The 58880-nt window shown below is 46.1% G+C and overlaps 3 protein-coding genes across 7 annotated transcripts; 1 reads left to right on the top strand and 2 right to left on the bottom strand.

Annotated features, from left to right (window-relative positions):
* Window positions 1-2432: 2432 nt before the first annotated feature.
* SYTL4 (synaptotagmin like 4) lies at window positions 2433-40180 on the bottom strand. Of its 4 annotated transcripts, none has more exons than XM_053373433.1 (17): window positions 40074-40180; window positions 21927-22088; window positions 18874-19089; window positions 18092-18201; window positions 15732-15846; window positions 14183-14293; window positions 12286-12391; window positions 11797-11887; window positions 11426-11529; window positions 9897-9983; window positions 8611-8789; window positions 7369-7471; window positions 7099-7260; window positions 6317-6422; window positions 5950-6049; window positions 5204-5412; window positions 2433-2870 (listed from the first exon to the last, which is right to left on the bottom strand). In XM_053373433.1, the coding sequence occupies exons 1-17, from the start codon at window positions 40109-40111 to the stop codon at window positions 2728-2730; spliced, it is 2142 nt and encodes a 713-aa protein (XP_053229408.1). In that variant the 5' UTR covers window positions 40112-40180; the 3' UTR covers window positions 2433-2727. The 4 variants fall into 4 exon arrangements, with proteins under 4 accessions (XP_053229408.1, XP_053229409.1, XP_053229411.1 ...); XM_053373434.1 differs by lacking the exon at window positions 40074-40180 and adding an exon at window positions 29823-30158; XM_053373436.1 differs by lacking the exon at window positions 40074-40180 and adding an exon at window positions 29398-29787.
* TRMT12 (tRNA methyltransferase 12 homolog) lies at window positions 35531-44486 on the bottom strand. Of its 2 annotated transcripts, none has more exons than XM_053373437.1 (8): window positions 44261-44486; window positions 43885-43985; window positions 42632-42800; window positions 42022-42220; window positions 41788-41938; window positions 40816-40925; window positions 40074-40231; window positions 35531-36632 (listed from the first exon to the last, which is right to left on the bottom strand). In XM_053373437.1, exons 2-8 carry the CDS (start codon window positions 43956-43958, stop codon window positions 36162-36164), a joined length of 1332 nt encoding a protein of 443 aa, XP_053229412.1. In that variant the 5' UTR covers window positions 43959-43985; window positions 44261-44486; the 3' UTR covers window positions 35531-36161. The 2 variants fall into 2 exon arrangements, with proteins under 2 accessions (XP_053229412.1, XP_053229413.1); XM_053373438.1 differs by having other exon boundaries at window positions 43885-43981.
* A 121-nt stretch (window positions 44487-44607) lies between these two features.
* Window positions 44608-58659, top strand: LOC128406244 (nuclear pore complex-interacting protein family member B12-like). Its single transcript, XM_053373439.1, has 4 exons — window positions 44608-44752; window positions 56213-56345; window positions 57065-57258; window positions 57969-58659. Exons 1-4 carry the CDS (start codon window positions 44722-44724, stop codon window positions 58286-58288), a joined length of 678 nt encoding a protein of 225 aa, XP_053229414.1. The 5' UTR covers window positions 44608-44721; the 3' UTR covers window positions 58289-58659.
* Window positions 58660-58880: the final 221 nt, after the last annotated feature.

The raw sequence follows: 58880 nt of genomic DNA, 5'->3' as shown, positions 1-58880 counted from the left end.
GGTTAAGAACTTTGCTTCAGGATGAGAACAGAAATCGTGCGGCAACAGCGGGAGGCCCCATTAGCTAAAGTGGTCTTCAAGTTAAGAACAGTTTCAGGTTAAGAATGGACCTCCAGAACAAATTAAGTACTTAACCCGAGGTACCACTGTACATGTTTCTGCTCACTCCTTATCTCCTTTTAGTCAGTGCAGTAGTTAATATACTGAGAATTAAAAGCATCCTGGTTGGAACGCCTAGGAATTTGGCACCTCTACAGCAGGCGGAATGAATATACAGTGGTACCTCGGGTTAAGTACTTAATTCGTTCCGGAGGTCCGTACTTAACCTGAAACTGTTCTTAACCTGAAGCACCACTTTAGCTAATGGGGCCTCCCGCTGCCGCTGTGCCACTGGAGCATGATTTCTGTTCTCATCCTTAAGCAAAGTTCTTAACCTGAAGCACTGAGAGCCAGTGTGATGTAGTGGTTAAGAGCGGTAGTCACATAATCTGGGGAACCGGGTTCGCGTCTCCGCTCCTCCACATGCAGCTGCTGGGTGGCCTTGGGCCAGTCACACTTCTTTGAAGTCTCTCAGCCCCACTCACCTCACAGAGTGTTTGTTGTGGGGGAGGAAGGGAAAGGAGATTGTTAGCCGCTTTGAGACTCCTGAAGGGGAGTGAAAGGCGGGATATCAAATCCAAACTCCTCTTCTTCTTCTTCTTCTTCTTCTTCTTCTTCTTCTTCTTCTTCACTATTTCTGGGTTAGCGGAGTCTGTAACCTGCAGCATATGTAACCTGAAGCATATGTAACCCGAGGTACCACTGTAAACCTTTTTTTATTTAGCGGAACCTTCCCCCCCCCCCCCCCCGTGTTTTACAGCTGAGGAACAGAACATGTGCCAAAACTTTGAAACTGCAGAGGGCGGCTTCAAAGTAAGGCAGTACTTTCTAAAGAGGTATTTTACTACTTATGGACTCCCACAGCTGGGCTGGTGCTGGTGGGAGAAGCAGCCCAAAAAACATCTCTGGGGAGGACCAGGTTGGCAAAGGCTGTCGTGGAATACCTGAGCCCCATCAGCCTTAAAATAATGGGCTGTGTGATGCTCAAATCAATGGGGGGGGGCATGGTCCTGTATCACCAGTGGGTCTCCACTTCCCCTGTACCTCCATAGTGCTCTACCACATTTATATACCAATAATTGCTAGGCACATTCAACCAGTGATCAGCTTAGTATTGGAGTCCCATTGACTTGGTCTGCTCAGAGAACATCAAGGCAAAGGTGCTAGGCTATCTCCTTGCTATGCTGGTTTCCCAGCAGAGAGGGTGGTTATTATGGGGAGCATTAAAGAAATACCCAAATCCCCTGCACAAAATTTAAGCTGCATTATCTATTCTCCTGTTCTCAGGACTTCTCACGAAGCAGTGTAGATCTTCTAGCCCTAGTTCCCACTGTGGTGATAAATATGTGCTCTGGATCCTAACCTTTCCAAGCTAAGGGCAAAAGGCTCACATGGCTGAATGTTCTTCCATACACACACACACAAAAAAAACCTGCCCCCAAACTCTCTATATAACAAGCGAAAGGGTTCTTATCTAATTTCTTCTAAATATTCCGCCTTCAAGAATCTGAAGGGCTGTTACACAGAAGATGGAACAAATTAATTCTCTTTTGATCTGGAATGAAGGCCTAGAGCTAATCGGTAGACACTACAAGTAAAACAGACTTTGGCTAAGCGTTACAGGAATGTAGGAAGCTGCCTTATACTTAGTCACGGTCCATCTAACCCAGCATTTGTCTACACCAGGCATGGCCAAACTTGGCCCTCCAGCTGTTTTGGGACTACAATTCCCATCATCCCTGACCACCGGTCCTGTTAGCTAGGGATGATGGGAGTTGTAGTCCCTAAACAGCTGGAGGACCAAGTTTGGCCATGCCTGGTCCACACTGTCTGGCAGCAGCTCTCTAGGTTCTTAGATACGGAGTATGTATCTCACAACTTTACCTGGAGATGCTGGGACTGAACATGGGACCTTCTGTTTGTAAGGCAGATGCTCTGCCATCAAGTTACGCCTCTTCCCCAAATATGCATTTCACCATGCTGCCATACCCTCATCACTGAGTGGGGGAAAGCCAGAGTCACCAAACAATGGAACAGCAGGCTGGTCATTACTTGAACTGCATCTCCTCCTCCCCATCCTTTCTGTCCATATTATTGAGCACCATGTCTTCATCTCCTTCTAATACAGGAATAAAAAGTAGATATTTAAATTTTACAGCTTACAGCTTCATACACCCAAACTTTATTTCAGTGACCCTTTCTGCTGTGCACAGAACAGAACAGAAGGTGTTAACATTTAAAATCAAGAACAGGATGCAGAGATACAGTATGTTGCAGAAGGCTTCAGGAAAAAAAGAAAAATAGGAAAGGGAGTTTGAGGGATAAAGAAAATAAGGCATTTTTAAAAGGCACTTTGGCAGGACACCCCGCCCCCCCCCCCACAAGGGTCTGCACAGAAAACAATCCCAATAAAGTTGGTCGTAAGACAAAAGATCCTTGGAACAGACTGCCAAGAACTTTCCTCCAGAACAAGCCAGCTTCATGGGCCATTTCAAAAAGTTAGTTCTATTGCTGCACGTGGTACGAAACCAGGAAGTCTTGCTGCTGCACCCCATAAACTCTCTAGTGCAGTGAACCTGGCCATCATTTGCCTCCTGTGCCCCTTCTCAAAAGCCAGCTGGAACAAAGTTATGGTCTTGCCCTGGCCATGGTGGGGCGAAGGGGAAGGGTTCCCTCTGCCCACGATCCGGGGTACTTGCGCATCTTCTGCCACAGACTAATCTCCTCTCCGGTAGAATCCATCCAGTCCACCAGTTGGCCATTGCTCATCCCTGAAGAGACAAGTAGTTGAAAGAAAAAAAGGCGAGGTCAGCCGAGTGCACAAAATAGCCAAGGTCCATTTTCACCATCCTGGCCAACTGAGGGAACTGATTTGGTTATCCAAGTATCCCTAGCAAAGTCACAGAGCAGGAGTGGGGGGAACCTGTGGCCGTCCTGGTACTGTCCAGGCTACAGCTCCCATCAACCCTGCCCCCACTGGCTATGCTGGCTGGGAATAATGGGAGTCCCAAGACCATGTTTCTCGTTGCAGATCAGGCCCTGCCCATCTAGACTTGTATTGTCTACTCTGGCAGGCAGCAGCTCTCCAGGCACTCAGGCAATGGTCTTTCCTCACCTTTCGCCTGCTACCAAATTAATTTTAGCTGGAGATGCCAGGGACTGAACCCAGGGCTTTCTGAATGCAAAGCAGGTGCTATTCCTGTTACTTATTCCCCCCTCCCCGCCAAAAAAGTCACAGGACAGGTATATCATATCTGTGTAATGTTTACATTTTTTTTTAACCCACAAGAATGAACATGTGTAATACCTAACATGGGTATAAGCCATGCACCAGGAGTTCACTAAGCCAGCATGAGCTACAAAATCTGTGAAGGCGTTGCTAAACCTGATGTTTTATTTGAGTGCCCAGCTGTGTTCTGTCTTCAGCACTGAAAAGGCTAAAATCACCATGTGTCACACCTCCATCCCCAAATGTCGTCTACTCAAGTAACACTCCCTCACAAAGAACTGGATTTTGCTTAATGGAGCTGTCCTCAGATAAACTGTGGGCCCTCTTGTTTTAATTCCATGTGGCATTCTTCCCTTTGGTTGCGTGTTTTTCAACTCTGTTTCAATACAAATTTTCACAGTAAAACAATAGAGATTGCGTCATATCCACACCACTTAAAGCCATCTTATAACATTTCTAACAGTCATAGAGGGTCCTGGGATCTGTACTTGTTAAGGGTGCTGGGAACTGTAGCTCTGCAAAGCCAGCACCATTAACAAACTACAGTTGCCAGGATTCATTGGGGGGTGGGGAGCTATGACTGTTCAAAATTGTGTAAGAGTGCTTTAAATGGAGGCTGTGGGTGTCTGTAGAGAGAAAGAGAAATGGCCAGAAATGAGGGAGCCCGCTATGAAGACCCACCCGTACCCTGCTGTGGTCCCTTGGGAGGGCAGCAAGACAAGTACTAGTTGTGCATATTTATTTTCTCATATCTACTTTTTGGCCCATCAACTTCGAATTTAGCTCTCTGCTTGTTATGTATCGAGATTTAGGTTATTTTATTGTAATGTTTAGTGGATGCTACATTTACTGAAGTGTTTATTTTGTCTGACTTGGGTTGAAGTGTTCTGTAACAAGCATACGTTATGCATTTTTGATAATTAAGTTAAATGCTTTATTGGGATCAGATTCAGGTGTTGAGTTTACTGTGGAAAAGCAGCCCGTCAGCTAACGTAAAACTGACTGGAGCCATGGATGGAAAGCAATGGGTGAAAAGACTGCACCTTATAAAGGGGAATGAAGGAGCAAGAACTTAGGAATGCAGGAAGCTGCCTTATGTGGAGTCAGCCCATCGGGTCCATCTAGCTCAGACATATTGCCTTGCAGCGTTTCTCCAGGGTTTCAGGCAGGGGACATTCCTAGCCCTATCAGGAGAGTCCGGGGACTGAAACTGGGATCTTCTATATGCAAGGCAGGTGGTGGTATTTCATCCAGGAATCAAAACTGCACAGTGGTGGATATTTAAATTCCACAGCCTCCAGGCTCCACAACTTTATTTCAGTGACCCTTTCCCCTGTACACAGAACAGAAGGCAATACCATTTGAAATAAAGAACGCTCTCCAGGCATTCAGGCAGGGAACCTTTCCCAACCCTTTAATAAAGGAGATGTCAGGGATGGTACCTGGGACCTTCTGCATGCAAAGCAGTGTGCCGACCACCAAACTATGGTCTTTCCCCTAGAACAGGGTTTCCCAAACTTGGCCCTCCAGCTGTTTTTGGACTACAGTTCCCATCGTCCCTGACCACTGACCCTGCTAGCTAGGGATGATGGGAGTTGTGGTTAAAAACAACAGCAGCTGGAGTCCCAAATTTGGGCAACTCTGCCCTAGAAGAATCCTACTGCTGCGAAGGAGGCTAGATGAGCTGGGAGCTAGGGTTCAGGAGTGCCTCTAGCTTAAGTGGAAGCTTAACTGTCTGCAGTGATTGGCACGGTCCCATTTTTTGAGCAAGTGGGAGGAATAATCCATCTAAAAAAGATAATCTCCATTGATGGGACAGGTGCACTCATGAGCATGCACACAAACATATATGCATGCCGTAAGAAGATTCCTCACCATTCCCAACTCCGAGTCGGACTCCTCCCAAGAAATCATTGCTGGAAAGCGGCTCTCGGTCCCACACAGTAAGCTCCAGGCAGATGTGCGGCAGCTCTTCAGGACTGATGTTGTTGTAGACCAAGGTGTGGTTGTAGTGGGGGTTCAGGCTCTTCTTCACGACTGGTGTCTTCCTTTTAGTGGCCTTGTTCCTCAGAGGGAGCAAATACCTGTGGATCAGGAAGGGGAAAATGCCTCTCTCTTATTAAAGAGGCTCCTGCAACCAGGACTTGCAGAAATTGGTAGCTTGGGGGGGGGGGGGACTCAGCATCTTTTGAAGATCTCTCTGCAAATTTCTTGTGCTTAAGAAGCTGCGGAGATAATTCTCAGCAGCCACAAGAGGGCACCCTGTGAGCGCTTTTCCTGTGACCTGTAAACGCAGAACTATGTGCCGTATGCATAGTTCAAAGTCAAAGTGCTTCTCTTCTAGAAGACTCAGATCCAACCCCTTTTAAAACTCAGAAGGATTTGCACAGCCCCAAATCAATTGCTACCCAGAGCCAAGCACACTTGTTTCATATTGCTGTGCAAAATAATTATTTATAATTATTTATTATATTATATGAAATGCAAAATAATTATTTCTATAATCAGATGCACACACAACCCCTGTGGTACCTGGGCAGGGCAACAATTAACTGTAAACCCTCAGTCTCCAGCCTCCTTTCCACCCATCACACAGTTTTAGCAAGCTCCCATTTGCTCACCCCTTGACAAAGCTGTCAGATGTCCCTCCAGATTTGGCTGCTGTCAAGTTCTTGGCCTCTTTGATCCAGACCTGAAGTTCACCGCCGTCTTCCTTTTTGCCTAACAAAGAGACCCCTGTGATGAGAATGAACGGCAGGAGTTCCCCAGTCCCAAAGCTTCCTCTAACCAGGGTGGTATGAAAGCCACCCTACCAACCACACAGAACAGGAAAAGCCGATTGTTATCAGAATTTAAGTCAAGTTTCTAGACCTTATGGAGTTGGGGAAAGGTTTGGATACGAATAAAGAGGAAAACCAGACAGCTGCCACATGTATGGTTTCTGTTGCATTCAGAGGGAAAACTGGTTGTGTTACACTGAATCTTCACCTTTTCTTCCGTTTCCTGCATTGGCATGCTTAGCAGGTGGAATGAACTTCAAAGAAACCACCAATTCGCCTTTGTATTGAGGAGAAGCAGATGAGTCTGCAGCATTCTAGGACAGGAATGGGCAATGATAAATATTAGCACATCATTAATAAAAGGGTTGTACAACCAATCAGATTCCTGCAGGATTTACTGATGCAAGGAGATGACACTGAGATGGCTCTGTGTAAGATATGGAGGAGGGGGCTATTCTGCGGCAGGTTCTACAGATGGGGTGGAGGGTTTTCTAAAGTGGCTGTGAAGGAAAATGAATTAGAGGATACATATACATATATATATATAGGCAGGGAGGAGTGGCTCAAAGAATACATAATGCCTCCACCCTTTCAGTGTCAAAATTGGCATTCCCAGGACAGCTTGCAAAGAGAACAAACAAAACATATTTTAAAAAGTAATCGAACCAAGAACATTATAGAACAATCCCTGAGCCAAAAAAATTCTTCTGTAGCTTCAAAGAATTAAAATATTGAGAAAAGAAGCAATTAAAATGATTGAAAATGTGCAAAAATGGGAGAGATCTTCACCTGCAACTGGAATTACAACAAAACGGGAGGCAAGGAAGATTCCCTGTTTGTTATTTAAACCAAAACAGCAGCTGAACACAGAGGCAATTAGAAGCTTGAGAACCGAGTTTAGCAAGACTTCCTGGAACTCCCAAGAAACCTGTTTCAGCTGAAGCTACATGACAGGGGGACCAGGGAAGCAAGCAGTGGGGTGGGGCAAACCTTGCCATGCAGGGGGAGGCACTCCTCCAACGGGCTCTCAAAGTTCCAGGTGTCCATCGGGACCTCCACCTCTCCCAAGAAAGTGTTCCGGCCAAAACGGTCGTGGTGCCAGACAGAGAACTGCAAGGTCCTCGTCAGCAGGAGGGCCTTGCTGATCTCATACTGCAAGAAAATGAAAAAGAGAGGGTGCGTATTTAGCAAGGATAGCTTCCACAGAGGACCACAACCTACACAAGCCTGGCTAGCCCCTTGCCCACAACTCTCAGACACCTTGAGCAGCTCGTTGTACAGTGGGTTGACGGTGTTCCGTTTGATGGTGGTTTTCCGCTTCCCTGAGCGGGATTTGTCTGGGAGGAGGTATGTCTTCACATACCTGCGAAAGACAAAACATGTAGGTTTACACGTTGCCCAGTTATCTCCCTTTCCTTCCATGGTCCCACACACCTCTGTTTAATGGTGATGAGACTGGCGAAGCAGGCAGCTTTGGATAAAGTGGTCGTGCAATTGCATTGGTGTGCTAAGAGGCGGGATGTATCCACACAGTGAGTCCTTACAAAAAACAACTATTTGCTGAGGGCCACCCCCACCCCCCAAAACCCCACATTTTTAGATGGTTCGCACTGGTGTGTGAAACACTTCAACTACAGATTGCAGCTCTCCTCGTGATTACTCTGGGCTAAAACTGGGGAAACCAGAGATAAAACCTCTGCAGCCTCAGTCATGAAAACCACCAGGTGGCCTTGAATCACTCACCATCTCAGCGTAAACTATTTTGCTAAAAATGGGGCAAGGGCTGGAGAAGGAGGAGAGAACACTGTTAGCTGTCCTTGGAGGAATGGCAGGATAAAAAAAAGTGATAAATCCATAAATGCAAATTGGCATCTTTTAAAATATAATACAGTGCCTTTATCAAAAAATGCATTTGAGGGTGCTATACCCACTTCCTCTCGCATAACTGTTCTGTCTTGGAAGCACAGCACTGCAATTTTGTCGCCAAAGCAGCCCACCTTTAACCATGCTAAAAGAGTGATTAAAATGTATGTTCGTTCATTCAAAGTGTTTTTACACCTGTTTTTGTTCCCTCTTAAATTAAAAATTATACAACAAATGAAAAAGTACACGTGAACACAACAGAACTCAATTTCAGGCATCACAAAACCACATACGTGGTTTGCATTCACCCTAGTTTAGAACCAAACCTAGCCCATAGCTGAGCTTTCAAATAAATCTAGGAAACACATGGTTTACAACTGGTCGTCTGCTTTTGCTTTCTACCTCCTGTCTCTAGGAGGGAGAGCAACTGATGCTGCAATTACACTTCTAAACTATAGTCAAGCTTCCTCAGCTACTAATCTGTACCATGTCTAAACTGACCCACTTAATTTGTTGCTATGGGTTGGAAACCAAACCACTTATTTCTGTCCTAATGCTAGGTGTAAGCTCACCCACACAAGCAGGAGAGTCCAATGTCCCTCCTCCCCACACATCCAGCACAAGACGATGGACACTCACGGGCTGGAGCGCTTCTTGGCCTCGTCAGCATAGGCCAGCTGGCGACACTCCTTCACGTGGATGAAGAGAGTCTGCACCTTCTGCTCATAGCTCAGGGAAAAGGCAATTTCTCCCGTAACACAGACATTGCCAAAGTCGCCTGCCTCGCTGTAGATGCTGACCATGCTTCCCAAAGTGCTCTGAGAAAAGAAAAGAAGAAGCATCATTTACCATCCACTGAATTCTGCCTTCCTGGCCCAGATTCAACCATGAGATTCTGCTGCACGTGCAGACCAGCTACTGGAACCAACTCCGAAAGGTTTTTAACCGAAATGTTCAACCTACATTTCCATCCAAAAAGTGGGGGCAGCGTTCAGTCTGTTGTAGCAAAACAACAGGGCAGTTAAAAGATTGGGGGGGGGGTATTGTTTTAATTATTTGCTTATGTTTTTACCTTGCGTTTTTATCCCATGATCCATCCTTAGATCTTGTGATGAAGCATGGTATATAAATAATAAGAACAACAATAATAATTTGGCACAGCATAATTTTTCAGGAGGTGAAAAGGCCTCTGATCCTTGAAAGTTTATGCTGTTTTAAAAATCTGTTCATCCTTAAGGTCCCACCACAGCTTTCGTTTTTAGTTTCAATCCCATCACTGAATTCCACCACTTCCTGCATGGATAGGAAGAGTGACTGTCCCATCTGACAGCAACAGAGGCAAAGAAGCCCCCCTACCCTGGAGATCACCCATCTTAATCCAGCTGCGCTAACGGGGGAAGAGCTGTAGCTCAGTGGTAGGGCATCTGCTTTGCATGCATCTCCAGGTAGGATTGGGAACATCTGTCTGAAACCCTGGAGAGCTTCTGCCAGTCAGCGTAGTAGACAACACTGAGCAAGATAGACCAGTGGTCAGACTCAGCATCAGGCAGTTTTCCTGTGACATATTAAGCTGACCCACTGAGTTACGATGCATTTGCTTCATGAATGAAATTCTACTGTTGGTTTTGTGCTGTTCACCACCACGATCTATTCCCCGCCACCTTGTAATGCTGATGTTTTAGACTTTTTTTTGCAAATAGAATGTAATAAATAAATATCTTCGGCTTGATAGGAATGCAGAAGAAGGAACATTATGCTCTGTAAACCAAGTATGGAGAAACTATGTCACCCTCTTGGGACTACAATTCCCATCAGCCTTGACCATTGGTCATGCTGCCTGGGGGCTGATGGGAGCTGGAGTCCCACAGGTTCCCCACCCTTCTTCAAAAGAGTCCTGGGCAACAGGCATTGGTACCGGGACCCACCGAGGATGTACCGCTACGCATGCTGCATCTGGCTGTCCTCCTCCGGTGAATCTCTACCAGGCTGTCTATGTCCTCCTCTTCCTCTTCCTAGAGAAGAAAACACACACAGCTGGGCTTCATCCTAAACAACACCAGCAGAACTTCCCAAACGGAAGACTGCTGGCTCAGTCTGCAGCCCCTGACAAGTTCAAAAGTCCCCCAGCTCATCACTGCCCTCCTCCAGTGTCTTGTTTTATTATGAACTATGGAGTGCATCTTTATTTTGCATACCATCACTTCTTTTTACAGCTGTGCCTATGCCTCCAGGTGGCTATTGGAGGTCAAAAGGCTCTCTTGACTGGGTCATATGAAATGACACACCATCCAGTCAAATGAGCTGCTAAGCTGCATCTATGCACCACCTCCAAAACCAAAGACAGAGGTTCCTTCACCAAAATACTGACATAGCCACAGCAGGAGCTCTTGGAAGTTCAGCATCCCAGGTGGTTGTGAAGGTTGCCTCTATGACTAGGCTGGTCCTGCTTAAGGAACCACCTCCCCCTTTATGTCCCATAATTATATATATATATTTTAGTTTCAAGGAAGTCCACTAATACTACCCCTACATCAAATATCCCCAGGACGTAGAGAGCACTTCTCAGTATTTGACTCTGGAACAACCTTCCGTAACATTGGTGTGGGAAATCTCAAGCCACACCCCCTCTCCTCAAGCCACACCGCTTCAGTGGAGTGAATTGTTTGGAGGTCTTCCTGCACTCCAGCAGAATCCTCAGTACAGTGGTACCTCTGGTTGCAAACGGGATCCGTTCCGGAGGCCCGTTCACAACATGAAAAGAGCGTAACCCACAGCGGCGCACCTGTGCACGCACGGGTTGCAATTCGCCACTTCTGCACATGCCCATGACGTCATTTTGCGTGTCTGCACATGCACGGGCAGCAAAAACCTGGAAGTAACCCTTTCCGGTACTTCCGGGTCACTGTGGGACGTAACCTGAAAGAATGTAACATGAAGCGGACATAACATGAGGTACAATTGTAACCTGAATCTCTGAAATGCCTAAAAAAAGGCAGGAGACAAGGTGAATCACCAGTAAGGGGAAGAAAAGAAACCCCACCCTTTAAGGTGGAGGAAAACCTCCCCCTTCCTACCTAAACAGTGTCAGAAGCGTGAGGGAAGGAATGGGAGCTGATGCCCAAGGGGGGGAAAAACCAAAATCTCAGGTTCTGGCTTTAAGAGCACTAAACCAGCATCACCTGTGAGCACTACAGGTACAGCCAGTCTGGGGGGCAGTGGGGGGGCTTCTCCTACAGGAGGAGGCAAATCTGCATGGCTCTGCCATAGGCGTGCCATCTTAAAAACGTTCAATGTCCTCTGGGGATCTCTGGTGAATTAGCCTACTGTATAAAGGTAAAATTAACATTTTTTTGCTCTACCCACTTTTGCTTCTGGGCCTACCTACCACTGACACCTGGCTCCCCTGAAGGGAATGTGGGCCTCAGGCTAAAAAAGGCTCCCTTAGGAGACTCACCATTTCAACGTTGAGGCCTGGGACTGATTTGCTTCTGTCTCCTAGAGGCCCACTTTCAAGAACAGGCTCCTCTGGTCGCAGGTCAATCACTGACTTTGTGTATTCTGTGACAGAAATAGGTCAGGAGAAGAGAGAGCTACCCTTTTCAGCATCCCAGAGCCAAGATGTCACAGAACCACTACCCAAACCTAACCCTTTATCCACCACCCCAATCCAAGAGGATTGTCCCAAACAGGTGCTTGTCCAAACTTCCTTTGAATAAAGTTCATGGCCGAGTTAGGATCTGAACTTGAATATCTCCGGTTTAAATACAGCATCTTAACCACTGCACCACCCTGGCCAGCATAACATTGCATCTAAGGGTCTTTTACCTGAAGGCCTCTGAACTCTCCTGGGATTCTTCTTGAACAAGGTTTCATTCTCATCAGCTGAAGCTGCACCTTGGATCCCCAAACGAGCATCCTAGGAACGAATACGCCAACATCACAAAAACATAAACAAGACCCTCACACAACCACCATTCCACACACTGGACTGCAGGTAGAAAGAGTAAGGAAATCTGATTCCCAAAAGCATTTGGCCAGCCCAAGCTTTAGGACGAGCGCCAAAGGCTGTTTTTGGTACTTTTGAGTCCAGCAGCTTTAGATGTGCAGATGAGTTACAATAGCCCACCCAATACTACACTCTGCCAATCGATACAACCAACAAGGACCAATGTGCATACGCCCATGAAAAACGTTGGGGTGCCCTGGGAAGGGAAAGTCCTGCAAGAAACCTGCCGCCATACGAAAGTGCCCAAATACGTGCAAAGAAACCTGTTGTATCAGCAAGCCACATGCAAAGCAGCAGTGCAAACCTACACCATCTGAATCGGAGGGGAGAGCCTCTCTGAAGCGGCTGGGGAGCGTCAGGCTGGATGCATTGGACCCTGAAGGGCTGATAGCTTTTGTCCTCTCTTGTTGAGGGCTGCAAAGAAACAAAAAGCAGGGAGATCATAAGAACATCTTTCCTAGAGCAGACCAAGGACATTCATCTCTCTGAACAGGGTACCCGCCAGACTTGTTTTCTGCAGTTGTTTTCTGCAATGCATCATCAACGCAATAATAGTGAATTAGTGATCTGCACATTGTTCTGCTTTATTAGTAGCTCTGCTCTGATTCCTCGATGTTATCACACAACTGCTATCTGAAGGGTGCTCTTGCTCTATAGCCCAGCCAAAGCAGAACCAATAAGAAATTCCTGGAACATTTGTGGGAGGAAAAGCAGGAAGCTTATATGCGAGGATTGGAAATGGAACTGTATGTCTGCCTGGAAATTTCTGCAGTCACACTGAGAATGGGATCAGCTGAGGCACAGAAGAAGAAAAACCACTAACCCTTCCATTTAGCAACAGCTGTAAACCTGCATGAATTTAGGCGATCCCCTTTTAAAGCCTTAGCCAACTGCCACATGTTGTGCAGCAACGAATTCCATAAATTGCATTGGGTCAATAGATCTTTCCTTTTGTCTGTTTCAGCCTTCCCCCACCTGTACCCCCCCCCCAGATGTTTCTGGACTCCTGCTCTCATCAGCCCCACCTAAGATCAGGAATTGATGGGAGTTGTAGTCCAACAATATCTAGAAGGCTGGTCAGGATGGGAAAGGAGGCTGGTCAATGCTTGATTTGTAGTATGACCGGAGGCAGAAAATAAAACTCTGCTTTCTTTCTCTGCACCATGCATGAAGTTATTTCCCAGCATGAGTTCACTGAGGACCACCCCAAAAGCAGAGGCACAGGTTCTGCAGGCAATATCCTGACCCCCAGCAAGCCATCTTCACCCCAGGCATTCGGTATATGAAAGGGTTAGGGAGGAAAGTCTGAAAAGGGCTTTTATGTCCCCCAACTTACCTCCCTTTTCTCTCCCTCTAATCAAACCTCATCCATTCCTCTTCTCTCTTCCCCCAGTTAAGCTCAACAGATTTAACAGCCTAGAATGCTCCTGTGATTCTAAAGCAGCACATTCTAAAACAAGGATGGGCAAGTTGTGGCTCTCTCACACCAGAAGTTCATAGCATCTTAGAGTTGGAAGGGACCCCGAGGGTCATCTAGTCCAACCCCCTGCAATTCAGGAATCTCAACTAGAACATGACAGGTGGCTATCCAACCAGATAGGGAAAAAGCACAATGCAACCTCCATTATCTAGGCCATCCAGTAGTTCACTAAATAGAAGTGACATTCATAGGTTATCATAGCAAGTCATATTGCAGGAGATTTACATGAAGTTGATATGGATCTCTCTACGTTTAGCTTGCTACAAGCAAACCAGGTGATAAAAAGCTGAAGGGCACATAAAAGGCAGGCTGTGTACACCCTCTATCTCAGCAAAGAAATTAACTGTGGTGGAAAGCACTGCTCAAACAGCGCAGGAATTGTCCTATGGTACCTCTGGATTCCATCACCGTATGATTCTTTTCAAACATTCAAAAGACACTACAGAAAGCAAGTGAATTGCATCATGTCACAAACCGCTGGCATAAAAATAATTGCTCATTCTGAAAAGTGGTGTTTTTGGATATTAGTAAGAATCAACTGGCTGGAGAAAATAACTAGTTTTAGAGAGCATTGTTTTTGGACTTCCAGCTCCCATCAGTTCCAACCAGCATAGTCAATGGTCAGAAATTATTAGGGTTGTGGTTCAGCAACTTCTGGAGAGCCACAGATTCCCTTACAGATTGGGATATACACCTTATAGGAATCGGAACTGGTCTTTTCAAACCTGGGGCCAGGAGCTGTAGAAGAGACAGTGCGGAAGCCATCCAGACTCATGTTCTCAGTGGATTCTGTGTCACTCCTTGCATCTCGGAGCTCCAAGTGATCAGGGGTCAAGCTGGAAGAAACAGTCTAGACAGGTGAACGGTAATAAGGGGCTTGGTGGAAGGGCCCAAGTTCAATCCCTGGCATCTCTAGTTCAAAGGATCAGGCAGCAGAGAACACAAAGACACAGGAAGCTGTCTCACACAAAGTCAAATCATTGATCTACCCAGCTCATCACTGTCTACACCAGATGTGGAGAACATTGCGCAAGAAGAACTCTATTATCTCAGTAGAAAAGCTGTTGGGGGTCTCTGTTCCAGTAATAGGTGGGGGAGGAGGAGACATACAACACACTCATCATACACAAGGCTATTTTCCATGAAATGTGCGGCATATTTCATCAATGCACAGCTGAACGGCAGACCTTTCCTTCTTACAGCTATTCTAAGCCTCCGTTCTTAAAATGCAATTGCATCCTGAAAACTGCCTGCATGCAAATGCAAAATGCATAGGTAAAGGTAAAGGGACCCCTGACCATTAGGTCCAGTCGTGGCCGACTCTGGGGTTGCGGCACTCATCTCGTTTTATTGGCTGAGGGAGCCGGCGTACAGCTTCCAGGTCATGTGGCCAGCATGACTAAGCCGCTTCTGGCGAACCAGAGCAGCGTACGGAAACACCGTTTACCTTCCCGCCGGAGCAGTACCTATTTATCTACTTGCACTTTGACATGCTTTCGAACTGCTAGGTTGGCAGGAGCAGGGACCAAGCAACGGGAGCTCACCCCGTCGTGGAGATTCGAACCACCGACCTTCTAATCGGCAAGGCCTAGGCTCTGTGGTTTAACCCACAGTGCCACCCGCGTCCCAAAATGCATAGGCCAGTGCTTTTCAACCAATGTGCTGTAGCAACACTGGCCTCTGTCCCTCTTTCCTTCCTTCCCTTCCTTTGATGCCCTCCCGCATCTCTGCCTCCCAAAGGCTTGATTGGCTGTTTGTTGCAGCAGCCCTGGCTACAAACTCCCCAGGTGAATGGTGCCTCTGGGGCTGGCCAAGGGCTGCTTCCCAGGTCCCTGTGGGGCAGTGTGAGGAAGCACCTCTCTTTGGGGGCAGGCTGGGCAGCTGAGAGACCATGGGTGGCAGCAGTGGCTGCTCGGAGGTCTCCCAAGGAAAGGGGAGGAGGCTGAGTGAACACTCAACAAGGGAGGGTGTTCGAAAAGTGGTGAGGGGCTGCTGGTTCTTTCGGCAAGGGGTAATATAACTGGGCTCCTGAGCCCCGCAAGGGTGCTGCAGAAAGAATGTAGTTGGCCAAGGGAGCTGTGAACCAAATAGGTTGAAAACCTCTGGCATATACACTTCCTGCATACTTGAAGGAATGTAAGTATGCTGATATTTTCCCTTCATGTGCTTTGATATTGACTGCTGCTAGTGAGAGGAATGAAACAGACTCCCGTTGCTGCAACAGCCCCAGCATGGTGGAGCAAGAAGGGGTGGGTGGGAGAGAGAGAGAGTCACCTGGGATCTTTGCGTTGCTGCTGAGGACTCTTTGGTGCTGCCTTGGAGGAACCTTTGGTATCGGTGAGCTGGGCCTTCTGCAGAAGAGCTTGCCCTGCTGTCTCCCTTTTGTTAGCTAAAAGAGAAGGGATAAAAATAACAAACCTTTTAGGGTCAATGCACACATACTGGGAGCAGTCCCCATTTATTCATGACATTTCCACCTCACCTTTCCCCCACAAGGAACTCAAGGTTGTACACAGGATGCATCTTCCACCCAGCTAACAACCTTGAGAGGTAGGTTCATTCAATAGTTAACATTTATATAAGGTAACGGTAAAGGTAAAGGACCCCTGACAGTTAAGTCCAGTCGAGAACGACTCTGGGGTTGCAGCGCTCATCTCGCTTTACAGGCCAAGGGAGCTGGCGTTTTTCCGCAGACAGTTTTTCCGGGTCATGTGGCCAGCATGACTAAGCCGCTTCTGGCGAACCAGAGCAGCGCACAGAAACGCCATTTACCTTCCCGCCGGAGTAGTACCTATTTATCTACTTGCACTTTTTGGCATGCTTTCAAACTGCTAGGTTGGCAGGAGCTGGGACCAAGCAATGGGAGCTCATCCGGTCGCGGGGATTCAAACTGCCAATCTTCCGATCTTCAAGCCCTAGGCTGAGTGGTTCAGACCACAGAGCCACCCGTGTCAAACCCAGTTCACTCAGTGGCTATATAAAGTGCAGAGCTAGCCAATCTGTAACCCTCCATATATTGTCAAAAACACCACTCCCATCATCCTAAGAACTTGGCAATTAGGAGGAAATGGAAACTTCTGAAAAGTTGGAATCTTTGAGTGGGGGAGTGATTTTTTCAAATATATTTTTTGTCCTCATTAGCTGTTAACACCAAAGCAAACCATGCCTTAGGAGTGAATGAATAAGCAAACAAGTTGATGCATTGGGCGCGGAGGGAATTGCAGCTGCTTTGCTCCTCCCTGTTCCTGCTGCTGCCACACTAGCAGGAATTAAGCCATAGTTTGGCTTAGCATTACATCTGTACTCAGGCTTATGGTTTGTCTCGTTCCAGACAGACCACAAACTGTGCCCAGTATTTTTTTATGTGTGACCACAATTTGTTTGGTCACAATTTGTTTGGAGGAGACAAACCATAAGCACAGGTTCAGGTGTGCCAAACCATGGCTTAGCTTCCAGTGATGCAGCAGCAATACAAACAAGGAAGGAGCAAAACTACCACAGATTTCTGACTGCTCACCAGCACACTTGCTTGTTCAGGCTAAAGCATCATTTGCCATAGTTTTATGTGCAAATAAGGCTACTGTCTATAAGCTAGAAAACTGGTTAATGCAGTTATTGTGGAACCAGTGTTATAGAAAGTTGAATAGTGTTAAGAGACCATTGCAGCAGAAAGGAGCCAGGAGGGGGGGGGATTCTGAGGGACCCAGAAACTGGACTGAGCAATGTAAATGGATAAATACAGAATAAAACACAGTAGCTGGACAAAAGAATACAATACAGTAGCTGACAGAGTTTCTCTCTACTTATTTGCTGGCATTTCAAACTTTTTTTTTCTAAAATCATTTTCTCAAATGATTTCCTCAAACGATGTTTAACTTGGTGTCTTCCTAAAACTGTAAGCAAAAGAATAATTTGTTTCAGAAAAACTTGGTCCGAGGCCTTGTCATTTACCCCACACCTAAGGGCTGTGCCACTTTACCCAGTACAGTGGTACCTCGGGTTAAAAATGCTTCAGGTTACAAATTCTGCTAACCTGAAGTAATACCTCGGGTTACGAACTTTGCCCCAGGATGAGAATGGAAATCACGCGCCGGCGGCACAGCGGCAGCGGGAGGCCCCATTAGCGAAAGTGTGCCTCAGGTTAAGAATGGTTTCAGGTTTAGAACGGACCTCCGAAATGAATTAAGTTCGTAACCCGAGGTACCACTGTATCAGGAGTAGGTTGGGCCAATTCATGTCCAAAATTCAATGGAGGCAGTCAGGAAAAAAATAGACATCCATTTGGTGGCAGCAAGGAGGTAGGAAGAGGGGTTGGTAAGGCTGCTTTGCTTGCTTGCTTGCTTGCCTCCCTTCCTTCTCAGCAGCCCATGCCATCACCATGGCTGAAGAATGAAAATACACAGGATATTGAGAAGATACAGATAGCTCAAGTAAGCAAGCCAAGATAGATTTCTAAAAGGGTGGAGAGAATGTAAAGAGTTTGCTGACCAGGACATGAATTGTCAGCTAATAAGTTATTTGGGGCAACTTTTGATTATGTTTAATTGGGAAATACAAACAAAAATCCTTCATAAGAACCAGCAGCTACAGACTCTTTGCTCCTCTTCAGACCAAGAACTGTCAAGAAATCCTACCCTGTGGTTTGCGCCGAAGAGACATTCGAATGATGTCGCTGCCCAGCCTGCTAGCAAATCGATTTACTCTTTGGTCATAGAACCAGTCACCAGTTGATTTCTTCAGCTCCCTGCACAGAGAGAGAGGGAGAGGGAGGGAGGGAGGGAGAAGAGTGCTACAAAAGACCATTTGTAACAATTTAATCACTTATGTTCAGCTCAGTTTTTACCATCACTTAGTTTTCCTGAAGCATGGATGATTACACAACTATGTATAATAGAATTTGGCTTCCTGAGTTGTTGTTTTATTAAAATAAACACCCCAAGTTTCTAGCCCTCATTAATGTATGGGGGGAACACTTTATGGAAACCTATAGATGTTTTGTTGCTGACTTTGGGATTTTGCAGACACAGCTTTGAAGCAGGAACAGCAAAGCTCCCCTGTAGATAATTATCAAGGGTGTGTTAGCATGGGGCCCTCCCACTGCCCAAACAATTCCACAGCAACATTCTCGGCTCAATAAATCTTGTACCAGTCTCATGGCCTTGGCGGCAAGTACCAAGCCTTGCTAACTGTATTCACCGTGCTTTTCTACAAAGGAAAATAAAAAGAATGCACAGAGGTTTACATTATTGAGCAGGACAGTTAAAACTCCTGAATCCTAAAGCCTTTAGACAAAACAAGTTGTGCGTAAATATTGAGGGCTAGAATCTTGCAATAAACAGCCACAGCTGGAAGAGACAAGGAACAGGAAGCACAAGGACAGGAAGCAGCACTGGCAAACTCAAGCTGCCGAACTTACGCTTCCTTGGTGCAGACTTTGCAGCGCCAGGAACTGTTGGCGCTATAGGAGCGGCAGTCCCTGCACACCAGATGGTTGCAGCCGCGGCAAGTATTGGCTTTGGGGCTGATCCGCCCCAGGCTCTGCTGACAGCGGGCGCACGTCCTCTCGCTGTAGCGCTGGCTTCCCCTCTTGGCTCCCTTTCTGCGGATCTCCAGCAGCTCATTCTTCAGGCGCCTGTTGCAAGGAGCACAAAGCGGGAATGACTAAAGACTACCACATACAAAGGAAGGGAGCCTAAGTTCCCATACATCTCACAGCATCCGCTCCAGAAATTCAGGTGCTGGTTGGTCCAACTAAGGCTTGCATCTGTGAAGATGGTACTCTTAGGTCTAAGCTATCTGAAAGAGAGTATGCCCTCAGTTGAACCTGATCAGGTTCCGAGAGGCCCTTCTCTTGGTCCCGCCACCCTCCCTTGGTGTGGATGCGGCAGAGGGCCTTCTCAGTGGCTGCTCCCAGACTGTGCAACTCCCTCCCTGGAGAAGCCGGACTGGCTCCCTCCTTGCTGTCCTTCCGCCAGGAGGTGAAGACCTCCTTGTCCCAACAGGCTTTGGCGAATTGGAATTAGAAGAATTGGTTGCTTCTAATGATGCCCTGCTGTTTTTATTGTATAGGCATCATCCCATATACACATGATCGACTTGTGCGCAACCGCACACATGCGCAGCGCTGGGAGGTGAATGCAGAAATAGAATCATACCAGGCTGTGGCAGGAGAGAGCTGGAGAGTCCTCGTGGCTGGCGAGGAGACTCTCCCCAAAGAGGACGTCAGTGAGGGCGGAGGAAGCCCCAAAGAGACTGGAGGCATGGTGGGGCTTTGTTTACTCTGCTCAGCCTCCCTGCCTAACAGCTGGTGTGTGCATTGGTTCAGGAGGAGGAGCTGCTTCTCTGCACAGCCTCCAGCCGGTCCTAGAGCTTCAACTCTAGTTGAAGGAAGAGTTGTGTAAGGAAAGAGATCTGGAGAGCAGGAAAACCCAGGCATTCAGAGGCTTTTTAGAGGGTGCGCCCCACCTACACAATTTTCCCTTATGTGCATGGGGGCCTGGAACATAACCCCCATGTAAGGGGGGGTCACCTGTAATTATTTGCACAGTTTTAATTCTATCAATGTTTCATTGTTTTTTAATTACTGTTTCTCCCCCATAATGTTTTAAGCTGTTCTTATTTTTATCTGTAAACCACCTTGAATGCCTCTCAGGGAAAAAGGTTAGGTGTATATATCAGGAGTATTACATGGAGCTGAGAGTGAGAAGCTAAGGAACATGGCCTGTACCTCTGCAGACTGGAAAGGGCCACGGCTCAACAGCACAGAAGCTGACCTGCATGCAGAAGGACTTAGCCTGGCCCTTTCAGTTAAGTAGCAGGAGGCCTGGGAAAACCTCTGCCCAAACCCAGATCTACCAACCTCACAGGGCTGCTGTGATAATAAAATGGCGTACGGGGCAAGCACTGTGCTCCTTAGAGAAAAAGATATAAATGCAATAATAAATAATTTAGCTATTTCGCTTAGGTTACTTGCTGCATTTTTAATTTGTTTTAAGCTGCTTTGAGACTCTTGTAATAAGCAATGGATAAAAGACATAAAATAACGGATAACGTCTGTTATGTACTGAGTTGAATAGGATCCAAACTGCAGCAGTCTGATTGGTCCTAGAACAATAGGATCCAAAAGGCAGCAGTCTGATTGGTCCTAGAACAATAGGATTCAGAATGCAGCAGTCTGATTGGTCCTAGAACAATGCAGCAGTATGATTGGTTGGCAGGAACTACCCAATCATGCTCCAGATAGAAGTGAATCCACAACCTGATTGGCTTACAGTAGAATTCCGGAATTAGCCAATCATGTGCAGCCCATTGTGTAAATAATGTATATAAAGCAGATACTTTGAGGGGACTTTCATTCATTCCTCCTCACCACTATGAGCTGAATAAAGAGCATGAAATCACTTTGCGACTCTGAGTATATTTCAACGTCCCTTGTGTAATAAACACCACGAGCTCCAAGTCTAATGTAATTAACTGGTATATCAGAAAGAGAAAGAGTTATGCTAATAAACTGTTCCGTTCCATTTGGAATTGTTTTATATCTTTCATAATTGCAATTTGTCTTTTATAATCTTTCCATTGTAGGCCCTTTTGGTGAAGGGCAGGTAACAAATCTTACACAGAGATGAATAAACCAAAATATTTCTCACTGGTGCTCTAGCTTAGCCCATGTAAGTGCAAAGACAGAGGCAGCAGAGCCTCAAAACACACTATAAGAGCAACCACTGAGGAAGAAAAGATAAAAACCGGGCAATTTTACAGAGTTTAGCAATGAGCAGGGAGATGATGAGATGGGCAATCTCAGGCACATGGACAGTACCTCCCTGTCCCCCCCACATAACCCCCAAACAATGCTTTGGATGCCAAAGGTTGCAAACAGAAGAAAGCTTCCAAGACAACAAATGGTCTAGACCACGGGTGTCAAACACAAGGCCCGCGGGCCGAATCCGGCCCGCCAGACCTCATCATGTGGCCCGTGTAGCCGCCGCCGGCTGCCAGCCTTCACCTTTTATTCTCACTTTTTTTTTTTTTTTTGACACAAGAAAACCACCTCTTCAGCGCATGCGCGGCAGCCTACAAGCCAGAGAACATCTTCCCTCTAGCGGCGCCAGCCGTTCTACACAGGAAACCTCCTCTTTACATGTCCTTTACATAGTCCTGCAGATACACCCGGCCCTTTGAGGGTGACCAAACTGCTGATGCGGCCCCCGATGAATTTGAGTTATGAGGCAGATTCCCTACAATGGGAAAACTACTCTGAATCACCCAGACTTCTCCAGGGCAGGCCTGTACAATGCACAACCCATGAAGCTGAAGCAGACCAATAGGAACCTGCAAACACCCTTGTTTTTGTCATCTTAAGCAAGCAGCAAAGGTTTGGTCTATATTCCTATGCCATCTCTGTTCTCCAAAGCAAGGGCAGCGGTGTTCTTGCCTCCCTTTTGACCCCTGAGCTATTTGGGTTCTCACCTGATTCTCCTCTCTTCTGCTTTCCGCAGTGCTTCATCTCGTTGCAGGACCTGGAGGATCAGATCCCTCTCAGCCTCCGAAAGGAAGGACAAGTCAACAGCCTCCATCGTTATCCCCAGGCTGGAAGGCAGCTCCCGGTCCCTGGCTGCAGAGTTCTCAGAGCTAGAAGGAAGATTAAGAGTTTAGCATAGCTGAGCAAGAATACTACAGGTTCATTTAACCCAGGGATAAGGAAGCTGTGGCCCTCCAGAAAATGTTGTGGGCCTCCAACTACCATCAGCCCCAGCCAGCACAGCCAAAGTTAATGGATGATGGCATTCAAAGTTCCAGCATTTGGAGAGCCATGAGCTCTGCATTTCTGATGTAACCTGCTGACATGAGCCAATGCAAACCAAAAACTCTGAAGGCAACTGACCTACTATATTAGCTAAAGTAAGCCTGGTTTCAAAACATGCTTTTTTTGCATTGTTTTGCTGCAAATTTAGTTGCCTACAAAAGGTCCAAGCATTCTACTGTAGGTTGGGGCAGTGGGGAAACCAGGGTCAAGAGAGACTGAGGCTTGCCTAAGTCTTCCTGAGAAATGAGATTTAAAATTGGGAACTCCCCGACTTACAGTTCTGACTCATATCCAGTATACTGCAGAGGCTCTGTAAATAACAATTGTAAGCTACATCATATGGTTGTAGGACTACAACTCCCATTGTTCTTGACCATTGGCCATGTTGGCTGGGACTGATGGAAGTGCAGAAGCATATGCATGTATACTTTATCAATGGGACCACTGAAAAAGCTGAATACTGGCAGAAACAAGTGGAACATGCACCCAAAGTCTGCAGCACTGGTGTTCTAGCCAATTGTGTCTTTTCCTAGGGTACTCTATCCCATCCCCAGTGAATAGACATTCCATATTATGAGCAGGCTCAGTCTTCATTTGGCTGTTTCTAGAGAAGCTGCTCCCTTAAGTTCCCTCCAATACACTTTTTTTCTATTTCTGAAGATGTTTGAGTTTCTTCTCTTGTCTCTCAGTAGCTCTGCTTTAGCTATATATCTGCCATAACTCAGTTCTTTATTAGTAGTACTTATAATGAAAGACTGACAGAAAGAGACAAGACAGAACAATGCTTCTCAAAGACGATTCAAGTATAGTGGGTCCAGCTGCAATATTTGCTAAAAAGATTAGATAGAGTGGGGATCCAATTGGCATAAAGGTTACGGCGAAACACATAGGAACTTATTCCAGGCAGACAATATCTGAATGTTGGCACAGTGGAGGGAGGAGGAGAAAAAAGGAAGAGAAGAGCCTAAGATCTCTACCATATTGATACCTGGGCTTTCAATTAAAAGTCAAGATGAGAGCCAGGGGGAATCACTCTGAACAAAGACAGTGAAATCAATAGATGCCACAAAAATATTTGGGCTTCAGAGGGATGGGGATTCCGTTATGATTTTGATTATTTTTGCCCTCCAAAACAAAGAAATCCTCACAAAAGTCTCAAAAACATGCTACTTTTTATTTTTAAAAATTTATCTAGCAGTTAATGCACTAACATTCATGCAAAAACAAAAACCCATCTACAGTACTGAGTTTTATGGCATCTGTCCTGGTGCCAACTTGATCAATGCCAAGTCACCATGGGTGTAGCAGGAGGGGAACTTGGAGGGGCAGCTGTCCCCACCCCAATCAATAAAGACATAGCCAGCAGGTTCTGACCCTGCCCTCCCAAAATAAGGCCTGCCCACACCCAACAAAAATCCTGGCTACGCCCATGCAAGTCACCCATCATTAACAGAGCAGGCCTCAGAAGAGAGACCCCAAAGGTCTGAGGAGAGGACTGTGGTCATGGGACTACACCGTTGTGAGAGAGTCAAAAGAGACAAGGCTGCAGACCAGTCTGAGCAGTTTGGTAGAGATATGAAAAGCATGGATCAGGGCCCCATCCTCCACAGACCTATGTCACCAAGAAGCTGAAGAATGAGGCTGAACCAGCTGAGGGGGCTGGCAGGGTCAGTTACCTTCCCTACAGTTTTTAAGCCTCCACCATGTATTCGGCCTTTCTGGTGAAGGGGAAGCTGGTGAAGTGCTGTAGGAACACAAGAAACTGTCCTATACCAGACAGTTGGCCCACCTGACTCAGCGAAGCCTACCCTGACAGAATAAAGCACTGGAATGCTGAAGTAAAATTTCATGTTCAAAATGCAGAGTTTGACATTGAGAGTTCAAGGTTTTAAATTCGAAACCGGGACAGCAAAAGTGGACAATTCTGGCCAATCTCAAACTTTCATTTCAGCTCTGTGTTTTGACAGTAGTACTCTGAGGTGACGTGGTGTGGAAAGTGGGGCACCATCAAAAACCAAAAGCAGTGAGGGAAGGGTTGGGGGAGTGAAAACAAGGCTACAAAAAAATAATAATCAAATAACAAAATTAACAGTGAAATATTAATAGTGAAAAATAGTGAAAATTGTGAAAAGCCCAATGCATGTGATAACAAAACGTAGCAAGCTGCCTTACACTGAGTCGGAGCATTGGTCCCTCTAGCTCAGTATTGTCTACACTGACTGGCAGAGGCTATCCAGGGTTTCAGGCAGGAGATGTTCTCAACCCTACTCTGAGACGCTACTGGGTTTTCCCCCCATGGTGGCTGCATACACACCATACATTTGAAGCACATTTGAAACAGCCTTGGTCCAGTATACCTGAAGAAGCGTCTCCACCCTCATCGTTCTACCCGGACACTGAGGTCCAGCACCGAGGGCCTTCTGGCGGTTCCCTCACTGCGAGAAGCCAAGTTACAGGGAACCAGGCAGAGGGCCTTCTCGGTAGTGGCGCCCTCCCTGTGGAACGCCCTCCCACCAGATGTCAAAGAGAACAACAACTACCAGACTTTTAGAAGACATCTGAAGGCAGCCCTTTTTAGGGAAGCTTTTAATGTTTGATGTATCACAGTATTTTAATATTCTTTTGGAAGTTGCCCAGAGTGGCTGGGGAAACGCAGCCAGATAGGCGGGGTATAAATAATATTAATTATTATTATTATTATTATCTTCCACATGGTGTCTTAGGGGAGAGGTAGTTACTCTGGTGGGGGACACGTGTTCCTTCTGGAGTGATTTGTCCACCTTTGGTTCCCACCCTGCACTAGCTCTCACCTGTGGCTCCTATAAGCCGCCAGCCTGCAACAGTGGCCACACCCCCAGAAAATGGCTTCGATTGGCTAAACCAGGTGAGGGTAGCCAGTGGGTCTCAAACCCTCCATGAGTTAGGAGCTTCCTCTGCATGTGAAGACAGGCTCTAGGGGAGTGGGCAGATGAGGCCAATAGTGGGTCCAGTGGTCAAAAAGGCAGTTTTTGCACATGCTGTAGACGGAAGTGAGGGACAGGTGGAGCTCGTCAACCTGCGAAGCCCATCTAGGAGCCCATCTAGGAGAAGTAAAACTCTGGTCCTAAACCTCTGCTGCTTTGAAGGATATCTTTGGGAGAAGAAAAGGCTACTCAGATCCCCAAGATGGTTGGATGACGCCTTGTATGCCTCCTTCTGTCACCTCCTGCAGCCAGGCTTATGCCAAACATATTGGCTCTGCTTTCTGTTGGATCACATCAGCAAGGCAGCCCAGGACCTCCATACACACTGCCCAAGCTCATGCCCTGGGAGACCACTTCAGTGCTGCTAATGCAGCAGATTGACTCCGCCCCCGGAGGCACACTCCATTGTCTCTTGAGACAGAAGGACACCAACAACAGTATCTCCCGCAAACAATATTGGGAACTTAAGGCCTTTACAGAGCTACAGTTCCCAGCACCCTTACCTGAGTACAGTTCCCAGGATTCTTTGGGGAAAACAACAAGCTTTTAAATACATGGTGTGTACATGGCCTAAAAGGGACGCGGGTGGCGCTGTGGGTTAAACCACAGAGCCTAGAACTTGCCGATCAGAAGGTTGGCGATTCGAATCCCCGCAACGGGGTGAGCTCCTGTTGCTCGGTTCCTGCTCCTGCCAACCTAGCAGTTCAAAAGCACGTCAAAGTGCAAGTAGATAAATAGGTACCGCTCCGGCGGGAAGGTAAACGGCGTTTCCGGGTGCTGCTCTGGTTCGCCAGAAGTGGCTTAGTCATGCTGGCCACATGACCCGGAAGCTGTACGCCAGCTCCCTCGGCCAATAAAGCGAGATGAGCGTCGCAACCTCAGAGTCAGCCACGACTGGACCTAATGGTCAGGGGTCCCTTTACCTTTACCTTTACATGGCCTAAAAGACTCTTGAGATCCACAAACATGAAGAAGGTATACAATGATGGTTTGGGCAGGCAGTGAGTAGTACGGATCACCTAGCGCACCCCATAATAAACCATGCAAAGAGAAATAAATTCACACCTACAAGCAGAAAGCGGCATCATGAGTATATTTCTAAACTTATTCATTTATTACATTTATATCCCATCTTTCATGCAAAGGGTTCAGGGTGGTGTACATAAGTTTTCCCACTCCCTATCATATCCTCACAACAAGCCTGTGAGACAGGATAGGCTGAGACAAAGGGACTTCCACACTTCTTCTTGTCCAGCCGCTTCCTTACAGGAAAACACACTCTTTACCGTTGAACTGCAGCAAAGGTAAATCAGGGTTTCCGCAAATTGATGCTTGCTCCGATTCGGTGATAAAGAGCAGGTTTTCCCAGGAAAAGGCAAACAGAAAACTGCTCAAAGCCTAGGACAAGCAAAGTGTGGATGACCCTTAAAAGAGTTGCTGAAGCAAAGCCTTTTCGTTGTTGTTGTTTGAGTGGTAGCTGTTGTTTGAGTGGGAGCAACGGAAAACGTTGCTGACACAACTGCACCATCACCCAGAAATTTGCCACTTTTCTGTAATAAAAACATCTATCATGCACGCTGAAAGCCCCGGGTTCAATCCTTTGCATCTCCAGGCTGTTAAAATGAAGGAAGCATGGGTGGAAACAGCATTGTGTTTCTGTGTGAAAGAGGTGGAATCGCATTTCTGCTACTGAAAACAAATCCCTTGGCCAAGCTACATGTAGAATTAAGGAAATTGAATTAACCACTATTTTGCACTTGGCTCCTGCTGAAAGACCTCAGAGCTTGAAGTCTTCCCTCCCCTGCATTTAAACACAAACACACTTAATTTCCTGCTCAGCTGCCCCACATTTTCCCACAGCAAAGAGGAAGCATGTTTGATAAAAACACTCAGCTCTGGTATTTGAAAAACAAATACCTCTTGGGATGCCAGGATAGGAGACTCAATATCCTATTTTCCACTCCACCTGGTGTCCCCCGTCCTGCGTACAAGTGTGCCCACACTAAACATATTGCTTCATGTTTCAAGATCAGGAGTGTGCCTTAGCCGAAGGCAGTAGCGTCCCCGGAGCAGCGCGTGCGGCGTGGAGCCTCTCTGCAACCTTCCCCTCAGTTGTAGGGCAGCTGAGGCGGCGGGCAGACGCAAGCCCCGTGCTGCTCGAAAATGCAGCGCAGAGCTTGCAGGCAGTCCGCCCGCCGCCTCCGCCTCAGGAGAGATGCGTTGCTCAGGCACGCTGCAGGTCCCACAGTGTGACGCCCAGTGCCCCCCGCCTCACCTAGCTACCAGTGGCATAGGAGGGGGGTGCGGTGGGTGAGGAAGTTGTTGTTTCTTAAATTTAAAAAAATGTCATGAGCCCAATTTTTAAAATTTATTTTAAAATCACATATTTTTGCCATTTTGTCACCCCCCTCAGTGATGACACCCAGGGTGACCCGCACCCACCGCACCCCCCTTCCTACGCCATGGGCTGAAGGACCCCTAGCTGGCCTCCAAAGCTGTTTGGGATATTTGAATTGGCACAGAATCGTTAAAACACAAAACAGCCAGGGGTGCCAGCTTGAATAAAATATTGGCGGGCCCAGGTAAGTCCCACACCACATAGTCAATCTCATGATACTGCACATTCACACTATTTGAATGGCAATGCTCATCAACTTTGGGGGCGCCAGGACCCCTCAAATATTTTAGGGGGGGGTCGAAGGGACCTTGGCTCCTAGGATTTGGTTCCTATGAAACAGCAGCAACACACCATTCCACAGGATCCTGCGGAAGAACACATGACATTTTCGAAAACTTTTATCAACACATGGTCATGGACTCTTTAGCACTCACCACAGAAAAGCAGCACACAATGTGAAGTGCTCCACTTAGCTGATATGCCTGGTTAGGTCTCACACACGCACACCCTTCCCCTTCTGAAGGAGGAAGCCATTCCTCAAACAACTACCTGTAATGTTTCCCTTGAGAGAAATGAGACAGTTCTTGCCCTACATAGCTGACAAAAACATACTCATCTTAACCAGCCTATGAGTGAACCACATTTTTGCTGTGCATTCATAATGATTTATGCTCACGATGGTATCAGGGCTGTCATATGCGGTTCTGTTTTCAGAGATGGCACACTGCTTCATTTCCACTCAGTGTAACTTCCTGCGGAGAGCCTGTAAGTTTTTTTGGGGGGAGGGGGATGGGGAGAGTGCCTGCTTTTCTTGCACAATAGCTCAAGAGAGCCCTTTCAGATGCCAATAATCATGTAACAACCCTGGGGAAGTACTGCGGGAAAACTAATAAAGCAGAATGGTGTATAGACTGTCCAGTATGTCATAATTCTAAAAAGAAAAAAACAATTTTTTACGGTGACAGGCCTACACTTTGGAACTCCCTGCCCATTGACACCAGGCACGCACCTTTTGTTGTTGCATACTTTTAACTTACTTATTTTAAAAAAAGAAAAAGAAAACCACTTAGAGGTTTTATTACAGCCAAGTGCTATACAAATCTTGTTAAGCAAATGAAAATGAATAAATACGATTGCTTTGTTGCTATGCTACAGAATATACCTGTCAAAAAAGCAAAACGAAACCCAGACTGGAGAGGCCCTTCACTTGTAATGTCAGCTGATCAGCTCTGGATCTTGCAATGTAAGAGGCAACACCTTTGAATGTGCCTAAAATTCTCTCCCTTACGCCCAAGAACATGAGTCTGCCTTGAGGCTATGTCATCTGACTTAAGGTTTCCTCCTGCAAGCTGCAACTACTCTGCTATGCCAAGACCAGGGTTCAAATCCAAGCTCGCTGGGTCACCAATCCTCAGCTTAGTCTACCCCACAAGGTTGTTGTGATGATAATATGGAGAGGGGGAGAACCATATGTGCCACCTTAAGCTCCCTGGAGGAAAAGGAGGATATAAATGCAACTAACAACTAAATGAATTGATAAAAGGGAAAAACACTTTGCACATGCTCAAGAAGACTCTCCATATGAACACCTTCACATATACAATTCCAACAGGTTTGAGGGGAAGTTAAATCCCTGAAGCCAACATAAAAACACACGGGGATTTAACAGCAAAGACTGCTGTTTCTAAACAATGCACCTGATAAAGGAAGCACAGTTCATAAACCAGAGCGAGCCCAGGAAAACATTAGGGCGAAAGAACAATGGATACACACCTCACGAGAGAAGTTTGGGCAGACCCCTCACCGAGGACTCCCGTGCTTTACTTCCAGGTAAGTCCAAGCAGTATTTACTTGGAACCCTTGCCTCAAAGCACATCCAGAGTGCCTTTCTAAACCCAGCCAGCCTTTGCTCACCAAGGAAGGACCCGCAGGCCAGACCGTCCAAGCAGGACTTTGGGATGGGGAACGGCACCTGTCCCCTAGGTGGTTAACTAATGCCACGCTAGCCTTTTAAAAGCAGGCAAAACAGGCTTGCGAACTAGGGCGGGGATGAAATCGAGGACAGAAACTGGTGGTGGTGCAAAAGCCCTACTTTGGAAAGGGGCCCAGGGCAGGAAGGTGGAATGCTGCGTCCTCCCACGATGGCGGGGCGAGGGGGTGGGGGCGGAAGAGGAATTGGCATGGGAAAAGAGGGGTACCTGTACGCAGCGCGCCCCGCAGATTCCCCGGCTCTCGTCGCGGTTAACCACCAACCACAGCTGCTTCAGGAACAGCTTGAATTTTTCCCTGACCTGGGAGGAGCTGTTTCCTTTAAAGGCACCACGCCCTTTTGCCAACCTTTTAAAGCCGAGATCAGGATTTATTCCCAACACAGTACAGTATGGCTTAATCGGTTGCTATTTATCTACTGCAAACTTTCTAATGGACTAAAAGGGGTGTTTGCGGTGTGCGCGCGCGGGGGGGGGGCGTGTTTAAATAAGTCAGCAATACTGTACTAAAAACATTTTCAAGAGCATCCTAAAAACAGCAAGTTCTGAAGCTCATCGACATACATTATGTCTCATCTGCGCTATGCATACATAGCTGTCAACTTTTCCCTTTTTTTAAGGGAAATTCCCTTATTCCGAATAGGATTCCTCGCAAGAAAAGGGAAAAGTTGACAGTTAGGTATGCATACAAAGCATGCCACATTAAACGGCCATAGCTTCTCCTATAGAATCCTGGGAACTGCAGTTTGTTATGGGTGCTGAGAGCTGTTTGGAGGCTAATATTTCCCTCCCAGATCTAGCATTCTCAAGAGTTCGTCGTTAAACCACTTTGGGAACTGCAGCCCTACGAGGGGAACAAGGCTTCCTAATCACTCCCCACAACCTTCTCTCAAGAGGCAGGAAGTGCGGGAGCCTGGCAATTCTCCCACAGAAGGGCGATTGTCCTTATGTCGTGCTTGCAGGCTTCCCATAGGCATCTGGTTGGCTACTTTGAGAAACAGGATGCTGGACTTTAGGCTCCTCCAGACGACCTGTTTAGTGAGCACTCGTCTTGATTTGCTTGCACAAAGGTGACAGAGAGATTAGACTATGCCCGGCTTTTGTTTAAGCATTCCTTCCAGTTTTGTCTGCAGGACAGTTGCAGAACAATGAGCATTTGTTCCGATTTGCAGGGTGCCTTACACATCGCGCTGTTAATCATTCATTCATACCACACTTTTCAGAGCATTTCCATCACTTTACTAACAGCAAAAAAAAGGCAATAGACCACTACAATCCACTTTAAGCGCTAAAACTTAAGTCCCATCTGCACTATATAAAGCCGTCCTATTCCTGTGACGGGGTGAGCTCCCATTGCTCAGTCCCTGCTCCTGCTGACCTAGCAGTTCGAAAACACGTCAAAGTGCAAGTAGATAAATAGGTACCACTCTGACAGGAAGGTAAATGGCGTTTCTGTGTACAGTGGTGCCTCCCAAGACAAAAAGAATCCGTTCCGCAATTCTTTTCTTCTAGCGGTTTTTTCGTCTTGCGAAGCAACCCCATTGGCGGCTAAGCGGATTAGCGCTATTAGCGATTTAGCGCTATTAGCGGCTTAGCGGGCTTAGCGGCTAAGCTGTTAAAAGGCTATTAACAGCTTAGCCGCTTTGAAAAAGGGGGGGAGCAAAAAAAAAATGGCGAGACTCGCAAGACGTTTTCGTCTTGCGAAGCAAGCCCATAGGGAACTTTGTCTTGCGAAGCGCCTCCGCGATGGAAAACCCTTTCGTCTAGCGGGTTTTCCGTCTTGCGAGGCATTCGTCTTGCGGGGCACCACTGTACTGCTCTGGTTCGCAAGAAGCGGCTTAGTCATGCTGGCCACATGACCCAGAAGCTGTACGCTGGCTCCCTTGGCCAATAAAGCAAGATGAGCGCCGCAACCCCAGAGTCGGCCACAACTAGACCTAATGGTCAGGGGTCTCTTTACCTTTACCTATGCCACTTTTAACAGTCATGGCCAAAGAATCATGGGGACTGAGAATTCCTAGTACTGCCCCTATTCTCCACACAGAGCTACATTTCCCTAAGAAGAAGGGTTGGTGGTTAAACCACTATGAAAAGGATAGCTCTTTGAGTGGGGATAAGGGTCTCCTAAAACGGGGCATAAATTTTGGGTATGTGCTTGAATTCTTCTCACAAAATAATGAGTCCAAGAGGACTTTGGTCTGATCTAGGAGGGCTTTTCTTTAGGTTCCTTTCAGCAATTTTTACAGTTGTAGTGCCACCATTGAGAAGGCATTTGCCCCTGATTAATTGTGCAGCTTTTTTTTTTAACATTGTCAAACATTACTTATAAATACAAGTACTTAATAAGGCAGAGATGGCAAGCCTGCAACCTTTATAAAACGAATACAGAATACATCACAAATTACAATAACAGGTTGATAAATCAGCATAGCAGGATCACCCCTCAGGCAAAGCCTGGGTGAACAGATCAGCTGTAAGCAGGTCTCAGCTTTCAGCATCCTACCTAGCATCCTAAATTTGGCTTCCAGGACCTTGAGACTACATTTCCTTGTCATTGGTGCTTACATGCACCACGACCACTGATACCTCTCTAGCACTACCTATCAGGCTATCTAAATGATGAGTGACGTCCACCACTTTTGCATTTACTGCTGTTCATTGAAAGTGCATTCCAAATGACCGGTGCCTCCACAATAAAGGCCCTGCTTTTACTGGACGTAAGAACTGCTTTGAGAGCATGCAGTGCTACTAAGAGTGCCTTGAGCCTATTATAAAAAGTGATGGCAACAATTGCATTATTAGAAAAATGGGCATTCCTGGCTTCTCAGGCAAAGAAATATCTGTATCAAATATACTATCACTAAAATAATATATATGTTACTTTGAGTAACAAAACAGCAGCTGACAAGGTGAGAAGCTAAAATGTTCTGGCACATAAATAGGGTTGTAGTTCAGTGGTACAGTATCTGCTGTGCATGCAGAAGGGCCCAGGTTCAATCCCTGGAAACTCCAGGGTAGGACCAGGAATGTCCTCTGCCTGAAACCCTGGACAGCTGCTGCCAGAGCAGCTTACAATAATTTAAAATGCATTTAAAACAGCTAAGAGAAATGAGTTACCTGAATAGGGCAGGTCCTGAAAACATGGCTCAAGTGTCAAAGCCAGGGTAAAGAGGTGACTCTCCAGCATATGGCACAAACTATTACTATGAAGGTACCAGATGCATCTCTGTGGAGAGGGAATGGCACAGAAGAAAGCAATCCACAGGCTGCCACAGATAATGCCCTCTCCTGGGCCACACGGCCACAAACACACCTGAACTTCTGATGGAGTTACTAAGAGAGCCCCCTCTACTGATCTTAACACCAGAGTGTGGAGGGTAGGAGGTGGTCTTTCATTAGTCAGTACTGAGCTAGATGGACCTATGGGTCTGACTGCACAGTAGGAGGCAGCTAGCTTCCTAGGCTCCTATCTGCACCTTATTGAAGACAGGAGACCACCTGCTGAATCAGACCAAAACTCCTATCTCTCCCAACTTGCTGCTTGGCACAAAGAGTGATACAGGTGCTATTGTCAAATTTAGCACTGCTGCAGAAAGCTAGTGCAGAGGAGAGGTGGGCTGGTCCTGGTCCAAAGTACGCAGATGACCTATCTGGCTACATGTCATCACCAGCTGCAGGATTTGAACTCCTCCCCAAGAATACACACAAAAACCCTAACAGGCGATAACGTGGGTGGGGTCAGACCAGACTGGTTCGTACAGGCCCCAGATCCGAGAGTGGCTTTTACTTCTGGCCTGCAAGGATTTCCAAGTCTCTTCCTGTATCCAGTGATTAAATGCTTCCCTTTAGCCTAGCCTCTAGGTTTTCTGATCTTCCTCTTGGCAACCACCTTTGCTGCTGCTGCTTCTTGGCACTGATTTAGAGGCTCCCTTATGCAGGAGGTGGCTTCCAGAACAAATGGAAAGCTGGCCAATGATGACTCATGCTCCGTTTGCTCTCTGGGTTCTGAGCTATGATAACAAAAATGCCAGGCCTTAGTGTTGGCAGGTAGGCACCCCACCCAGACAATGAGTTCACAGCTCCCATTGCTACCCTGCGGGCAGGCAGGAGATTAGATTGAGGCAAAAAAGCAAAGGCTGTACATCCCATATTGAGACGATGCCTCACGGAGCACAAACAGGAATCCTGGCCTATATTTACTCTGAACATTCAGGGCTTACCTGCACTCACCTTTTGCTCCCCAATTTCCAGGCACAGTAACTTCCCAGAAATGTTACTCTAGTTTAAACCCATACAAATGAAACACACTTCCAAAGCTGCACCAAGACATTCGCATGTGATTGATCTATTCCAGGGGCATGGGCGTAGGTAATTGAGGTTCTGCTCCTCCCAACAAAAGGACTGCCCCCCCCCAACAAAAATCCTGGCTACGCCCATGTCCAGGGGTTGGAAGGTTTTACAGCCCGAAGGCCACTTTGCCTCTTGGGAAACCTTCAAGGGGTGGGCTGAAATAGAGGCAAAAGGTAGCAAAGCAATGGATGCAACCCTTACCTTCTGTACAGTAATGCAGCCTTGGATCCCCAGATGTTGTTGGCCCAATGGTCAAGGATGCTGCAACCTGCAGTCCAACAACATCTGGGGGCCCAAGCTTGCTAGAGGCAGCAGTAGGTTACGTTCAAGCAGTCCAAGGCTTCTTCACACACCTCTCTCCACCCAGTCAAGCAAGACACATTATTGGCGTTCAAGGGCACATTCCAGCCAGGCAAAACCACTCAAGGAGGGCATGGAGCAAAGCCAATTAAAAAAAAAAGTTTTTATTATTTATTTGTGCCCCACCATTTTCTCAGACCAGGACTTACACAAATTGAAACTATACAGATAAACTACAAAAAAATTAAAAGATGCTTACTGAAAAGTAATGAAGTAATGAAACCCCGATAAAATTAAAACTATATAAAGAAGAGGTGTCGCCTGGGGTAAAGCACCGAGGGCTGAATTGGCCCCTAGGGCAAATACCTCACCTTGATCTGCTCAGAGACATCCTTGTACTAGAAACTGGCTGGCACCCAAATAAAAAAATATGCTGCCCTGCCAAGGCAATGAAAACAGTAAAAGTTTGGGATTCTTAGCACAAGCAAGGTGGGCACTAGATGGAATCAAATATTCCACCCCCACTGCACTTCCCATGCCTTTGCTTCCTCTGTGAAAGCACTTTCCCTATGCCATTTGCAGGACAGAGGGGTCCTTTAGGTTTCTTCTAGGATATTCCAAAGGTGAGAAGGGGAGAAGTGGGAAGAAAAGAGGAAGCAGGTAGGAGATGGCATCAAGGATTAATGGGCCAGCAAATGGTCATCCGTAGACCTCACCTTGCTCACAGACTTTCAGTTGCCAACTCCTGTAAATACAGGATACAGGGTATGGCAGGGGTTGCCAGCCTGGCTCCCATGGCGACACATATGCCTGGAAAGGACTTCTCTGGTGCTTGGGACGTACTCTCCCTTTGCTAAAATTAGGCTTGAAAGAAGGACTCTGCTATAGCAAACTGAACAAGCTGTGGTGTGTGCTTCATTGCAAGGGGTGTGGAGATGAGCATGTGGTGCCCACAACAGCTTCTCTGGTTTGCAAGCATGCCCAGGGGTCAAAAAAGCTGGCAACCTCTGATGTACAGATTGTCAGTGACCTCATGTTAAGATGAGTGAAAATGCAACAGCATCCTAAAGATTGGATTGTAGCCAATGCTAGTCCTACTCTAAGTAGACCTACTGAAATTCATGGGCAGGTCCAGGGTTTTTTTATTTAGCTGGAACTCAGTTCCAGCACCTCTCAGGTGGGCACCATTGCAATTCTAAGAGAACAATGGAGGTGTTCGTGGTGAGCTCTGGCACCTCTTTTTCTAGAAAAACTGTACCGGGCTGGTCCATTGAAAACAGAGTATAATTTAGGTGGGGAAAACGCAGTGCTCACAGCAAGGTTTTAGGAGATAAGTTGGCCCCTTTTCCTGCCAGAATGCTCCCAAGATGAACAACAGCAATCATATCACTAGGGATAAAAAAGGATGGCAGTGAAGAATTGCATGCAGATCCAAAAGAACAACACGCATTTCTGCTGCCCAAACCCAAAGCTGTTTCCTCTAAACCATGCTAGTGCCATGAAGAAAAGACCATGTTCTAGAGCTAGATTCCACAATGCAGTGACAGTGGGAACCACAACGCCTTTGAAGGCCATCACCAGGCCCCCAGTTCCTCCTTATTTTTTATTTTTAGGCAAGTTCTTTTCGTTTTGTTGTTTGCTTTTGCTGTTTGGGAAGCGGTTTCCTCCTCCTTTTTTGTCTGTGTTTTTTACTTGGGGCTTGAGGAGGGAAGGTTGCAGTTGTTTCACCTGTCTAGGGCAGAAGTTCTGAGCCTCACCAGTCTTCACTTCTGCAAAATGGGTATTTTGTGCTGCTTATGACAGCTCCTCAGATTCCCAAATGTGCCCCCAGGCCCATAAAGATGGGGGACCTTTCTCCTAGTGCTGCTCCTGTAGGAAAGCCAACTAACTACCTGTGTGCTACATAAGGGGCCGGCAGTCCAGATCCAAGACCAGGTGGTGCACGTGAGGGGCGTAAGATTTCACTTGCTCAATGTGCAGGATTTTTGTCCTCCACTGCTTCCCATCCAAATCCTGAAGCAAAGTCCTGATCTGGGTTGCTGTGGCCTCTGCCCACCTTTGCCACTCGCCCCTGGCTGAGAGAGCCAGGTCCTTCCTTCCTGAATCCTGCAGAATACTGTGGTCCGCAAGTGCCACCTTGTCCTCTTGTGTGCTGGACACAGCTTGCACTGGAAGCTGCTCGCGAGGTTGATCCTGATGTGGCTTGTGGTGCAGCCTAAGGGCATTCACTGGAAAGGATTCCACATTCTGGTGGATATGTAGGATCCCACCCACATCTTTCCGCAAAACCCGGCAGGCGATTGGCCATCCTGCCTCCGACGTGGGGATCAGTCCCAGATTCACCCTGTCAGCCACATCCCACAGTTCCAGCTGCAAACAAGGAAAGAATATAGACAGTTGTGTTTTGCAAGTTTGAGATTTGTCCACATCACCTACCCTGACTGGCAGCAGGTGTCACGCAGCTCAGGCAGGAGACTGGCCTTTTGTGCACTTTTCCTGAGATTGTTTTAACTGGAAATGCCAGGGATTGAACTGAGGAGCTTTGGCGTACAAACCGCATAATCTATCACTGAATGGAAGAGGAAGAATGAGAGCAGGCATAACAGAAGGCAAAACAGAAGTTTTTGAGATGCAGAGAAGAATGCAGAGAAGGCAGCAAAGGGAAGTTTGGGCTGCTCTAACAGATAATATAAAAATTCTCACTCTGTTGCTTCAGAGGGCGACAGGTGAGAAACTGAACTGCTGGAAAATAAGAGACGAATAAAACCCTACTTCATGAATACAAGCAGGTGGCAGAGATCAACCCCTGTGTCAGGGCCAATGAAGTCAGAAGACCCTGAATCCTTTATGCACTTAATAAATTAGGCACCATTCAAATTACAATAATTTCCCATGGTGGTTTGTAACATTTAAAACCACATTAAGTGGTTTTACACAACATAATCACCATCCTAGCAGCAGCAATTAACAAATTACAAATCAATACATCACAGCCAGCTACACCAGTGTTAGACTAAAAATAGAGGCTACTGCCTATTAGACACCCACATCTGGAGCAATGCGGAACAAACAAACAAGGTTTTTTAAGGTTCCCTAAAAACTACCAAGGACAGTGTATTTCAAGGGAAGAGAATTCCATAGCTGCAGGGACACAGCTGAAAAGGCCCTGTTCCTTGGACCCAGCTGCCAGACCTCCTTCCTGCCTGCTTTGCCCTGACAACAACAACCATAATAAAAATTTATTTTTTATACCTCGCCCATCTCACTGAGTTTCCCCAGCCACTCTGGGCGGCTCCCAATCGAGTGTTAAAAACAATACAGCATTAAATATTAAAAACTTCCCTAAACAGGGGTGCCTTCAGATGTCTTTTAAAGATAAGATAGTTGCTTATTTCCTTCACATCTGAAGGGAGGGTGTTCCACAGGGTGGGCGCCACTACCGAGAAGGCCCTCTGTCTGGTTCCCTGTAACCTCACTTCTCGCAATGAGGGAACCGCCAGAAGGCCCTCGGAGCTGGACCTCAATGTCCAAGCTGAAAGATGGGGGTGGAGATGCTCATTCAGGTATATAGGACTGAGGCTGTTTAGGGCTTTAAAGGTCAGCACCAACACTTTGAATTGTGCTCAGAAACGTACTGGGAGCCAATGCAGATCTCTCAGGACCCATGTTATGTGGTCCCAGCAGCCACTCCCAGTCACCAGTCTAGCTGCTGCATTCTGGATTAATTGCAGTTTCTGGGTCACCTTCAAAGGTAGCCCCACATAGAGCGCATTGCAGTAGTCCAAGCAGGAGATAACTAGAGTATGCACCACTCTGGCAAGACAGTCTGTGGGCAGGTAGGGTCTCAGCCTGCGTACCAGGTGGAGCTGGTAGACAACCGCCCTGGACACAGAATTACCCTGCGCCTCCATGGACAGCTGTGAGTCCAAAATGACTCTGAGGCTGCGCACCTGGTCCTTCAGGGGCACAGTTACCCCGTTCAGGACCAGGGAGTCCCCCACACCTGCCCGTTCCCTGTCCCCCAAAAACAGTACTTCTGTCTTGTCAGGATTCAACCTCAATCTGTTAGCTGCCATCCATCCTCCAACCGTCTCCAGGCACTCACACAGGACCTTCTGATCACTGGTTCTGATTTAAGAGAGGTAGAGCTGGGTGTCATCTGCATACTGATGAACACCCAGCCCAAACCCCCTGATGATCTCTCCCAGCGGCTTCATACAGATATTAAAAAGCATAGGGGAGAGGACGGAACCCTGAGGCACCCCACAAGTGAGAGCCCAGGGGTCTGAACACTCATCCCCCCCACCACTTTCTGGACGTGGCCCAGGAAAAAGGAGTGGAACCACTGTATGACAGTGCCCCCAGCTCCCAGCCCCTCCAGACATTCCAGAAGGATGTTATGGTCGATGGTGTCAAAGGCTGCTGAGAGATCCTGCAGAACTAGAAAACAGCTCTCACCTTTGTCCCTAGCCCACCAGAGATCATTGACCAGCGCGACCAAGGCAGTTTCAGTCGCATGGTGAGGCCTGAATCCCGACTGGAAGGGATCCAAATGGTCCGCATCCTCCAGGCGTCCTTGGAGTTGTTCAGCAACCACCCGTTCAATCATCTTGCCCAAGAATGGTAGATTTGAGACTGGGCGATAGTTGGCCATATTGGCCGGGTCTAAAGATGTTTTTTTAAGAAGAGGTTTAAGGACCGCCTCTTTCAGCAGGTCTGGGAAGGCTCCCTCACAGAGAGAAGCATTCACCACCCCACAGAGCCCATCACCCAGCCCTTCCCAGCTTGCTTTTATTAGCCAGGATGGGCAAGGATCAAGGAGACAGGTGGTTGGTTTCAAGCGTCCAAGCAGCCTGTCCGCATCCTTGGAGGTAACAGATTGGAATTGATCCCATGTAACATGACTAGACAGGACTCTAGTACTCTCCCGCCCCGGCCCTGCTCCCACGGTGGAGTGTACCTCCTTCAGAATCTGAGCAACTATTTTATATATATTATTTTATATCCTGCTTATTTACTCATTACTGAAGTACACAAAAAAAGCTTAAATAACAAAATACAAAAGCAAAACCTTGTAATTAAGTAAAACCTTTTTTAAAAAAGTAGAACCATTTTAAAAAGAAAAAGTAGATGGCACTCAACCATATAAGCAGCAGCTGGAACCAGAGTAAAAGCAAAGTTCTGAAAAAGTGTGCCTAAATAAGAGTTTTCAGGAGAGGTGGTGATGGGAGGAAGGAGAGTGTGTCTTATCACTGTATTTGCAGGATTTATCAATGCTGCCATTTGTTGGCATCTGTTTGTCTCAAGAGACAATGGAGTGTGCCTCTCGAGGTGAAGTCAAACCACTGCATTAGCAGCGCCAAAATCACCTCCCCAGGGCACAAGCCTGGGCAGTGTGTAGGAAGGTCCTGGGCTGCTCCAATAAGACCCCCCTTCTCAGCCTCAGTGATGCAGTCCAAAAGAATACAGAGCAATATGTTTGGCTGCAGGAGTTGCTGGAAGGAGGCTTACAAAGCACCATCCAACCATCTTAAGTAGCCATTGATAGGATGATCTTCCACAAGCTTGTTTTAAAGGTATCCAAATTGGGAGTCATTTCTGCCTCCTGTGGGAGCAAGATCTCTGGTTTTAACTATGCACTGTGTGAAGAAAGACTTTCTTTTGTCTGCCATTAATCTTCCAACATTCAGTTTTGGTGACCCTTCCATATTGTTGGATTCCAGCTCCCATCAGCACGGGCAAATGTCAGAGGTGACGAGAGATTATAATTTATTCATTCTATCTAGGTCATTTCTACCCCTCTTTGCTCACCTTCTGATTATCTCCCTGGTGAACGAGGCACCGATCATGCACACGGTTCAGTTGCAAATTCTTCTGCAGTGCTTCCACGGCATGCGGGTTCCACTCGCAGGCATGGACAAAGGCAGCACCAGCATGAATGAGGTACGGCAAGGTGAAATAGCCAATCCCTGAAGACAAGGGGGAGAACAGCCACTCGTTATCTTACAGAATACCTTTAAAAGTGGGTTAGACAAATGATAGGGTGATATGGCTACTAGCTCCCCAACCAGAGGCAGTGTGCCTCTGAATACAAGCCGCTGCGGTGCACAGGTAAGTGCTACTGCACTCTTTTCCTGTTGGTGGGCTTCCCAGAGGAACCTGCATGGCTGCAATGTAGGAAACAGGATGATGGACTAATGAACTCTGGATGTGATCCAGCAGGGCTCTCTTTAGAAGCCTTAGTTGGCAAAGCAATGGGCCAAATGCTTCTTGCTAGGGCTAGAGAACCATGCTGCCAATCACAGCACAGGATGCGTGGGAAATGTAGTTCAACTTTAGGAGGGCTAGACCCCTGGAAGAGGGAACTAAGAAAGACCACAGAGAAATCAAGAGAACTGAGTTCATGCTACTTCTATACATGGCTCAAGGCGCCCACCTGGCTTCAAGACCCATCTCTGGAAGGCTAAACTATTTAGAAATAGGCTGTGCCCCAAATGGGGCTGCAGAAAGAGACAGCAGCCGCTTTGCTGCTCCCTCGTATTGCAGTATTTACCAGCGTAGAGGTCTACCACCACTTCCCCAGTACACTTCAGAGATGCTATTCGCAGCTTCTCAGTGATGTTTCCTGGAGACAGCATGCACTGTGTCACGTCAAACATGTACCTGCGGAGGCAACCGAATCAGAAGATGTCCCTGAGGAAGCAAACTTGTACTTGTTAAGTACTTGTAGTTCTTAACTAATCCCTATTTGGGGTGGGAGGAAATTCAGAGCATACAAGGATTCTTTTCTAAATACTGTGCACGTATAAAAACAAGCTTATAGTGCAATGCCTACACATCTACTCAAAAGTAAGCACTGAATGCAATGGGACACATTCACAGATAACTATATATAGGACTGCAGCCTTATCTACCTTTTGCCCTGAGAAGTGAAACATTCACCATACCCTTACCCCACTCCAATCTTCACCCAGTACCCAGACCAGCTGAGTTTTCCAGAGCCAACTCAAAAATCTTACTACATGAAAATGACTGCAGACTTCAGATTTACCCTTTGCTTTTTTTAGAATTCACTGGAAGAAACAGCTATCATATTTTTGATGGGCACATTCACTTCGGCATAAGATCAGGCCAAAACAGAGGGAGGGATGAGACTTCTGAGCCTCTCAGCTGAAAGATCAGCATCTTCTGGCTCCTCTCCTTGAATTCTTTCCATTCCATCTGGCCATTACTGTATAAGAATTCTGTAACTAAAAATAAGTTTGCTTTTTCCTCTTCCCTCCCACTCCCTTTTCTTTTTGTGTTGGATCTCTGAGATGTCAAGCCTGAGGGCTGGGTCTCATTGCTGACGCTTGCAAGCTGATCTGGGTAAAGACTGGGGTGAATGAACACTCCTTAAACACCTTAAATTTTCTAGGCTTAAGCTCTAGAAATGAAAAAGTCTTAATTAGACTCCATTTTTCAGTGAACTCAAAGAAAGAAGACAGTGTGGTGGAGAAAATATTACACTGCACCTCTCCCTTACCGAATTCCATTCTCTACGTGTTCAACCCAGCCATCCTCCCCCAGCAACAGGGTCACTGTTGGGGATCGAAACAAATCTGACTGCACACGTCCGCGTTTTGCCACACGTTGGGCCCCGAGTGCACCAGCAACCACCTCCCAGAGCTCTTGTCCTGAAAGAGAACAGTTGTAATGGGTTTGCTGAGAAAGGAAGCAGCTCAGAATGGTCTGGCACAATGTTGTGTTTGTAATTTACCCAGCTCTCCCCATAGGGGTTCTCTGAAGCTCTCTTCACTGAACAGAACCAGATCCCCGTGCCGTTGCCAGGAGCGTGGTAGATCTCTCTCCAATTCTTTTGACCAGGCAACTCCATGGCTCAACATCAGGCACTGCAACTCATCATACAGTTTCTGGATGGGAGGCCGGAATTGGGCCGCTTTTGAAGGAATGGGATTCTGCAAATGGGGTGCAAATGATTAGTCAGTTTCCTATTTCATACACATACCATGCACCACTTTCAAACCCTATACAAATCCGTTGGCAGCAAGCACCACCTTTATGGTAAAAAGTCTAAAAAATTGTTTTGCAGATCAACACCTGGAAAATATTCACGTTATAGCCTAAATGATTCCCGAAGTATAATAACAGCATGTGGCCCCACCACTACCACACAGCCATACTGTGGCATCAGAGATCAACTGATGGCATCAAATAAATGAAGCAGGTAGGAAGCAGAGAAGAGGACAAGACAAAGGCAAGAAAAGAGGGAGGCAGGCAGGCAGGCTTGATAACAGTCATTGCCAAGTGTAGTTGCAAACCCGTTGGTCATGAAATAAAAGCAACCTGCCAACAAGAACTTGGCTCACCAGAATCCATGTTAAAGCACAGGTCTTCCCAGGCAGGATACTTTCCTTCAGCTGATGCAGGTGCTCTGCTGTGAGCTTTTGGCCCAACACAGGCAAGGCCATGGCACCATTAGGAAGCTTCTGCAGACGGTAACTGCTGTCCAGGAAACCCTCTCTTTGCAAAAGTTTCCTGCAAAACCAACAACCTGATGAGCTCCCAGAGAAGATTATCGACTAAACTTACAGGAACTCTTTGCTATTGCTGCAGGGAAGAAGATCCAAGAGAGAGGGCAGGGAAAGCTCTTTGTCACCTCTGTCAGAAATAGTATTGTGCCATGATTACCAAGGAGGGGGCAGCTAGGCTTCATGGCCCAGAAGATGAAAAACCTTTTGGCCTCTGAGATGCACTAGAAATGGCTGACCTGAGTATCCAAACAGCCTCTACGAGGCCTGTGTGCTTCACAACTGTGAATTGGGGAAACAGGTATGTGCTGGAGAGGATGGAGAGAAAAGATGCTAGACTGCAGGGATGGGGGACATTTTCCAAACTGAGGATCACATTCCCTTATGAGCAACCTTCCAGGAGCCATATGACAATGGTGCATGGAGCCAGAAGCAACAAATGAGCCTTGTGCTGTAGGCCACACAACACTCAGATGTTACACACACATATCTCTCATCAAGAGGCATTGTTAAATTTCAAACCTGTGTCCCTGCCAAATGAAAGCTAGGAAGGGTATGACCAGGGTGAATTTCAAGGGCTGAATAAGAAGGGCTGTGTTTAGTCCCTGGGCCTGAGGTTCCTCATTCTCATGCTAAAATTGTCTCTCTTGACTGGGATTTGGGAAGAGGGCAAATGCACTGGTGAAATGAACATATAACTAGGCAAATGCATAGTTCTCTGTATTTATTTGTGGGCAAGTCTTTCTTCCTTTCTCTGCCGATCCCCCTTAGCAATGGCTAGGATCTCCAGCACTGGGTTGATACCTTCACTTTTGGCATTGCCTTTTTCAGACATAAGAGTAAAAGGTAACTCTCACTAAGAAAGCAAAGTGGTACCCTCAGAGAAATCAAGGCGTTGTGAGCTAAATAAGTCTGACTCTTTGCCACTGGTAATCCTAAACCACTGAGAAATAGGTCTGTTCATTTCTACAAAAGCCTCACTTCCATCAACATAGGACCTCCAGTTTACTGATGACATGCATGATGAATGTACCTTTCTTGAGCATTTATTTCATTTTCCCCACCCCACCTCCTAACACCTGTCGCCATACCTGAATAGCTGAGCAAACTGTGGCTCAATAACAACAGCTGCAGTACCACAAGAACATGAATCTTCCGTGTTCATCTTATCGGGAATGGGGAGGGGTTCTGCCTAAAACAGAGTATTTATAAACAGAGAACATCATGGTGGTGTATAATAAAACAATTAAAACAGAACAATGCTGCACACTACAAAACAAATGACTAACACTGAATATGCATATACCATCACCCACGATGGATCTAGCTAAATAAATCTAGCAAAATAAAGTTTGCCCACATAACTCATCAGAAGACTCCTGGGGGGCTTAAATGCAACTCCTCTTTGCACGGACTGGACACAACAACACAACAAGCGCAACACAGGCAGTCAGCCCAGGGAGATACCTAATTATTCATTTTTTGCTTCCTTTGTTTCTGCAGAAGGGGATAGAAGGCTTCAGATTCCCAGCAGCAAACGCGACTTTTTGAAAGGTGGGCAACCCTCAGGAACTACGATCCTATCTATGTATTCGGACTTGGGAAAGATTCGGACCGGACTCGGATTTCTAAGGAAACACGCGCAGGAGCGAACTGTGCACTTCCTTCTATCCCTCCATACTCGTTGGTTGGTTACTATGGCCACCACAGACGTGAGTCCTTCTATCCCTGCGTACTCGTTGGCTGGTTGTTATGGCCACCGCAGACGTGGGCCTGTCTATCCCTGCAGACTCTTTGGCCGGTTGCTATGACCACCGCAGATAGGAGCCCTTCTATCCCTGCAGACTCGTTGGCCGGTTGCTATGGCAGCCGCAGACAGGAGCCCGTCTATCCCTCTGGATTCGTTGGCCAGTTGCTAAAGCTGCAGTATGGCAAAATGCCCGAACTTCTTTTTACACTGTACGTAGCGATACATACTGGAGAAATAACCCACCCACGCGGCTCCTCTCCTTACGTAGCCCTTTTGTTAGTGAAACGGGGTATCTCTATTGTTTCGTTTGTTTGTTTCTGGAGTGCATGCCTTCAGAAAACCTTTGGGTCTGAACTGATTCATGGACTCCATTCCCCATCCCCGCACAGCATGCACCACAAAAATCACGGATCCACGGCTTCCTGGCCACTCCATGGCCCCAAAACGTGGTTCTGAAGCATGGGTCCTCATGGATCCTCACACTTTTTGCACAGAGCTGCCCCAAACTCACCATCAAATCACATATCATAGCCAGGGGCACAGCCTGCACCACAAAAAACTCGGATCCACGGCTTCCTGGCAACTCCATGGCCCCAAAACGTGGTTCTGAAGCATGGATCCTCATGGATCTTCACGCTTTTTGCATTGGGCCAACCCAAATGCACCATCACACCACACATCATAGCCAGGGGCACAGCCAGCACCACAAAAAACAGATCCACGGCTTCCTGGCCATACCGTGGCCCAAAAATGTGGTTCTGAAGCACGGATCCTCATGGATCCTCAAGCTTTTTGCATTGGGCCAACCCAAAGTCACTGTCAAATCACACATCATGACCAGGGGCACAGCCTGCACTACAAAAAACTTGGATCCATGGCTCCTGGGCAACTCCATGGCCCAAAAACGTGGTTTTGAAGCACGGATCCACATGGATCCTCATGCTTTTTGCATTGGGCCACCCCTATCTCACCATCAAATCACCTGGTAACTCCATGGCCCAAAAACGTGGTTCTGAAGCACAGATCTGTATGGATCCTCACGCTTTTTGCATTGCCCCCCCCCCAACTCACCGTCAAATCATACATCATAGCCAAGGGCACAGCCTGCACCACAAAAAACAAAAATGTCTTCATCGGCATCCAGTGTTGGTGCATAAGTGCTTATAATAGTAGCCTGTTGGTTTTTTGTGAGCTTTATCCAAAGGGTTGAGAGTCACTCAATTCCAGTAGGAACTTCTGACAGGAGCTTCACAAGGTCGTTTTTCATAGCGAAGCCTACCCCATGTATTCAGTGTTCTTGTTCTGATAGACCTTTTTCTTCCTTCAGTTGTCCTTTTTCTTCCTCCTTTTTCTTCCTTCAGTTGTCCCTCGCCTGCTCTTCAAGAGTCTTAAAGCACTGCACTATCAATGTTAAAACGTTGCAGCTCTCTTGCCATGATGGCAGTTCTGCGTTTAGGACGTACGCTGTCTGTGTTATCTGACAAAGTCCATATATTCCATGTTCCAAAGTTCAACTGTATTTTATGACCCCTGGGTGGTAACCCCACTGGGCACGGTAATCCAGTCAGGGAAAAAGGGAGGCAGACTATGTTTAGGGCACCGTTTCAAGCCCCTCCCTCTTTTCGGGGCGAGCAGAGTGGATCCTAAAAAGGGCTGCTCAGTCACGGATACAGCTGCCGAACTGCTCAACTGCCTCGTTCCTTGAGTCAGAATGACTGAATCTGTATCCACCGCCCATGTGCTGGTTCATGACTAGGGGCTTCCAGATTTCACATTCCTGCCCCCGTAACCATTTGCTGATCGCCATGGCACTTTGGGGGATTGGGTTGGGTTTTTGGAAGACACCTGTGTGTGAATTTGTTTTATGTGTGTAGATCAGTGCACGCTGATCAACGCACAGTCTTCGCAGTAGGGCTCTGTTCTGATTGCATGAGTAGTCACGACGAACTGGTGGATCCTATCTGCTACAGCCTTCATCCGCCTTCACAGCCATTGTAACACACCGCTTGTTATCATCCACCTGTTCTGCCTTTGAGGACTTCTTGGATCATTCTTTGCCTAGCTCCTTCCCTGTTATGTACTAAGCTTGGATCCTAGAACAATAGGCAAGTAGGATACTAGAATGCAACAACTGATTGGCTTGCAGGAAAAGACCAATCAGGCTCCAGGAGGGAAGCAGAATCAGCCAATCAGATGCGTAAATATTATTGTGTAAATAATGTATATAAAAGCCTGAGGTTTGGGGGGAAATTCAATCTATGTTTTACAAGCTGCAATAAAGAGCATGAAATCACTACAGAACTCTGAGTAGATTTCATTTTCTTTGACCTTACCGCCGTGGGTGACCCTGCTGGGAGTACAAGATTCCCAACGGCTTCGCTCACAAGGGTCTTAGGAAAGTGCAAGCCCACTCACCACGACAAGTGAGAGAACTGAGATAGCTTGCACTGAGCCCTGGTCTCATTAGACAAAGCGTTCCACCAAAAAGGCTCTGGCTCTGGTTGAGGACAGCTGGATATGTTTTGGGCCACCAGTAGGTTGCTGTTAGATGAGCGTCACACTCTTTGGGGGGTGTATTGGAAGATAATTCCCACAGATAAGAAAGGTCACAGACTGTTTAGGGCTTTAAAGGTTAGCACCAAAACCTTTAACCTGATTCAATACTCCACCTGCAGCCAATCCAGCTGATGAACAACCAGCTGAATGTGGGCTCTCCACAAAGTCCCAGTAAGAACTCATGCATCTGCATTTTAGACCGTGTGGAGTTTTGGAGCAGTCTCAAGGGTAGCCCTGCATATGTATGTATGTATGTATGTATCTATCTATCTATCTATCTATCTATCTATCTATCTATCATCTATCTATCTATCTATCTATCTATCTATCTATGTATCATCTATCATCTATCACATTTATACCCTACCCTCCCCGGTTCAGGGGTAGAGCAAGTTAAAATAGTCTAGTCTGCAGGTGACTGCTGCATGGATCACCATGGCTAGGTTGGAAAGGCACAGGTACGGTACCAATTGCCTAACCTGACACGGATTAAAAAATGCCAGTTTGGCTACATTTGTGACCAATGCCTCCATAGAGACAGAAGTGCCCAGGATCACACCGGGACTCCTGATGGCGGCTACAGGTGACTATTGTGCCCCATGAAGGGCTGGGAGCTGGCAAACAGAACCGAAATTATTCCGGCCCAGCCATTGGACCCCCATCTTTAATGGATTGAGATTCAGCCGACTCCGTTTCCTCCATCCCAGCACACCCACCTAAAAACTGAACAATATATCCAGGGTAGCATCTGGCCAGGGCCACGAAACAGTAGATCCATGATGCTTGTGGTCAGATCTGTGGTTATGTACAATATATTTGAATAAAGGGTAAATTTGGGGTTCCCCAATGCAAAAATAGTGACAATCCATGAGAATCCATGCTTCAAAACCATGTTTTTGGGCCATGGAGTTGCCAGGAAGCCGTGGATCCGAGTTTTTTTGTGTTGCAGGCTGTGCAGCTGGACATGATGTGTTATTTGACAGTGAGTTTGGGGTGGCTCAATGCAAAAAGCGTGATGATCCATGAGGATCCGTGCTTCAGAACCACGTTTGGGGGCCATGGTATGGCCAGGAAGCCATGGATCCAAATTTTTTGTGGTGCACACTGTGCCCCTGGCTATGATGTGTGATTTGATGGTGATTTAGGGGTGGCGCAATGCAAAAAGCGTGAGGATCCATGAGGATCCATGCTTCAAAACCACGTTTTTGGGCCATGGTATGACCAGGAAGCCATGGATCCGAGTTTTAGGTGGTACAGGCTGTGCCCCTGGACACAATGTGCGAATTGGCGGTGAGTTTGGGGTGTCGCAATGCAAAAAGCATGAGGATCCATGAGGATCCGTGTTCAAAACCACGTTTTCGGGCCACGGTGTGACCAGAAAGCCTTGGATCTGTGATTTTTTTGGTGCAGACTGTGTCCATGGCCATGATGTTTGATCTGATGGTTACTTTGGTGGAAAAATCATGAGGATCCATGAGGATCCGTGTTTTTAACCATATTTTTGTGCCATTGCGGCCCCACGAAAGTGGATGCGTGATTTTTTTTGATGCTGCCTATAGAGTAAGACATGATCTACAGTATCATGGTGGTTTTATTTAATTTGAATGAAAAAATCATATGAATTCATGAGGATCCGTTTAAAATCAGCTGGATCCGCCTTTTACCCTTTTCCCTCTAGGGGAATTGCTTGTTCTGTGTGTGATTTCTACAGCTATAGAAAGCACCAGCAAGATGCTAGTGAGATGGTAATGTTTATGAGTATAGGATTGCAGAGAAGGTGGTTTAAAAAAAAACCAACAACACTCATACTGTATTAAGAATGTGTCAAAAGTGCTGTGCACACATAAATTGACAGGAAATAGGGCTGCCACACATCCAGAATTTCCTGACATGTGGGATAATGCAGGCGGCAGCAGTGCCCAGTCCGAAATCGGGAAATGTCTGAGAAAATCCGAATGCATGGTAGCCCATGTCAGCCGTGCTGTTTTTGCAATTTTTCCAAAATGGGCTTTTTTATTTTCCCCAAAAAGTTCAACAACTTTGGGCAAAACTAAAAAAAAAGCTTTTCCCGGATTTTCACTGTTTGAAATATGGCAACCCTACAGGAAAATGAAGCAGATAGCAAAAAAAAAAAGGGGGTGCTGTCAGAGAAAAAGTACAGAAATTTTAAAATTGAAGTATGTGTGAGAAGGGCTAAACAAGTGAATGTTGTGTTTGGAGACCTTTCAGGTTTGGAGAGGTTTCAGGTGCGAGAGAGGGTGAAGGGGTTCATTTTTCTTTTCTTTTTGTAGTATTTTTATTAAGTTTTCAACAAAAGTAACAAAAACAAAAAAGTGAAAAACAAACGGTAACAAATGCAATAACATCCATAAACGAAGAAAATTATACATAAAACCATATCACTTCCATAAAGTGGGATTCTCTGAATCCCATGACTTCCCTCCCTGCCCTCCATTTCTGGTTCCCTAAATTTCTTATCAGCTGCATATCATTTCTACTCCAAATTTTACTAACCTCAGATTTCCTATACTATTTCTAAAATAATAAGCACTCTTAAAATCCTGCCAATGTATTTATCTGTTTACAATACCTTTGCAAATACAGTGGTACCTCGGGTTAAGTACTTAATTTGTTCCGGAGATCCGTACTTAACCTGAAACTGTTCTTAACCTGAAGCACCACTTTAATTAATGGGGCCTCCTGCAGCCGCCGCACCACCGGAGCCCGATTTCTGTTCTCATCCTGAAGCAAAGTTCTTAACCTGAAGCAGTTTTTCTGGGTTAGTGGAGTCTGTAACCTGAAGCGTATGTAACCTGAAGCGTATGTAACCGGAGGTACCACTGTACATAATAAACATTTCCCATTCTTTTTTAAATTTCTTGTTATCTTGATTTCTGAACTTTCCAGTTAATTTTGCCATTTCAGCATAGTCCATTAACTTGGTTTGACAGTCTTCTTCGGTTGGGACTGCTTATTCTTTCCATTTTGGGGCTAACAGTATTCAGGCGGCCGTCATAGCATACAGTGGTACCTCGGGTTACATACTAGCCAGGTGAGGAAGGGGTGCCCACTCATTCACCCTCCAGTACAGAGAAGCTTCCTTTGTCAGACTAGCAACCATGCTTAGGTGGTACTTGGGACCCTTGCCTGGCTAATTCAACAAATCTCTCTCATCACCAATGATAAATATATAGAAAGAGAACCTACCTATGTGATGAAGACACAAAAACCTAGCACATACAGGATGTAAAAGAATGAAAGTTTACTACCCCTCTCTCTGCCCCGTTTTCTCTCCCCATTTCTCTTCTCCAACCTTATACTGTCTGCAATATTAATGTTTCACATAAAATATAACTGACCTGTAGAAAGGACTTTATTATCTGAAAACAAAGATTATGTATGTATTTTTGTAACCCAGGAAAAACCTTTAATAAAAACATTTTTTAGAACAGTTTTTTAAAAAACAAATGCAATTCTTCATTAGATTTTAATGCTTGTAGACTAACCTCCCCAAGCTCACAACAATATGTTTTGTGTACTATTCTGAAAAGCATCTCAAAGCTTGCCCAGACCAGTTTGTACAGTACTAGTCAGCCAGGAAAATTGTCCAGTGCAATGGAGTCTGAGGTCTTGGGCCACATTCTTCTTTCCAAGAGCTCTGCAGGGAACCCGACTTACAGACACAACAATCAATGCCTTTCTGTTATCTTGGTGCTTAAAATCAAAACAGAGAGGAAAATGTGTTGCCCTGTTAAGAAAGATATGGCTGGCATGTGTATCTAGGATACAATAAAGTTTAAGTTAATAAAGGGTTTTAAAATCACGTAATTTGGATTTCTCTGTATAAAGCTTGGGTAAAATACAATTCTTAATTGTATTTCACTATTAATATACTTAAGGGACACGGGTGGCGCTGTGGGTTAAACCACAGAGCCTAGGACTTGCCAATCAGAAGGTTGCGGTTCGAATCCCCGCAACGGAGTGAGCTCCCGTTGCTCGGTCCCTGCTCCTGCCAACCTAGCAGTTCAAAAGCACGTCAAGTGCAAGTATATAAATAGGTAGCACTCCTGCAGGAAGGTAAACGGCGTTTCCGTGCGCTGCTCTTGTTCGCCAGAAGCGGCTTAGTCATGCTGGCCACATGACCCGGAAGTTGTACGCCGGCTCCCTTGGCCAATAAAGCGAGATGAGCGCTGCAACCCCAGAGTCGGTCATGACTGGACCTAATGTTCAGGGGTCCCTTTATCTTTACCTAAAATACAAGGATTTGTTAGAACCCAAGACACTGTGGTGGCTGTCTCCCTTGGATGCCATCTCTGTAAAGAAAGAAAAAAATATGGAAAAGAACTATACATATAAGCAAACTATAAAAGAAGAACATAACCAATTAAAATTGAAAATTTTTGAAGAAATTAGACAACACTGCTTCGATTGGCTATAATATCACCAATCAAATGATGTATTTAAATTAGATAAAAAGGTGGGTTTTGAAAAAGAAGAATCTAAATTACAAAAAAAGTTATTACAAAATACAAGGAAATTATTATCAAAAACATATGATTTGTTGTTGGATTGGGAATTAAAGGAGAAGTAAAAGAGGTGATGGTAAAGTGGACCCAAGATGTCGGACACCCCATCCAGATGAATGGGAAAAACTGTGGGGAAAAAAATAAGATTCACAGCCTGTTGCACAATAAGAGAAAATCTCATGAAGATGATGTACAGGCGTACATGACCCCAGGTAAATTAGCTAAAATCTACAAATTAAAAACCAATACTTGCTGGAGATGCAAGATAGGGGAAGGTATGATGTGGTGGGGATGTGAGAAGATCAAAAGGTTTTGGAATATGGTGTATGATGAACTTAAAAAGATGTTCAAAATAACGTTTGAGAAAAAATCGGAAGCATTTTTATTAGTTATTTTGACAATTAACATCCCCAATGACAAGAAAAAGGTGTTCCTTTATGCCACTGCTGCCGCCAGAATATTAATTGCTAAGAATTGGAAAGGGGAAATAGTTCCATCAAAGGTAGAATGGCAAAAGTATGTGGTATGTGAGTTCATAGAATTGGTTAAAATGACAACAGCTATTAGACAACAATCAAACCAGAAACTTAGAAATGGGAAAGTGTAGAATACCGTATTTTTCGCCCTATAGGACGCACTTTTTCCCCTCCAAAAATGAAGGGGAAATCTGTGTGCATCCTATGAGGCGAATACAGGCTTTCGCTGAAGCTTGGAGAGCGAGAGGGGTCGGTGCGCACTGACCCCTCTCGCTCTCCAGGCTTCAGGAAGCTATCAGCAAGCCTGGGGAGCCTGCGGGAGTTCCCGCAGGGCTCCCTAGGCTGCGGATAGCAGCCTCCCGCCCCGCGCGCCGGGCAGACATCCGCAGCGTGGGGATAGCTGCAGATAGCAGCCTGCCGCCCGGCGCGAAGGGCGCCCTGAAGCAAAGCGCCCCTCGCGCTGGGCAGACATCGGCCAGCCCCACAAGCTCGGGGGACAGCGGGGAGGCGCAGCGCCGCCATCCCACTGTTCCCCGACCTGGTTTTGGGGGGGAAATAAAGAAAAAAAATTTCCTTTATTCCCCCCCCCCCAAAAAAAACTAGGTGCGTCCTATGGGACGGAGCGTCCTATGGAATGAAAAATACGGTATATGATAAACCATTGTTCCAAAGTAAAACCTCTGATATGTATTGATTAAGTTTCACAAAGCTAAAATTCAGATACGAAAGCTATTTATTTTATGTAAGAGTGAAAACATGGTTTACAACACAATAGAAAACGAAATGTAAGTAGAGGATGCTGTAGTGAGGTGGTGGGAAGCCATGGGTGTAGTAAAGTTAATAAAGATGTAACAGACTATATATTGGAGGTAAGCAAAATGTGTAATTGTTTATTGGGGGAAAAACCCTCAATAAAAATCAATTAAAAAGAAAGAAGGAAAGCCAAGATTGTATCTCATAGTAGTCCTACTCAGAGTAGACCCATTGAAATTTATGACAGGACTAATTGAAAGTCAGTGTGCTGTGGTGGCTGGGACTAAGGAGATCCAGGTTCAAATTCAGCCATGAAGCTCCCTTGGTTAACTTGGGCCACTTGCTGTCTCTTGTCCTAAGTTGCCTCACAAGTGGTTTTGTGCAAGTAAAATGGGGCTGGGTGGGTGGGAGAAAAGCACGAACATTTTGGAGGTAGGACAGGATATCAACCTGAATGCAAATAAAATAAGCAACCGTTTCCTGGGCAGTGTTTCTTCTGGACATGCCTGTATCTTGGAACATCTATAGCCAGCTATGTCAGGTGATGCTCTTTACATTCCTTCCTTTCCCTCAATTTTGTCACCCAGAGCAACTGGAAGGCACCAGAGTAGCTTAATTGTTTAGTAACGATGTATTGAAGAAAGAAAGTTAGGTGGAATAAAAACAAAGCCAAGGAAATCCTTGAAAGGGAGTGAAGTTGCAGATAACGGAACATTTGAAGATAACAGGAGCTGGAAATGCAGCCAATCATGCTTCGTTGCGTCTTTTTCGTTGAGGCTGCTCACATTGCAGGATAATTGCAGTTGATTCATTACCTCAGTATTATTAACCTCCAGTAAGGGAACCTAACATTTCTCAAGAGTTTTCGGTGGAGAAGGCAGGATACTGGAGCACCGGTGAGCGTTGGCAAGATTCGAGACTTGGAACGGGGAACTGGGCTGGCCGCAACCAAGGTAGAGAGATGCAGTTAAAATCTCAAAGGCAGGGGTCCTCAAACTTTTTAAACGTTCCATTTTAGCCAGGCTTTTGGCTGATTGTTTGGCACCCTATGCCCTTTTTAAATGTGGTTCTTTTTTGTGGGGGGCGGGGAGATGTTATTGGGTTGTTTTTATTTTGATTATATATATATATGGTGCTTTTGGATTTAGATTTTGTTCTGTGAACTGCCCTGAGACCGGTATATAAAGTCTAATAATAATAATAATGACTCAGTGGCATTCATTTTGTGAAGAAACTAAAGTGTAGAATGATTATAATATGCAGTAAGAATTGGAACTTTGGGGAAACCATGGAGGGGAAGTCCTAGGTTGATTGATTGAATGTTAAATGTTCAACTAATATTTATTACTTACAATAAATAATGAGGGGGGGGCTGTAGCTTTATGAGAGAGGGGTGGAGGTTGTTGGGCTTATTGGGGTGATGCGTGTTTGCAGAATAGCATTGAGCGGTTCTCCTGTTTGTTGCTGATTGAGGTGTCGGAAGTGATCCACCTGGGAGCTGGTTTCCCATCTTTGCATGCTCCACTCTTCCAAAAGGTTTCCTGCAGGTTGATCACTGGCATGTCAGGAAGACATTGCTAGACTGTGTAAGCCTTTCTCTTGGTATTACCAATTTCTGAATTGGGTTGTTGTGTGTTTTTTCTCAAAAAACTTTTTACGGAAGTTTTTTTGTGTTACAAAACAAATAGCTCAACAGTGAATGGTACATCTGTTGTCTCCCCTTTCATTTCATAGTCTTTTTCACTGTTTGTTTACAATTGGTGCGAGAGACCTTTGTCATAGACATCTTTCGGTTGGGGAAGAGATGGGGGTATTGTTCTGTTGCCTTTTATTAGTGTAGGGGTTTGTGTCAGCATCATGTGGGCAGTTCCTTTGTTTATGTATTTATTTATTTTTATTGATAATGCAAGAGATTAAGGAGTTGAGCTTGGTTGGTTGCATTCAGGTGATTGCAGTGTGGCTTGTTTGTATGTGTGGGTGGCGGGGGTGGGGGTGGGTGGGGTGTAGCTTGTTGGGTCAGGTTAGCCATATTGAGTTGTTTGCTGTTGGGGGACGTGAATGCTGGGGTTTTATGATTACTGTATTTGTGGGTTTGGGGATATGAAATAACAGTCATGTAAAACACACACCACCCCTTTGCAGCCTGACTTAGCACAGTGTGTGTTGCTTCTCAGGCTTGGGCTGCCATTCGCCCAGATTTTCCTGGACATGACTGGGATTTAAAAGGCGGAATTGATGGGCAAAGGATTTCGGACATAATATTCAGATGGCTGATTGGGAAAGGTTATGCAAAACGGACTTGAAATTCGCGGCATGTTGCACGCTGAAAGAAAATTATATGAAAATGATGTTCTGGTGGTATCTGACTCCTAGTAAGTTAGCAAAAATGTATAGAACAAGTACAAATCAAATACCTGCTGGAAACGTAAAGAAAAAGTAGGTACCTTTTATCATATGTGGTGGACGTGTAAGGTAATAAAAGTTTTCTGGGAGATGATATATGATGAAATGAAAAAAAAAAATGTTTAAAAGAACCTTTGATAAAAAAACCAAAAGCTTTCTTATTAGAAATCATAGGTACAGTACTGACATCACAAAGGGGCAGAAAAGACTCTTTATGTACAGAACACACCCGCTTGGGTGTTACTAGCTTAGAGGTGGAAGGAAGACAAAGTCCCTATCAGAGAGGAATAGTAAGCTAAGCAGATGGACAATGCTGAAATGGCAAAGCTGACTGTAAAATTCAGGAACCAAGAGGGGGGGAATTTTTTTTAAAAAGAATGAAGAAAAATTATAACATATCTAGGAGACCACTGCAAGCAGATGGAAACATTAGCAGGATTTTAATCTCACTTGTAAAGTAACAGATACCATGGATAATTTGGATTGACATAAAATAAAGACTATGGAATAATAGGCAGTTGTAAATGTTGATAATAGGAGCCATGGAGGGGGGGGGGGAGTCACGAGATTCAGAGTAATCTCTACATATGGATATGCATTTGGAATGTTATAATTTTATATTTGTAAAATCAAATAAAAATAGTTTCAAAAATATATATAACAAAGGCGGAATTGACATCCAGGGGGAATTTCCAAAAGGCGGCACTTTGTCCTGGATCTTAGGCAAGTAAGTCCATCAAAAAAATTTGTGGTTTTTTTGGCATTTTTGTAAACGGTGGTTTTCTTAAGAAAGACTCAACATTTTGGGTGTCTTCCTTAAAAAATCTCAACAACTTTCTGGGTGTCCTGGTTTTTCCAGAGGCAATGCACTTTAACTGGAATAGTGTCGTGCCATCAGTCTTGAGACTGTCTCTCCCTAGATTTTCACTTTCTCTGCCTTTTGCCTTCCTGACAGTGACCATGCCAGATACACAGGAATCCGACCAGTTCCACCCAGTGGAAGCTAGCACAGTATCCGCTCCAGGCCTTCCCGTATATTACCCGAATCTTCCATTTGGGGCGTCTATGCAACGGTCAGCTTTTGGAAGGTAGGCAGAATGAGCTGGAGCTGGTAGAACTGGTGTTAAGAAGGAATAATTGTATGTTCTCAGTAGGCTTAGAATGCTTGCAGAATTTCTAAAAATTCTGGTAGGAAGTAGCAGTAGCTCTTCCTCCTCACCTCCCCCACCCTTTCATTGATGTAGCTGCAGAGGGTGAAGTGACAGCTTTGTTTTAATTATATGTGCAAGCCTTTATGAGGCCTGGTTCTGTGTGTTTAATGGGCCATCAGACTTGCAAAGCAGGGAGAGCTTCATATACTCTCCTGATGCCAGGGCTTAGGCTTAAGCAGGTGTTAGAGGGGAGCCAGTTGTGGTGCCAGAGGGCCAGAGCCAAAGGACACATTGAAGCACACCGGAGCCAAGAGCAATTGTTGTTGCTTAGGCAAAGCCCCTAACCCAAAGAGGGAGCTGTTTTCTAGCCCATCCAGTCTGGGAAGAGCCAATGGCCAGCTAGGGTGTGCAGTGCCATTCCAGAGCCTCTGTTGTACTTTGTCACAGTTCAGTATCCTTCTGGGCAAATGAGAGTTCTGGAGACTCAATACGTGGCCACGGGCACAGAGCTGTGGGTTCCCAGTTCATGGCAGGTATTTCTGTCCTTGCTGCCTGAAAGCAGTAGAAGCCATGCAGTGATTGGCCACCTTGTTTGTTGTCTGAAAGAACTGAATCTTAATTCTGATGTCTTCTTCCCCCACCCCCCTTACCTGCAGGTATAATCTTTGGGAAATGATCCAGCAGATTCGTTTTTTGGGCCCCCAAGTGCCCCGGGTGCCTGATCGTCAAATACGCAGACCACGAATGAGAGGTGGAATGATAAGACAGCAGATGCCTTTGATGGGACAGCCCCACGTAATGCAAGGTGGAGCGATGGGAGAGCCACAAGCGCCCTTGATCAATTTCCAAGGTGAGAGGTTTAAATGAGAAAGAACATTGATTTAAGTGGTATAAATCACAGCACAATAAATTAAAATAGAAAGATATCCACAAGAAAAAGGATAACTCTTATTCCTATTGTTATCTGTTGCAATGTCTTAGCAAAGCAGCAAATTCTCTGGAAGTCAAATGATATAGTCACCTCAAAAGCTATAACATGGGACAGGATGGAAGCATTCTTGTTAATAATTGGATCTAAAAGAAATAGATACCTGTTCAGAAGTGCCAAATTATAAAGTATTGACAAATAAGAGACATAATTTAAAATGACAATTCTGACTGAGTTGCCTCTTGGAGATGAGGCCTTGTGAGATCTTAGTCATGATGCAATGTGGGGGGGAGGGCGTGGACCTTATGGGAGGACAAAGGGATCCAAACCATTCCCTCTGTGCCCTTGGCTCAGTCCCTGTCACCTTTCTTTGGCAGTTGAGGCTGCCCTCACAATCAGCACCACATATTGTGCTTCCAGGGGTGTGTGAGGCAATGCGTCTCTGCACTCTGACACATATTGCCTTGAGCCCCCTTCTGTCTGAAACACATAAAGCTTCATTCAAAGCTTCTCTATGCATGTATTAGGCACTGGCATGGGTTCCTTGCATGGTCATGGGCAAGTAACTCCCACTTTTGCTTCTCCATCTATCAAATGTGCTGCTTTTGTAAGTGTGATGGTCTTTAATGCAGGTAGAGGAGGAAGGGAGGCCCCTAGAGGTCCACAGCGCAGAGGCATGGGACGTCGAGGCATGGGACGTCAAGGCATGGGACGTCGAGGCATGGGACGTCGAGGCATGGAAGCTCCAGGGATAGCACCTAGAGGCATGGCGCCTCCTCAGGGCATCGAACCCCAGAGAAGGAGGGAACCCAAGCGCAAGAAGTCCAAAGACGAGAAAAATCAAGGCGTGGAGCCCAGAGAGAGGGAAGAGGAAGATATGGAGCCCCCTAGAGACATGAAGCGCAGACGCAGGAGATCTCAAGAAAGAGAACCCCCAAGTAATAATGCCTGAAGGCATGGAGCCTCCTAACGGCATCTAACGTCCCAGAGGCAGCAAAGCCAGGTGCAAGAATACCCGAGGCAAGAAAAATTAAGGCAATGGAGCTCACGATTTAGGTGTTTCTCAACAGCAGATCAGTGTGATGGGAGCCTAATTCATCTTGTTAATAGAATGCTCTGTTCTTTCGTTCTGAAAAATGTCTAACCAAATGGCATGTTGAAGACAGCATAGAAAATGGCTTCTACACCCATCCTATGTCTGAACCAGAGCAGTACTGAGGGGAAGAGGGCTCATTTCCTCTTCTTCCTCCCCTTGTTTATCTTACTTCTCCCGTCATTTTGTTTACTTCCTTGAGTTTCAATTAAAAGTTGGGTTTAGCAAAACCATGTGGCTTGTTGTACATCTGTATTGCACTTGCCTCCCCAGTCACCTCATCCTCCCTTGTAGATCAAAGCTTAGCTTACGTTCCCATGAAGTCGTTCCCACACATTCTGCCTGTTGTGTCTTCCCTACTGCTGCCCAATTATTTTTTCAAAGGCACTAGATTAAAATTCTCCTATGCTTATCTAACCAGCAAAGTAAAAGCTGAGCCAGCCAAGGAACT

This window comes from Podarcis raffonei, chromosome Z (assembly GCF_027172205.1).
Source record: "Podarcis raffonei isolate rPodRaf1 chromosome Z, rPodRaf1.pri, whole genome shotgun sequence".
Lineage (NCBI taxonomy): Eukaryota > Metazoa > Chordata > Lepidosauria > Squamata > Lacertidae > Podarcis > Podarcis raffonei.
The sequence above is the reverse complement of the archived record's forward strand: the minus strand, read 5'-3'. Positions and strand labels throughout refer to the sequence as shown.

Bases quoted from the DNA above. Each gene is read 5' to 3' on its own strand.
- SYTL4 (XM_053373433.1), bottom strand. From the start codon at position 40,111: ATGATCGGTGCCTCGTTCACCAGGGAGATAATCAGAAG. The intron at 22,089-40,073 runs GTGAGCAAAGAG...TCTTCCTTCTAG, and splicing joins ACCAGGGAGATAATCAGAAG to CTCTGAGAACTCTGCAGCCA. The intron at 15,847-18,091 runs GTAGGATTTCTT...CTTCTCTTTTAG, and splicing joins TCTTCGGCGCAAACCACAGG to CTAACAAAAGGGAGACAGCA.
- TRMT12 (XM_053373437.1), bottom strand. From the start codon at position 43,958: ATGAACACGGAAGATTCATGTTCTTGTGGTACTGCAGCTGTTGTTATT. The intron at 41,939-42,021 runs GTAAATTACAAA...GTTCTCTTTCAG, and splicing joins ACCCCTATGGGGAGAGCTGG to GACAAGAGCTCTGGGAGGTG. The intron at 40,926-41,787 runs GTAAGGGAGAGG...TTGCCTCCGCAG, and splicing joins CACGTAGAGAATGGAATTCG to GTACATGTTTGACGTGACAC.
- LOC128406244 (XM_053373439.1), top strand. From the start codon at position 44,722: ATGGCAAAATGCCCGAACTTCTTTTTACACT. The intron at 44,753-56,212 runs GTACGTAGCGAT...CCTTCCTGACAG, and splicing joins CCCGAACTTCTTTTTACACT to TGACCATGCCAGATACACAG. The intron at 56,346-57,064 runs GTAGGCAGAATG...CCTTACCTGCAG, and splicing joins CAACGGTCAGCTTTTGGAAG to GTATAATCTTTGGGAAATGA.